The sequence below is a fragment of the Lacerta agilis genome, chromosome 9 (assembly GCF_009819535.1).
Source record: "Lacerta agilis isolate rLacAgi1 chromosome 9, rLacAgi1.pri, whole genome shotgun sequence".
NCBI classification, from domain to species: domain Eukaryota; kingdom Metazoa; phylum Chordata; class Lepidosauria; order Squamata; family Lacertidae; genus Lacerta; species Lacerta agilis.
Window position 1 is genome coordinate 34,805,890 of NC_046320.1, and position 72,089 is coordinate 34,877,978.

At 43.3% G+C, this 72,089-nt stretch overlaps 1 protein-coding gene across 5 annotated transcripts; it reads right to left on the reverse strand.

Moving 5' to 3' along the window:
- Positions 1 to 21,392: 21,392 nt before the first annotated feature.
- Positions 21,393 to 36,695, reverse strand: NPY2R (neuropeptide Y receptor Y2). Of its 5 annotated transcripts, none has more exons than XM_033160551.1 (2): positions 36,223 to 36,452; positions 21,393 to 22,769 (listed from the first exon to the last, which is right to left on the reverse strand). In XM_033160551.1, the coding sequence occupies exon 2, from the start codon at positions 22,719 to 22,721 to the stop codon at positions 21,558 to 21,560; it is 1,164 nt and encodes a 387-aa protein (XP_033016442.1). In that variant the 5' UTR covers positions 22,722 to 22,769; positions 36,223 to 36,452; the 3' UTR covers positions 21,393 to 21,557. The 5 variants fall into 5 exon arrangements, 2 of the variants coding, with proteins under 2 accessions (XP_033016442.1, XP_033016441.1); XM_033160550.1 differs by lacking the exon at positions 36,223 to 36,452 and adding an exon at positions 29,344 to 29,457; XR_004427350.1 differs by lacking the exons at positions 21,393 to 22,769; positions 36,223 to 36,452 and adding exons at positions 23,923 to 24,038; positions 29,344 to 29,457.
- Between the last annotated feature and the right edge of the window lie 35,394 nt (positions 36,696 to 72,089).

The window sequence follows — 72,089 nt, forward strand, 5'->3', positions numbered from 1 at the left end:
ACCCTGCTGTGAAGATTGTTGGGTGGCCTTGCACTAGCATCTCTCCACCTAACCTATCTAATAGGGTCAGGACAAGGCGAAAAGCTACTCTGAGCTTCTGAACATAAAGATTGGGTGCAGATATAATAAACATCACATTATTGTTGTGCCTTTCTTAAATCCTTGTTGGACGTGGATTGAGAAAATGCACAATCCTTTTCTTTTCTTTTTCTTTTTTTTCTTTTTTTAAATATAAAAACTTTATTTTATTATTGATCAATACAGCTAATAGTACATTCACATGTTACAAACAAAATAGACAAACATTCATTCTACACATCTTAAAGGAAAAAACAACAACTACTACTACTACTACTACAACAAAAAGAAAAAGAAAAACTCAACCATTCTCTTCCTTGCATCCATACATCTGCTTTCCCCACCACCTTTCAAAAACCAACCCCCCCCCACCCTGTGCTTGACTTCCAATCAACTCAGCTGCAATTCCTTTCCACTTATTCTTATTCTTATTCTTACTTTTAACACACTATTATTCCCATTTCTTATTTCTTTACAATTCTCCTTTGTTATCCAACTTGTTTAATGTCCAATATTTATAATGGAACCTGTTTATTATAATAGGAGATCTGACTTTTCAACATAATTTTGTAAGTACCCTTTGAATGCTTTCCAGTTTTTTTCTGTCCTTTCTCTTGTGGTCCTTCCAATTTCTTCCATTGTTTTGGACATATTGTAATATTCTAGAAGTTTGGCAAGCCATTCTATTTTTGTTGGAATTACCCCACCTTTCCAATTTTTCGCTATCAGTAACCTTGCGGCTACTGTTGCGTATAAATATAATGTTTTATTTTCTTCCTTTAAACTTCCTGGCACTATTCCCAGTAGAAAACCTTCTGCTGTTTTTTGAATGAATATCTAAACATTTTTTTCATCAAATTGTATACAGTTTCCCAAAATCGAGCTATATTTGAGCAATTCCACCATATGTGCATCATAGTGCCTTTCCCAGTGTTGCATCACCAGCAAACATCTCCACAGTTTTTATTCATTTTGGCTATTTTTTCCGGTGTTAAATACCATCTATGTTGCATTTTTAGATAGTTTTCTTTCAATATATTACATCTGGTGAAAGAAAACTATCTAAAAATGCAACATATCTGATATTTAACACCGGAAAAAATAGCCAAAATGAAAATGCACAATCCTTTTCATCAATTGACTTTTGGGTACAGAAGAGATGGTGTTCACATTTAGCTCCATCTACATTCCCAGAGAGAAGAAATGCCATGGTGTTTCTGCATCAGCATAACCAGACGCCTTCATCTGTCCCAGCTGCAGATGACACAACATGCATCTCCCGTATCTCCTGTCCTGTGTCTTTACAGCCACAGCAGGCACTGTAACTCTCAGGAGAGATTGTCTCCTGAGACAGACACATGTCAACAACATTCCCTTCAATTCCTAAACTGGAACAACCATCCTTCTGCCTTAAAGACAAATATGTACAATGGAAGACAGCAGAACCTATAGAATTAAGGATATTATACATAATAGTCATCCTTTACGGCTGTCTCTCAGATAATAGCTCAAACACTAACACCAGCCCAGTCTTGGTCTTGTTTTTGCTAGAAAGCAATGCAAATCCCAGAGTATCTCATAAGATCCTAGTCTTTCTATTACTAGCAGCGGCAAGAATGTCAATAGACAGTCAATGGAAATCTTGCTCGCCTCCCATGGTTGATTATTGGTTTGGTAGAGTCTGGGATATAGCTCTCTCTGAATGTCACACATATCAAAGAAAAGCAACTAGGGGAGAATCTAAATCAGATCACTTTTATGCGATTTGGTCTATTTTATATATATATGTCAATACAACAGAGATATAACTTAGACACCCAATGGTGCAATTAAGTTTGTGGAGTGGATGTATTTTAGAAGATTGGGATAAAGTGATTTGGACTGTGACTATAAAAGATGCATCACATTAATTAATGTTGGGTTTTATCTTTCATAGCCCCACACATTATACACAGAACACAAAGACTCTTGATAGAGCCACATCATCACCAGAATTAGGTTTGTTGGGGGGTTCCAACATTTAATCAATTTGAAAATATTCAGTGATGATGTTAGATGGGGATCAGGGAGATGCAAAGCAGATGAAAGTTAGCATTGAAAAATTTCAGATTCTTTTCTAATTTCATAATTCAGGAGCGTTGAATTTGGAGTGCAGTGAACCCATGTGCCAATAAAGAAATGGAAAATTGGAGACATCTGCTCATCCCTAACATCTTCTGATTGGTAATGGCTGACATTTGCTTCCTTCACACTGCATTATCAAAAGGTTTTTATATTTAGCTCAACAACACTGGAGATGTGCTTGCCAGCAGCTCTTTGGTACATTATACCTAAGTGAATTATGTTGCAGATGAGAAGTAATTGAGACCATCCATCATGGACTATGTTTGGTAACTCTACCCATTTATCATATTTTTATAACCACTCTGAAGTTACAACCACTCAGTTCTCTATCTTTTCCCCTTCATGCATGGTTTCAAACTCACCACACCAATGGCAGCTGTTATAAACTACAACGAAGTAAGGAGAAGAAGGTGACAGTTTAAGTCATTTTGAAGCTTTTGCGTTGATGCATTCATTCCACACTCAACAAAAAAATATGCAGCAAATCATACTTTCTCCAATTTACTTCATCAATAAATTGTTGCTTGGGGAGGGGATGCAATGACAACCAGTTGATCAATATTTTGCAGTTGTCTAAAGAACCAGATTGCCTTTCTGTGAGGTCCTTTGAAGGAATTGTGGGATATAAATATGGCAGTGACAAGAAGTATGGGCTTTTTATTATTTAGTAAATAATAAATAAAGAATATGTACATTGCGGAATATAGATTGCTTCCAGCTAGTGCTGTTGTCTTCTGTGAAGATCTGCAAGTCATTTAAAATGAAAAGAAAAAAAGCTCTTTGTCTTGAGTAGACAAAGATGGATCTCCATTCTGACTAGTGGGAGTTGTAGTTCAGCAACATTTGGGAGTTTTCTAGCCCTGTGCTATGGGCCTCTTCTGCTTTTTACTATAGCTCTGCCTCCTGAACCTATACAGATTTTCACATGGCAAATGGAACAAGGAGCAACACAAACGTTCTCTTGCACATAGTGACTTCTCAAACAATTGATCAGTGACCACTATGAACATCCATCTAAGTGCAAGTTAAATTGGATAGCCAAAAAAAGTAAGACTGGCAATTTCCAGGAATATTTGGCTGTGAGTTTTCCCCCTGCTGTTCTATTTGCATGCTGTTTACTGAAAGTAGCACCATGTTGAGCAAAAAGCAGCTAGGGCAGGGCAATTTTAGGCAAGAAAACATTGCAGTGAATTTCTTCCTCCTCACACAATGTGGTTGTAAGCCAAGTTGGGGGGTGGGGAGCTGCTTGACTGTTTTTCTCATTGAGAAATAAAGGGATCTGTGTTGAGCACACGCTTTTTCAAAGCATGCTTAATATAACATGGAGTTTAGCTCGCAAAATAAATCAGACTAGAAGCAGAGTGAGAAATGGAGGAGAGAGGGTGAAGCTGGTAAAGGGGCAAACCAGAAAGAAGTACAATGATATATGCGTTTATTCAAAAGTATGTCCCACTAGTCTCAGTGGAGCTTCCTCTCAAGTTAAGTACTGTGCATGTTCATGATTGCAGCCTTAAAGTAGTCAAGGCAGGAAAGAAGGAGAATAAACTGCTATCTTTGCAGTAGAAGAAGTAATGGCATTAGGGAAGGGAGTTTCTTAAATACGTATAAAACATTTCAAATACCATGGACAGCAACAGAAGCTTCACAACCCTACAATTTGCAGTTGGGCATCTTTGCCAATGCTGACAATGAAGGAATTTGCATGCCTGGTGATGAATCACTGCCAACCTGCCCCATAAAACACTTCATATTCAGTTAAGTGTTTTTCAGTTTTATGTCTCTGCATTCTGCTATCACCAAAGGATTTAGGTGTGGCAAATAATGAGACCTTTCTTGCAATATATATTTTAAAATGGTAGGGAAGACTGGAAGGAATGTAGAAATGTTTAATTAAAAATGTATTTCTCACCACTCCAAAAATGTAAATCCGTATGAATTCCCTCCCACCTTAAGTTCCCTCCTTATTACCTGGTGCCGTTTCCAACTGAACTGTGAAATTAGGTAGCCAGATTTGAACAAAAGAACAGATGCTACTTCTAATTTAAAAGTATAATTGTAAAGAAAGTTCATTAAAGTTGGGCTATGCAGTGGCTCCCTCTTTTCATCAATATTCTTGTTCTGTATTGCTAGGAATTGCTTTTAAGGGAGAAACCTGCTGTGATGGAGCCACAGCCCTGCATCAACTGACTGCTCGTTTCCGCTGTTCATTTGGAAAAAGATACACATTTATGATGATAAACTTGTGTTAGACCTCCAAGGACTTGCTTTTTGCCATTACTGGTCAAGGAAACAAAATTGATTTGTGAAATCTTTGTGATCTGTTCTAGGGCTATGACCAGTCACTGTCACTCTCTATCTCACACCCATAAACTATGCATTGAACCTGCTTAAGCCAATGAAAGACCAAGGTAAAACAGGTCATTTGCACTGAAAGAGCTCTGTTAAAATGATGCAATCCACATAGTACTACAACCCTTTTCCATCTGCTTGTGTATGGTTTATTTGGATCAGTTTTTACTAAAGCCAATAGCATTTCTTCCCTAGAGTAGATACAATATTGGTTACCAAATCTGGGGATTCTTTTTTATTTATTTTTTAAAGAGATTTGACATGAGGCAAGACATAAGGCACTGTTGGCATGGGTTGATCTGTCATTTTAGTTCCTGCCAGTACCTCTTTTTTCCATTCTTAAGTTTGGTTCTCCACATTTCCACCTAAGCTTACAAATTCATTTTCAAATGAAAACTCAGCATTTTACTGCAGATTTCTCTTAATTTTGGTATGCATTTTTTTGCCAAATATACACATTTTTGCATGTATTTTTCTGTAGTATGTTAATTTCACTAACAGATGCATTCTTATGTACAGTATACATTACTTTGTATACACATTTTTCTACACACCGCTTGATTGGAGAACTGCATTGCAGAAGTGTGAATTTCAAAAGATGACAAGGTTTCGGTTTGTATGTTGTTTCAGGAAGTGTCCATCATGGATGCATTGCAGGGGGTTGGACTAGATCACCCTTGTGTCCCTTCCAAATCTACAATTCTGATTCTATGATTTTATAAATTGGGTAGGTTCATCTTTTGATGAAAATTCAAGAGAATTTCTTCCCCATCTCTACAGATGGGCAGAGGGCCAGCACAGCCACATCTCAAGGTGAGTATAGTTTTTAAGGGATTAGATTAGATTCACTAATTAAATCTTTCTGAATCCAACAGGGAGCCAATGTGTGGCCTTCATTTCTAAGCAATCTGAACAAATTGAAAATGAATACCGCATGTGTCAAAACCAGCCCAATGATGAGACAAAACAGATGTGGGTTTGTGTGAATGCTATTAACATGCATGGTTTTTGTAATGCTAACAGCAGGAACAGGGCTTCATGGGATGGGGGGGATTAATCCTGGACTCCTCTCTTTCCCCATGCTATCAATTAATACCACTCACCTACCAAAGCTGCTGTTTTAATTGGGAGGGAAGCTGGCATCCATTCAGAACACCTTGTAGGCACAATTCCCAAGTGGTTCTCTTATAAACTCTGTGCTGTCATTTGCATTCATGACTCAGCGCCTTTAATTAATGAACTTTGTAGCCCATGGAATGTGAAACAAGCACTAAACCATTTTTTAAGCAGATCTATACCAAGAATGTTGGTTGTTGTTGAGGAGCTATATAAGTAGGGAAAGTTTTGCTGATTTTCATCCAAGTACCAGATGCACAGAGCACATCTCACCAGGAGCTATTCTGGAAACCACCAACACTCCTCCCCCAATGCAACCAAAACTGGCTGGGTATTTTGCTGGTAAAAACAAAATGGCATTGCTAGCTTTCATTTCACCCCAGTGCTATATGAAACCCTAACTCTCAGCAATCCACAAGAGTTTTAAACTTTTTTAGGGATCAGTGATCCCACACTGGATTGTATCCTGTGTGAAATGGTGTAATCTCAGTGTGCATGCAACAAAATGGAGAAACTATAGCATAAAATAATATCGTTCCAGTTTCAGTATGTGTGCTGCCGAAGCAAGCACCATGAAATAATATAAAAGGGGTGCACAATACAATATGAAGAACAGATACAACTATATATCTATTTTCTGCCTAAAAGAGAGATATCCAATAGCATTCCTGTTGTTATTATATCAGCAAACAATGTCATATTTTCTCATATCTTGTACTACTGTCTTTCCAGCCTTAATTATTTACCGTCTTTTAGCACGTTGAATGAACACCATTATTTCACAGGTAGAGAGCCATAAAATGAAAGGAAGGCACACAGAAATGCCTATCTATCTCTGTCAAACAAATTATATTTCTCCCCCCACACACCCCTTTGTCCCTAAGCACCATTATGAGACCAGCAAGCCTGGGCTTTCATTAGTGCAACATGGTTGATGGTATCGTGTCATTGGTACTCTTGCCTCAGGGACGGGACCCCTAGACAAGGTCTGTTTTCCTGCACCTTCATGCTGCTGCTGTAGGAAATCAGGTCAGAGTGGAAGAGGGAGTGATGTGGTGGTGGCCTTCCTGCTGCTCCTTCCCATCACTGATGTCATGTCACAGGATGAAACTGGCTATAAAACCTCCATCATTGAAAAGGGGGAAACAAAAAGTCCTGTCTAAGAGCAACCTTTTGCACATCAACAGAAGATAGAGAGCACAAGCAATAAACATGAAGCATCACACATTTTGATGGCTGGGTGCCCTTTTCTAACACTAGAACAAATTTGAAAGGCCACTTACAAGAGCTGTAAACAACCTGCCTCTACAGAGATTACATGGAGCTAATGCAATGTAAGCTGCCATAATGAATCAATATTCATTATGAAGTGACACTGGATGCTAGATGGCTATTCCATGGACTGGGTCACCTTCCTATATATTGGGCATTATATCTTTGCCAACAGACCTTACGCTTCTCCCGGCTGTGCTGAAGATGCCAGGCACAGTCAGCTTTTATGTGTCATGGGCAGACCGGAATGGAAGCCCCCGATTCACGGTCCGCTAGCAAGGCTCCACCCACTAGAGCAGTGTTTTTCAACCTTTTTTGGGCAAAGGCACACTTGTTTCATGAAAAAAATCACGAGGCACACCACCATTAGAAAATGTTAAAAAATTTAACTCTGTGCCTATATTGACTATATATAAAGTAATTCTCTTGAATTTTTCAATTTTTCCCACGGCACACCAGGCAACATCTCGCGGCACACTAGTGTGCCGTGGAACAGTGGTTGAAAAACACTGCACTAGAGCGCCCCTGATTGGCAAGTTCAAAGCTGGGGTTTTAATGTGTTTCCTCTCTTCCATCACAGCATTTGACTGAAACAAGCAGCTCTTAAGCAATTACAGCTGTGAAGGAAGCAGATTCCCCATGGATAACCAGCCCTTGGGTTGAAGCAGAAGCTATCATCGCAATTCTTATTTCAACTCGTCGCTCAGGATCTTATTAAGAGAAAAATTGTGATGGGGAAAACAACCCTATTCTGCTTGCTATCCTTGTCAAAGCTTGAGTTGCCACATGAGGATTTAGTAAGTTATGCTTAGATGCTGTGACCACTGATTATATTGCTACTACTGTATATCAGTCTTCTCCTTTTGTTGAATTCCCCACCTTATTTATGTAAGAACTAATTTTGCACTCAAGACTGTATGCTTCAATGAGATCTTTTTTTAAAAGTATTGTTACTTGAATGATCAATGAGAACATAAAAATTGTCACATTGCATTAGATCAGGGAGCCCATGATCCTCCAGATGTTGGGCAGCCAACATGCCCAATGGTGAGGAATGATGGGAGTTGTAGTCCAACATTTGGAGGACCACAAGTCAACCATTCTTGCATCGAATCCATGGCAAATGTAGCACCCTGTTGACTAATATTCAGCTTGCCACATACTGCCACACAGATCTATTCATTCATTTAAAACCATATCCACCATTCTACTCATGAAGAGCACACAGAATGGGAAATGCCTCAAGGAGGCATATTGATGTGGTCAATGTGTTCCTAAAGCCAGTAAGGAGGTTATTAAACAGGAGAATGAAATCCATACCTTCACCTTCATCATCCTTTCTCCTCTTGGTTCCCATGTTCTTCTGGCTTGACAGACAGACTAGTTGGTCTTTGTGCAGCATTGATTAAAGACAGCCTTCCCCAATCTGGTGCTCTCCAAATATTTTGGACTATAACTCAGTTTTACCTGACCACTGGACATGCAAGCTGGGGCTGATGAGAGCTGTTGTGCGGAGCCTCTGGGAGGCATGAGGTATTGCTTGGGCTGGATCACTTGGGCTGGACTAACCAGGAAGTGGGAGATGATGGGGCAGCAGCAAACAGGCCTCGTGTCAGCATCTGGGCACAGGGCCGAATCTGGTTGCCACCACATCCTTTCCTTGTATTTTTAAAAATGTTATATAGCCAGGGAGCAGGCAGCTGGGCACATAAAAGGGGACATATGTTCACTTTATCATTTCAATCAATCTTTATTATTACGATCACAATTCAGCCACTAAGTTACAATCGAGCAAATACAATTTTAACATTTGCAGGCCAGCAAAAGTCTATTTGGTATTAACAGTACAACAAAGGGCTAGGCTATGTGTGTGTTTTCCCCCACACTCATTCATTCACACTAGAATGGATTACTGAGGAATACAGTGGTACCTCGGGGTGCATACGCTTCAGGTTACATACTCCGCTAACCCAGAAATAACGCTTCAGGTTAAGAACTTTGCTTCAGGATAAGAACAGAAATCGTGCTCTGGTGGCGCGGCGGCAGCGGGAGGCCCCATTAGCTAAAGTGGTGCTTCAGGTTAAGAACAGTTTCAGGTTAAGAACAGACTTCCAGAACGAATTAAGTTCTTAACCCGAGGTAACATGCTGATTCGCAGACTCCACTAACGGAATCCCTATCAAATGGGAAAATTCTGGGCATCAGCATACTATTATTTTCATTTCAAAACGTATATTAGCCTTTTCGACATCAACTGTGCTTAGGATAGCAGAAGCAGACTCTCATTTTATTCTTCTAGTTATGACGGTGCTATGATCTGAGTGAGTTTAAGACATGGCACTGAGCATTCTAAGGATATTTCCTTTTTCTCAGGATTTGAACATGTTTTTTCATCTTGTTTGTTTGTTCTTCTGATGTATCAGGAATGCACAGCAGTCATAAAGCATGGTGTGCAGGGAGGATGGGAGAAAAGAAACATTAACTGAATACATATGGTCATTTAAAGCTACACACCCACACTGTATGTTCAGGGTCTAAAATTGCAGAACAGCACCACTAACAGAGATACAGTGTCAACACTCCATTGCTCCCATGCCAGATATTTCTGGAGAAACTGTCAACACCAGGGTTGCCATATCTTGAAGAGCAAAAATAAATGGCAGCCTGAGCTGCTGCCAGCCTAAGCCAGGGAAAGTGGCATGTGGGTGCACGGGGCCACCTCTTTGCCCATGCACCTCTTTCCCCAGCTCAGGCTGGCAGCAGCTGCAGCATGCAGAGCAGCCTGAGCCAATGCCCAAACCATAGCCACCCAAACCTGAGCTTATGGCAGAGGCAGGACCCCAGCTCCTACCTGATCTTCACTGCGACAGCCTTACTCTGCTGCGGTGCTTCTGCTTCTGGGGCACAGTGCCCTCCCGAGCATGTGCATGACCCTCCAACCCAGACATTTCTTTTAAAATGTGAAAATCCATCCAGATGGGCATGTTGACCCCTAAAAAGAGGACATGTCTGGGTTTTCCAGGACGTATGGCAACCCTAGCCAGCACCCCAAAATGCTGTTTGCTAACAGGGTTCAGAACTTAGCTCCCTGTGCATTTCTTCATCTCTAATTCAGGGCGCTTCCGTGTGACCTTCTAATTCAGCACTCACGCTGTTTTGTTTGCATAAAACTTGCATGGAGTTCTGTAACTTCTGTGGTTTACTGAGCCTCCATCCTGATTTGTTTGCACTGAGGCTATACGATTTCTCATTACTCAATTAGCATTCCACACTTTCTAATGCATGTTCCTTATATTAAAAAAAAGTCAATTTGTTGTTGTTTTTTAAAGTTTGGTTTGTTTCACAAGAGTGCCTGGGTGCTTTTAAAATCAATTTCTTTGTGCAAACCTAAAACCATCAGTATGCAATTGAATTCCTCCTGCAAATTAATGACAGTCTGGATTGGGAGAAGGCCTCAAACTGCAGTGTGCATTGTTCTTTTCACACAGAGACACCTAGATTATAACATTCTCAGCCAGGTGGTGGAAAGAGAGGTGGGGGAAGTATGTCCCTTTGCCAAAATTGCTCTCACCTCCCACAGGAATCCCCAGCTATTTCCTAGCCATTTACCTGTAATTTTCCCAGCAACAGATGTGCCTGGTAACTTGGACTGTTGAGTTAGTTACAGTCACCCTGGCTCCAAATGACCTTCCTTTGACTGAAGGGGGGGAAAAGAGAGCTGCTATTATGTTTGGCATGGTGAAAGGCATTTTGACACAGCATGGAACATTTTACATTTTGGGGATCATATGAGCTTATTACTTTCATTTTAAAGCAATCTGTAGTTATGAAAGTTCTAGCCAGTGCAATCTCTTGTCCAATCTTAAGACAATACCTCTGATAATGAGTTGACATGTTCCGGGACCTTGAGAGGATTCGTGGAATCACCTCTGGAAGGGAGATCAGAGAGAGGTTTTCATTTTCGCCATGCTTTTCTTATAGTTCTGAGCCAAAGTATTCAGCCCATATCCTTTCCTGACTCTGGGGGCAAAAATTGCCATCCAAAGTATTGGAGTAATCTTCAGGGAGCGTGAACTCTAAAAGTTTTAGGGTGGTTTGAAAATGAGGTGGTTAATGTTTGATTTTGCTTTTTGGCCAGTGGCGGGCAGCCATTTACGCACCCCACCGTCACCACAATAACACATACCCCCTCCCAAATGTCACGATGTCCCTGCAGTTGTTTATTGCTGGCTATTTTACACCTTCCTTTGGGAGGAAATTAGCTAATTTGATATGGAAAAAGGCAATCCGGACACAACATTTTACATTTCTTTAGATTATACTACATTAACATTTTCATTTTTAGAACCACCTATGAATAAGAGTGTTCCACCCAGTGTGTGTAGAGGTTAAGGCAGATCAAGACTCTGTAGTGTAGGGTCTAGTGTTGGATGTAACTCTGGAAAATTCTACAATAGTTAAAGGTTGTAAGTTAGCCATGTCCATTAACTTCAGTGGGTCTACTCTGACTTTAACTTTTTGGATAAGAAATATATATTAAAAACTCTCAACTAAAGCACCAGCTAGGAAGTCTAGCCTTATTGCATTGCTACAAAATATTGCTATCTGGGTGAAATAAGGCCTTTAGTTTAATTCAGGTGGGGGTCTTCTTGGTGGCTGCACCTAAGAACTGGATTTCTTTGCCAAGGGAGGCCAGTCTCCAATGACTTTACACCAGCAGGCAAAGACATTATCTAGACAGGCTGTAAAAATGGCTTGTAAATATGATATAATTGGTTTTAGGTGGGCTTTTTCTTTTGTTGATTTTATGCTTTACCTGTCCTTTTATTCTTTTCTTGTGTGTTTTATTTTACACACACACACACACCCATTTGATGGAAAGGTGAGATGCCAATTTAACCAATACATTTGAAAATGTGTGTGGCGGTGCTGATGTTTGCAATGCACCATGTCCTTTATGTTGTGAATGTTTGTTTGGTGTTACCCAACTGTGGATTTGAGAGGAAAGGGAGTTATTGTGCTGTAACAGAGCTTCCTTTGTTTTTCTGATCTTGTAAAGGCAACCTTGAACTTGCCACCACTCAGGAAAGCATACCGTATGAGCTATGACTCCAGGGGAGCCCCCTCGGACTCTGGAGCCAGCATTTTAATACAGGCAAGGCAGTGTCAGGGTGGTGCGGGAGATTCAAGGCAGTATGTAGAGTTTCTGTTCCGGCAGCATTTCTCTCCTTAATGGAATGTACCATGTGTGCTCAGCTTTGAATTCCCAGCGAGGATCCATTAGAACTTTGTTTATGTACCTGCTCAGTTCTGTGTGGATGACTAAGTGCCCCAATACCACCTCCCCATTTCCTTGAAATATGTACCCCATTATATTTCATTTCTACAAATTTGCTGAAACAGGAGGCAGAGCCAGGTGTTTAGGCTAAGCTATACAAGAGCTCAGAGTTCTACATCAGATCCCCACAGACTCACCATTTAGTATTTCATTCTACCCATTTGGCTACCTGTTTCTAGTCATTTATCCTCTTTACAACGATAATGCAATGATTAGTAAGTATTTGTTCAACACTTTGAAAGTGTGACTTGCTCCGATGTTTGACTTAGGGCCTCTCCAGATGACCTGCTTCTTCATCCTCTTTTACTTCCACAAAGCTTACGCACTGGTTAGACTATGGTTGTTACTGAGCATTTGTTATGATTTGTTTACAAGGTCGTTATATGACAATCGGCACTCATCCTGATTTGCTTGCAGGGTGTTCACACATCTTCTGGTTAATCATTCGTTCACCTCACACTTTTCACTATATCTCCCTGTTACTTTCCCAATGGGGCATGTTTTTAAAAAAACAGATTTGTTGTGCCAGAGTGACCATGCTTTAATCCACTTCAATTGTGCAAAGTTAAATTTCTAGTACAGTCGTACCTTGGATCTCAAACGCCTTGGCTCCCGAACAAGTGTTCCGGTTTTTTAACTACTTTAGGAAGCCAAATGTCTGATGTGGTTTCAGCTGCTTCTGATTGGCTCCAGGAGCTTCCTGCAGCCAATCAGAAGCTGCACTTTGGTTTTCGAAGTCAGACGGATTTCTGGAACGGATTCTGTTCAACTTCCAAGGGACGACTGCATGCGCTTGAATCAGAACTGGCTTACATGGTGAGTTGGGCCACTACACCAGCTTCCCAGCAGGTGGGTCACTGTTGCTTTCCCAGAAGGCAATAATGATGCGGTAGGGAGTTTGTTGTGGTGTAAAAATACTGCAAGGAGCACGGGACTTGTTCTGCTGGTGCAGCATGCTGACTTCCCTGCTGCCTCTTCCCTTCCGTCTACTTCCCGGCAACAGTGACTCATTTGCCAGGAAGCTAACAGCTCCACCCCATCTCACACAGTGAGCTGCTTCTGCATAGACCCAGTAGCAGATACAACATCAGTAGACAAAAGAGTTTAAACTTGCAACCCACTATACAGACATCCCTGGCAGTAGGCCTCACTGAAAACCATGGAACTTGCTTCTGAATAGAGACATATAGGGTTGCACTCTTCTAGACTTCCTGAGAAAGGGAACAGATGAACCTCGCTGGAAGCCAGGCACGTTTCAAGTGACCCTCTCTACATGACCGGAGAAGAGCAAAGTGTTTTGCAAGTTTTGAACAAGGCCAGTTTGCTCAGCTAACTTCCAAAAATGAAGAACAAGGCAGAGAGAAAGGATATTTAATCAAACAGTGTGGGTGATGTGATCTTCAGCCAGAGCTCAGTAGTGAACTAAATGCTTTGCCTACAAACGCTCCAAGTTTCAGCATCAAGGTCTGGGAAAGAAAATCTGGACAGCTGCTGCCAATCATTGTAGTTAATACTGAGCTAGCTGGGCCAATGGTCTTTTGCCAGCTTCCTATGTTCCTGTCCTTTTTTCATTTGCCAGGAAATATAATATGAAAAGGAGTTTTATCCCACAGCTTGACAAACAATATGCACTATCATTTGTACACTACATTTAACTTTCTCATTGTTATTCCTACATCTGAAGAAAATAAAGCCTTTGTGCCTCTTATGACTTGTGAAACTCTGCATTCTGTACCAAGCATTTCACATGACTTAGGGTCCTCACAATATTTATTCATCAACGTGCCCAAAAAACGCATAAGCAGGACTGCATGTGGCATTATCTATTCCTGCAATAGTTAAATAGCATTTTAATTTGCTTTGCACTATTTTCAAATGCTCATTTTTTAAATAGAATAATTGGCAAAATGGATAAGGCAAATCAGGTTCTACCTTCAGTAAGAGCACGTGTTGCAGTCGGGGCCTGGCAAGACACTAAATTGTCCTGTGGGAGTGGCTGGACGCTTAACCCTCCGATTTCAGATTACCATAACAAAGCATTTATATTTTATACTTAATATAGTTCACCCTATTCCCCCCTCTGTCCAATGTCCTTCTCCGTCTTTCACCGGAACCGCTCCTCAGATTGTCCTCTTTTCTTATACGTCCACAGGACCAGACCAGCCAGACACCGTCCCCAACCATCCTTGCATCGAGCATCAGGATACACTGTTCCTCTCTCGGCTTCTCCCATTCAATGCTGCATTCTTCTATTTGTAAATATCTTAATTTCTTGACCATCGCTCCCGAGCTCACACCTCGGGGGCTGGATATAACATTCCTAGCCGTTCTCGAGCTGCCACCACCGAGAAACGCTCCTTTTTCCGGGGATCGCCGTGCCAACTCACTCAATTTTTCAAACAACTCCTTCAGCTCTTTGCCCAGACATTCTTCCATAGTATCCAGTATCTGGAAGGTCTCCTCTGTGGGAAATAGATTTTCCTTCAAATCCCCACTCAAAACCTTCAATTTCCGATTAATCAGTTCCAGTTCCAGTATAATAATCCTTTCTTCATCAGTTAGTTCAGAGTCCAAAACAGTTTCAAAAACAAAGCCCAGCATGGTGAGGATGGGCATAGGTATCAAATTTCAGTTTCTATTTCAGTGTTGTTCATCATATAGTAGTACTTTTCCACTTCGGTTCAAAGTTTTCGCGGCCATTTTCTCTGAAACCGGGACGCAAAGACTAAAACTTTCCAAAGGAATATTTTCCATCCTCTTCCTCCCCCAAGGGAGATCTATAAAGTCTCACTCCTCAAAAAGTCTTAACAATATATCCATCCAATAGCAACAGCATCACAATCTGTTATTCTTCTCAGCTCCGAAGAGAGACAGGCAGTCTGCCTTTATCTAAAGCCTCCAGGGTCGTTAAGTCGTTAAGTCTTTAAACTCAGCAGTTAATCCAATTAAGTACTTACGACCTCCAGCTTCTTTTCCTTTCATCTCTTTCAGGTAGAACGTCTCGCTCACCACGGCCAGTTCTCGCCGCTTTTCCGCCCGGTTGGGGCATTTCCCCTAATGGCCCAGCTCCGCATTCCCTTCACCCCCACTCCCCCTTTACAGGGGGAGCGAGGGAAGGGCGCGTAGCTTAGCGGGCCCGCCGGGGAGCCCGAGGCACGGGACGCTCTTCCCGGCCTCACCGGAGCCCCGCGTAGCGGTGGCAGGGCTCCAACCCCCGGGCTGGACTGGGTGGCCTCGCAGCCGAGGCAACCCAGCGACCGCCCGCGATGGCGACCTCGCCGGAAGTCCCGGAAGGGATATTTTGAAATTTTTTGATATTAGCAGCAGTTTAAGGGAAGAAGAATAGTTTAGATTTAATATAAGAGTAATTTGTTAAGATCCAAAGAATTGCTATTAAGATTGTGGTTTAAGGTTCGAATTTTATTAAGTGAATAAAATTTTTAGAGAAAGGATGTTATTAAAGTAGAATATGGATATAAAACCGAAGGAGAGAGGGTGGGGGAAGTCAATTGTTAAGATTTGGAACTAGAAGATTTTCTTAAGTGAGTAAACAAGAAGAATTGTATTTGTGTTTGTATTTGATTTATATATGTGGGTGTGGGTGTGGGTTTATGTTTTGTTATGAAAATGCCAATAAATTCTTAATAAAAAAAAAAGGGAGTGGCTGGATGCTGGCCTTAGTTAGGATTGGGTCAGGCGGAGTTACTGGGCAAAGTTAGATGTAACAATTTGTGATGGACAGGCCAGCGTCCTTTATAATCCTCTGCACGCAGGGGGATCCCTCTCTTGGCTTCGAGCTTCGGATCACCCACCCGCCCCGCCCCCTGTTTTCATAGGCCTCTGCTTTGACCTTGCAACTGCCTGTCATGGGGTCATCTGCCTTGTGGCAGAGGCCCAGTAGGAATTTTTCCATCTGGCTGATTGGCTGTTGTCATTTGGTTTTCGCCTACTGCAGTAGCAACTTGTCACAACTTGTAAGGTTGGCGGTTAGGCATTGGTTATGTTTGGATTGCTCGGATGGTGTGGCCCCACCTCCGCAATCATGTTTATGTTGGTACGGGAATTCCATTAAAGGAATCCGGCGGCTTTTTTGCTTGTCCGAACCCCCGGTGGGGGCTAGGGCCATGGGCAGAGCCCCCGGGACCGCTGGGGAGGGGGAGGTTCCGTCCCCAGCCTCCTTAACTCTCCCCAGCGGCATTCTCCTGACGATGCTGACTGGAGGTCAGCAGCTGTCCGGTCAGACATATAGTCTGAACCAATGCCTACGCAACCACTCACCTAATTTGTATTTTAAATAAAGTTGTGGCCTAAATTATTGCCAAAAACCCAAACAAAATTAATGTCTCTGTGTCTAATCTTTTGGGGGGTGCCTTGAGGACCTTGACACGCAACAACATGATTGCTCAACAGTTCTTAAAAAGAAGCAAAGGCAGAGTGCTGTGCAGCTGCAGGTAGCTGAAGCTGTACCCTGTGGGGAAATGGGGAGAGACTGGGTAGTTTCGCTGAAACAATAGTAGTTAGCTGGCTTGGTTGGTTTCCATTTGGGAGAGGAAATCAACTTGCCCCATTGGCCATGCTGGCTGCGGCTGATGGGAATTGGAGTCAAACAACTTCTGGAAAGCCACATGATCCCCACCACTGAAAGAGAACAACTGACCTTTCTGCATCTATTTATGGTATTAAGGAAGCTGACATGCTTCTGACTGATGTCTGCATTCATTATACATGCCTTGCATTTGCCGGAGATAATAACATGTGAGTTGCTTCAGGTGCTCTGCATCAGAGAACTCTTGCATATGTACTCTCTGGGGAAAAGGCTTGGAAATATCCTGAAGGGTTGGAGCTGCATGCTATGAGTGTGGAAGAGGCCCGCTCAAGCTGCCACAGTATTCCCAGGGCACATCTTTAGTTACAGCACAAAACTCCTCTGAGCTAAATTTAACCTGGTTGGACCTGTCTCCATTTGCTTCTTATTGCAGAGAGGTGCCTTTCACAAAGAGCCTCTTTGGGCGTATTGGAAGGCCCAGGTGTTTTCAAGCTGCATCACTATTTCCTTCCTCTCCCCCCTCCCACCCCACCAATTGAACACCCCCTGCAGACACATTTATAAGAAACAGGACTGCCAAGCAGAGCTCTGTGTTATCTAGGAGCGAGTATGTGGTTGCTGTACATATTTTCAAATTGTTTTAAATGTTTTCCATGTGTTCTTATTTTTAATGGTGTTGCTGAACTTTTGTGTTTGCTGAACCTGTGCTTGAAGTGCATGCAGGCACAATTGTCCCACCTCATAGTTATTAAAGGGAACTGATTACTTGTCGTATAATCAAAAAGTAGATCAGCCTCTATTAACCGATCTCTGGGTGATTTGCGGTTGTTCGGCGATGTTCCTGCCTCCTGACTCTTTGTCATCAGCAAAATAACTTTCCATACCTATACTAGGCTGCTGAAATGTAGAGAGGAAACAAGGAGAGGACTCTTGGGGAAATCTTTGTGAGACCGGCTCAGTTATTGCACTGAAAACAAATTCCTAGGCTCAGAATGTCCTCAGAGGACCCTGCTCTTTCATTCTAACAACATGTCTTTTGCACCTGGCTCCCACTGGTAGATCTTGGAGTTCTAACAAAACTAAGAGACCCTAATCTGAGAAGCCTCAAGTTCCCCACACACACCCTACAGGGCGTGGTATCCATAGGCTCAGGCACCTCCCATGTTGAAGCACAGGAAGCAATTGATTAGCTGCTTCCATACTCAGCCCCCATGACTGATATTTCAGGGTGCCTCCAGGGCCAAACCCTAGCTGCAATCCGATGTTTCATGAAATGCAAGTCTGCCCGGGTCATATATTGGCCAGCCACATACTTACCTTCATTTCAGGCACATTTTTTCGGCATGTTTGGTCAATGTTAGGGCTGGTGGTGAGCATCTCAAGATCAAGGTTGTATTTACACATTTAAGATAAATTACTATTCACTCTTTAGAGGAGGAAAAATGAGGTTTTAACATTTCATGGCTAAAGTCTAAGTTTGGTACCTGGCAAACATCGCTTCTTCTTTTTCATTATTTTATTTTATTTTATTTTGAAGTCCGATATGGGTTTAAATGTTCAGGAGAGCTAGATTTTGTGTTATGCATTTAATAGGTTTTTGGACCATGTAAACATTCTATAACGTATGTTACTTACGTTCTGTTTTTACAAATCGTGTTACTAATGCTGTTCATTGTTTCTGTCCATAGCTCCTGAAGGAGTTAACTTCAAAACATGCAGAAGTACCTTTTTCTTTTTTTCTCTTCTTTTTTTGCTTCATTGAGCACCAGAGCTTGCCCCCTCTTTTCTGTCCTGATCCTTTTCCTGAGCCAAGCTGACTTGGGGTAATGGAAGCCAGATGAAGCAAAAGCTAGGTCAAGGAACTAACCCCATAGAAGCAAGCAGTGAGCAAGGGAGGAATATGCCATAGCTGAATGGTAGAGCATCTGCCTTGCATGCAGAAGGTCTCAGGTTCAATCCCCAGCATCTCCAGGCATGCCTTGGTTTATCCTGCACCAGTCAGTGCAGACAATACAGTGCAAGATTGACCTCTGGTCTAAGAGCCCAACTGGATCAGGCCAAAGGCCCATCTATAGCACTCTTTTATCACAGGGCCCATATAGGTGTCCATGGGAGGAAGCCCTTAAGCAGACCCTGAGTGCAACAGCTATTGTCCCACTTGTGACTCCCAGCAATGGATATTCAGAGAGATACTGTCACCAACAGCGGAGGTAGAGCAGAACAATCGTAGCTTAGCAGCCATTGACTCAGTAATAAGGCAGCTTCCTATGTAGCAAGCATTGTGACTCATATAGCATTTGTTCCTTGAATTCCATCCTCCTGCCCTCCATTTTTAATGGCTTACCTACATTTAAATGAATGGCTCCAATGATGCCGCATCTAGAGTGGCCCCAAGAGTGGGTGGGGAAAACACACCAGCAATGATCCTTTGTTTTGATAACTTTAATGATTCCAGGAGTTTTATTTAAAAAAAAAAAAGGCAAACCATATACGCTGAAGAAGTGTGCATTGCCATTCATAGCTGTGCATTTACAGGAGAGTCAAGTCTTATACCTGAGGAAACAGAATGGAACTCTTAACAAACACACATGCAAATTTCATTTGGTGGTATACACAGCAGCATACGGATGTCTAGCTTACATTCTATTTGAACGTATTTCATTGCACAGAGTGCAATGACGGGCACAGATCCCAGGCAAGATGCGTGACATAAAAGCACAAACTACAAGAACAGGGAAAAAAAACACAAAAAAACACATTACCATTGAGCAAGACGGGCAGTGTTTCTACTGTCGTTTTTTTATCATCTAGCAATAAAGCAGGAAGAGTTTCAAACGTGATGTGTTAACGGTGCCAGCAGCTCAATCTGCAATCCATTTAAAATGAATACTAGGATCTGAGTCAATTTAACACCACTGAGAACAAACAGGATTGCCTTCAATCACTCAGGTATGGACCAGGCTATAAGATACCCGAAAGATCAAGCATTTGCAGTTTCCTCACATAAAGGCATGCATGCACCCAGAATACCCAGACTTGCATTGAGAATAAACAGGAATCCACACCAGTACACTTGCTTTACTTCTTAGTTCCTCACCCATTACTAATCTTCCCATTAGCAGGCTCAGATTTTTAACTGAAATGTGTGAAAGACCATGAATTGGCACTGCAGCACCCCTGTGCATCCTGTTAAATTTTTGCAAACACTGATCTGAAAAGACAGAGGGAAGGGGGTACAAGACAGAACTGTGAACTAGCTGAGCGCTAGGATCATTGAGAGGGGCAGTTTTTGGTCTCTGCTAAAATAAATTAGCAGAAGAAATAAACATGGTGCTATTGGTGAGTTGATGAATAGCACAAAATCATTGTAAAGGAACAAAGAAAACTATGTCCACTTCTGTCAGAACCAATTGCAGAAAAGTTTGGACTACTTTAATGTAAAACTCTCTCCTCCCCCCCCCCACTTTCTCCTTCCCAAAAAGGACTGCAAAAACAGTTCACAGCATAGGTGCAAACTCCCTGAGGTCCTGGGTGCCCAAGCACCCACAAAATTCCCCATGAAGGGGCTGGGCACCCTCAAATTTCAGTGCCAGGGCCATGCACGCTGCATGTCACCCATGGCCCCGGGCATCCACGGTCGCAGGGCCAAGCTGGCACATATGGTTCACAGGATACCTTGCAGCTGCTCAATCCATCATTAACAGATTGCACAATACCAAGCTGGGTACCACTTTCATTATACAAACTTCAAATGTGGTGCTAATAGAAGCCTAAGCTTGAAATCTGTGGTTTGCCCTTCCAGAATTTCATTGCAAATGGCTAAAAAGTAGATGTTTTGCTGACTTTTGTTGTTTCTAACTTCAACAGGGAAACACAACTTTCATGTAAATCAAAGAAAATAAAAACCCATAGTACGCTGCGACTTTTAGGAAACCCACTTCTTTCAGAAAGGAAGATGCAGCAAGTTTCAACTTCAACAGCCATTTGCAGCTTTGCCACTAGAGGGTAGTTTGTTCCTGTGGCCTAAAGGGACTGTGTAATGTTCCAAGCAGTCAAATGTTTATTGTCATCTGCCTCCAACTACCAATGTCTTGTCTCCTCACTTTTTAAAATGTGCATTGACAATGGCAAACCCTTTTCTTCTGCGTTACTGCTGGCTGTGCTTCTGAATTCACTGTACGCAACCAAACACCGGCTTAGTCTTTTACAGTTCTTTGTAGTTGACGTTATACTTGATGACAAACGGCCTTGAAAATGTAGGGAACGTTCTCAAATTGCACCCAGTTCACGAGATTTATATGAATCAACAGTACATCTGAGCACACTCAGCAATGCATCAGCATCAAACTATTTCCCCTTGCGCTCACTCACATTCCTTGTTCAGCTTCACTGCTTTCTTAGGGTCAAACAAGAAATGCAATAGAGATGTGTGAATGCACTTCTCTCTCTTTAAAATCAGTGCAAATGCAAATTGGGTGAGGATTGGATCATAGCTTAACCCTTTCTGCCTACATTGTTTTCCTACTCATGACCCCCCCCCCGCCCCACCATCTGCTACTTACACTGGGAGGAGCAATTTCCATCAGGAAGATTGGACAGGGAAAAGATTAAATGGCTTTTCTCCCCCTCTGCCCCTGGTCCCAATCCATATCACCACCATACCTGTTAGCTGCAAAAAGAGAGAGAGAGAGAGACGGGTATGTGTATGCCCACTGCCACATCTAGTTTGATCCACTAGACACTTGTAGGCTGCGAAAACGGGGGTCCATCACAATGCTCCTCTTTGGCTTCCAGCTTTTTCTTGGCTTTCAGTGCAGGCGATACCTCTGGGTGGATGGAATCCAGCCGCTGTTCGCACCGGAAAGCAGTCAGGAAAGCTGTTCTGTAGTTGCTGTTCATCCAGCCATAGAGGAGTGGATTGGCAAAAGTGGAGCACATAGCAATGACATGAAAGAGTGTGTAGATCAGTTTGTATTCCTGCAAATCCAACACGTTGCTGTCAATATCACTGACGAGTTGAAAGATGTGGAAGGGCAGCCAGCAGACCCCAAACACCACCACAACACACACCAGCATCTTGGTAGTTTTCCGACGCCTCTGGTGGTAATGGTCCCCCGCCGCCCCGGGACTGATGTGGTTCTTTAGCTTACTCCAGATACGGATATAGGCATAGGAGATGATGGCCAGAGGCAAGACATATTGGATCAGGAACATCAAGACGCTGTAGATGGTGCCGTAATTGACCAGCCCTTCCCTGGGCCAGGCCTCAGCACAGACCACCATCTTGAAGTCCTGGTTGAGCTCAATGGAGAAATACTCCCGGAAGATAGCCAGAGGGCTGGCCAAGATGGCACTGACAGCCCAGGCCACCCCAATGATCAAGAAGCTGATCCTCTTGGAGATTTTGCTCTCCAGGTGATACACAATGCAGCGGTGCCGGTCCAAGGCTATCACAGTTAATGTCACTATGGATACCTGAACGGCAAGGCCTTGGGCGTACGGCACGAGGTGGCACAACACAGGTCCCAGCTTCCATTCTCCCAGCAATGTGTAAACTAACGTGAACGGCAGGCAGAGCGTGTTCACCAGCAGATCGGCCACGGCCAAGTTGGCAATGAAGAAGTTGGTCACCGTGCGCATGCTCTTGAACTTGATCACCACGTGGATCACCAAGGAGTTGCCCACTAGCCCAAGCAAAATGATGACGCAGTAGGCACAGATGAGGACGATCTGCACCTCCACCAAATTGGTGCTATCCTTCAGATCTCGCTTGGGGTCAGCAAGCAGGTCATCGTAGGGATGTTCGAAGCCTGGTGGCAAGTTCAGCCTGGAGTAGAGGTCCGTTTTAGTTAGTCTTGTCCGGTTTTCCATAGTTTTGGATCCTCCCATCAGCCCCATGTTCTCTGTAGGTGTGATAAGTTTCAAAACACAAGCCGTATTCTTCCCCTACAAAGAATACAAAGATGATGGACATGTTAAATAAGGGCAAAGTCAGGAGGTTTACTCCGAGGTAGGGTGTTGGTTAAATGAATTGGACTGGGAGGTACCTGGTTCAAATTGCATCTCAGCCCTGAATTCTTAGGGGCCCCAGGAAAGCAAATATATCTCAGACTCAGTTGCTTCATCTTTAATATAGACATAATACACACATTCTCACAACACACAGCTTTCAGATACTATGACCTGTTGATCTGCAGAGAAGCAGTGGAGTGTTCCCATCACAATGTTACGTTATAAGGAGATGTTCCTCTCTCACAAGCTCAGTGCTGTGATGGTGAGAGAAACTGTTCTCTGCTGCATTTTTCTTCCCATCACAGCACTGTACTGGGAGCTGAGATTCCTCTTCTCCTAGGCTGGTCTTTTAAGCAACAGTCAGGCACCACGAACAACAGAGAGCCAGCCAGCCCTTTCAATGGGCAATGATAAGCCACTGTTCTAGGATGCAAAGTAAGATGTAAACAAACCATTTGCTGCTCCCCAAAATTGCATGTCTGCTTTGGCAGAAGCTGTCATGATCATGTTAGTCCAGGCAGAAATATCCACTATAACTGGGAAGATGTTGTACAGTTCTAATTGGCAAACATTGGCTGGTACTGTATGTCAGCTCTCAGATCCTATCAAATGTTGAGTGCTACATGTCAGACATTAGGAATGTGCCCTGACCTTCTACTGAAAATTAAATATCAGATCCTATTTCAGAATGTAGAACATTTGCGTAGTCAAAGAAATTTCAGGGAATAATCACCAATGACATTAATAAAGAAGAACTTTGAGGATGCGGGTGGAATCATATCAGCTTCAGCAGAAAGCATGTGTGGCAATGCTTTTAAATACCTCTAGACTGATCTTCTGCCCTTCACAGCTAAGGATTTTGAACTGCATAAGGCAAAATTCATTGGAGGAGAACTCTAATGGATAGTTCATGAAAACATACAAATAAAATTATAGGTCTCAGCTACACAGCTCGCTGAAAATCAATTTCATGAACCAGATATATACAGAACAGGGCAATGGCACCCACCTGACCTTGCTGTCTGTATTGCTGCCATTTACCTGGAAGTAGAGGGAAGGTGGCAGCAGTGAGGTCAGCATGGTACGAACACATCAGTAGTGTCAATCCAGTGTTCTTGCCGATACATTTCCACTGTGCCAACCTCTTTCCTCCACCTTCTGGTAAGCAGCAGTGACAGGAGGTCAGCTGAGTGGCTCCATCAACTGATGCCGAAAGCTAAAGTCAGTCACCTCATGTGATTTTCCCACAAACAGAGCCAGTGTTTTGTGGTGGTTAAGGTGCCAGACTAGGACTAGCAAGACCAGGATTCTAGTCCCCAAGGAAGCTGACCGAGTGGCCTTGGGGCAGCCACAGTCTCTCAGCTTAGCCTACTTCACAGAGTTCTTGTGAGGATAAAATGAAGGAAGGTGTAGAGAGAACCACATTTGTCATCTTGTTGTTGTTTTTTAAAGAATTTATTGATTTTTACAACAAACAAATAGAACACCCACATTAACCCAACACCTAACTGAAAATAGACAAATACATATACACCAATAATTCTTCTTCTTATATCATCAAAAAAAGATCTTGATCGAATCTTGGCACAGACTTCCCCTGCCTTTCACCTTCGTTTCTAATACCAAATATTACTTTAATAACATCATATAAAGAATTAACACCTAATCTTGTTTTATAACATGCAAAAATTTAACAAAACTAACTTAACAAAAATTTAATCATATTATGACTTCATATTAATTCCACACAAAATTCTAGTTATTAACACATTATTCTCAATATAAATCACAGCAAATATCCTCTTTCTCTATAACTGCTGTTAATAACAAAAATTTAAATATCTCTTTTCTTAGTCCAAAAACTTAAAATCTTGACACGCCAGTTTCAGGTTACCATAGTTTATCATTTTTTCTTTTTACCGTTAATACAGTTCACCCTATCCCCCTTCTGTCCATTTTCTTTAGTCGTCTTACTCCAGAGCCGCTCCTCGAAGTGTCATTTTTCCTTACAAGTCCACAGATCCAGACAAAAACCAAAACAGTCCTTGCATAGAGCTTCAGGGTACGCAAATCCTCTTCTTCCAGCTTCTCCGGTTCACCATACCATTCCTCTTTTATTTGTAGACACAATTTTTTCACCGATGCTCCCGGGCTCTCACCTCGAGAGTTAGATATAACAATTCTCCTCGTCCTGGGTCTGCCACCCCGAAGGACGTTTCATTTTTCCAGAGTCGCCAGACCATTCCATCCTGTTCTTCAATCATCCCCTTCAGTTCCATGCCAAGGCTCCCTTCCAATGCAGCCATTTCTTGTAAAGTCTCCTCTGTGGGATATATCTTTTCTGACATGTCCCGGTTCAAAATCTCCAATTTTCGGTTGAGCAGTTCCAGTCTCAGTATAATAATCCTTTGTTCATCACTCATCTCACAGTTCATCACCAGATCGAAAACAAAACCCAGCATGGCAGAAGCGGGCATAGGTGTCAAATTACAGTTTCGATTTTCAGACTTCTCCATCTTAATGCCAGTAACTTTCCACTCAATCACAATCTTTCGCAGCCATTTTCCCTGTATCCAGGGTGCAAGAACCACAGATTTTAAAAAGAGATATTATCCACAGACTTGTTCCCCAGAGGGAAATCAAAGAAGTCTCACTTGTCAAAATTCAAATACTTTGTAGCCATCACTGTAACAGCAGTCTCTTAAACTGGTTACTTTCTATCCCCCGAAGGGAGGGAGGCAGGCTTCCTTTCCAAATGTCACCCGGGTCGTTAAAAAAGTACAAAAGCGAGTCCAATCCACTACTCACGGCCACCGGGTTTCTTTAATTCCAAACTTGACAGGTAGAACATTGACGCTCGTCGCGGGGGTTACCGCCGCTCCACGTCCCGGTTGGGGCATGTCCCCTATAGCCCGGCTCCGTTGCCCCTTCACCCCCACTCCCCCTTTACAGGGGGAGCGAGGGAAGGGTTCAGAGCCATAGTGGGCACAGCCGGGGAGCCCGGGGTGCGGGACGCTCTTCCCGCACCCCACCGGAGCCCCGCTTTGCGGTAGCGGGGCTCCAACCCCCGGGACGGACTGGGTCGCCTCGCAGCCGAGGCAACCCACGACCGCTCCGCGATGGCGTCGCCGCCGGAAGCACATTTGTCATCTTGAGCTCCTTGGAGGAAAGGTGGGCTATAATTGAAATAAAAAAGGCATATGTACACACATAGTACTCTTCATGCCCAGGGAATATACATAGGAAGCATTTCCCAGCTGCGACTGCTAGAAATTTAGTTCATTTTTGTGACTCTCACCATGCTGCTCATGATACTGATGATGTGAAAGTAATACCCTCAGTAAAGGAGAATGTTAGAAGCTACATGTCATGGACACCACACATTTTCTTTTAAACTCTAGAAAAGAGTGATAGAGTGACAGAAAAAAAGAGGCACATCTACGACCATCTAAACAGAACTAAAACATGAAGTTCCCCCCTGTCCCTTTAAAAGGTCAGTGGAGCAAAGCAGCTAGCTTTCAGGAGTACAAGCTGTACCCTGCAATAAACAAAAAGGGAACAGAAAGCATGCTTAATACTGAGGAGTTTTTCTATACAACGTTGACTTTGAAATTAAATTTTTAAAAACACATTAAAAATACCCTGAGGTAATGTTTCTTTGGCAGTGGAATGCACTTGGAGTGGTATTTCGAGAAGAAAACATCTCCCTTTTCTCTGCTGCAGAACCTTTCAAGGAACGATCAAAGAAAGGGGGGGGGACTTCTGCCTTTAGTTTATATATAAGCAGAGCAGTATAGAGTGAACGAGTATTGCTAACCAATGCTAAAGTTGTCAAAACTCTTCAGTTTATTATCAACTTGAGAGAATAAGCTCAAGAGAGACATGAAAATGAGCAAGTGTGTAAAGCTAGACTGTTTGAGCCTACAATCTTACTGACTTATCTGGGAGTAAATCCCACTGAATTCAATGGGACTTCCTTCCATGTAGGTATTATAGTGGCTCTGGAGCCAACTGACACTTCACAGGTAAGATTCACCTTCTCTTGTGTTGGCAGGGCGGTCCCTCCCCCTACCTGGCCGATTCCCTGGCAATGCCTCCCCAGGCGGGATTGGGTGATTGGCTGAGGTAGGCGGAGACCTCTGGGTATCCACCCTGGGGAGGGCGAAGCCAGCTCGTACTACAAGGAGCTGCACTGGGATCCGGGGGGGGGGGGGGCTGCGCGCAACCACGCAAAAAGCGCCCCCCATTTGATGTGGGGAGCGGTCATTGTAGGATTGCACTGACCATCTGTTTTAACACCCCCGTTTATATGAACAAGATGTTATAAGTCTTCCTCATTACGTGAGGACACATCCTGAACTGTGGGGATAGAATTCCTAAATCCAGGCTGTCACCGTGGCAACACAAACAAGGGCATTTTTAAATTATTCCAGAACAGAAAAGGTATTTTTTGGTTACCAATTTACCATATAGTTTTGTGCTGAGCAACTTAAGATACTTCCACAGAAGCTATTTTCGCTGAAATTATGCTCGCTCGCTTCCTGAGAGTATCCATATGATGCCCTTATTAGCCTGTTGCTTTCTAGTGTTTTCTGGAAAATCCTTTGTCTTTTCCACATTTTTTTCCCGCATGCCTAATCAATGGCAATTTTTGTGGGCAGCTTCAACCTGTCCAGAATAAACAAGTTAAACCCTATTAAGTTTTTCAGGGTACCTATGCATTTAAATTAAATGCTTCCTGTTAGAAAGCTCAGCCCATCATATTGCTCCTTCTTAATCTGTGGTGGTGGAGGCAGAATGAATAGGATCCGTTTTCCCCCTTGAATAACATCTCTACAATTACCCCAATGTCAGTTTCTCTTCTTGCTGGGTGTGAGAGAGATTTACTATTATTATACAGGGTGGAAACAGGGGAGCACTAAGCACAAGGAAGCCAGTTTGAAATGTGATTAATTACCTGGAGCAATTTATAAGGCTTCCACAACCATTCAGAAATATAGCCAAGTATGGAAAAGATACAGCCCTACCTACTATGAAGAAATTGTTGATAAAATTACCGGACATAGCAGAGATGGCACAATTAATGTGTTTAATTAGAGAAAAAACATTACTGACATTTATTAAGGATTGGAAGCTTCTTGCGGGCTTTTCTGCTTGAATGAGAAAATGAACTTGTAATATCTGGATTAGAAGATTGGCTCATAGAAAATAGAATAGTTGGATGTTAATGAGTGAATACTATATTTAACGGACAGACAGAGAACCTTTTTATCTTTCCATGTTCTTTTCTTTCTCTCTCTCTTTTTACTTCTTTCTTTCTTTCTTCCTCCACCCACCACGTTTTTTCTTCCATTTGTTCCTGTTCATTTTTAGATTAGATTTTCAAAGTATTTCTTTTACTCTGTTGTATAATAGAAAGATACTTTGTATTGGGCAAGACCTTTTGCATAGCTTTTGATAAGTACCAATTATATATATTCTACCAAGAAATGTAGTAAACAGAATTTACCTTAGTAGCTGCTGAACAGAACTATAGAGGACACTTCTTTGTAATCAAAGGTACCTAATAGAAAGTTGGAATCCTTTCCCACAGGCAATAGCATAACTAGCTGCCCGGGTGCCTGGTGCAACTCGCATGTCCTGCAGTCGGGGGCGGGGCACGCTGCATGAAGCCTCTCTGCCGCACAAGTCCCACTCTGCTATTTCAGGCAGCATAGAGCCTTCAGGTGCCTGCCCAAGCCACCACATCACACACACACCCTCAGTGTTGACAACCGGGGCAGTCCGCACCCCCCCCCACACACACACAACCCTTCCTCCACCAGTGTCCACAGGGGTGGGATAACCCTTTTTCTGCATTCCCTTGGGAGGTAATCTGTTGGATGCTGCGCACCAGCAGAGAGCAGAGCCAGGGCCGCCATGGCACAATGGGATCCCTCGGCGCCCCCGGCGTGCCGCCTCTCCGCCTGCCTCCCTCCCGCGCTGACCGCCCCTCGGGAGGGGGGGTGGGCAAGTGGGGGATGAGGGGCATGGTGCTGGAGTGGTGCGGGGCTTTGCATGCCCTTCCCAGCGCTCCAGCTGGAGCTCCGGAGGGCGGCCGGCTTGCAGCCCACCCGCCGGCGCGCGAGCGCCCGCCCGTGGGGATGGGGCGGGTTGGGGAGGGGGCGCCTGGTATGCCGGCGGGCTCATGGGGGCGCCCCTGGGGGGCCCGGCGCCCTGGCGCACCACGCCTCCCAGGCCCTATGACGAGATGGCCCTGAGCAGAGCCATAAACAAAAGCAGGGAGAATTTGAATCAAGAATGTATGACAGGACATTCCTTCCTCCCCTCTTGTATCCTAACAACACTTTCATTCTCTCTCTTCTCTCTCTCTCTCTCTCTCTCTCTCTCTCTGCCATCATCTTTCCCTCCATTTCCTCCCTCATTTCTACCCACATGAAATTAGGCCACAGGCTGTATGAAAGCGGGCTATGGGCCACATTAGGTTCCCAAACCACACATTGCCCACCTGCACTCTACTCTGCCGCAGGGTTGGCAATCCTCTGTTTCAAGGCACGGCTGGTGGCAGCTGCTATCAACACTTGCAAACTGCATGCGGACGAGAGAAAACCTGAAACAAAGCAACAGATAGATAGATAGATAGATAGATAATACTTTATTTGGCTATAAGCCCACAAGAAAGCAACAGAGCATGGTGATGCTAATAGTAAGTTGGCAAGCTAACAGTCTTGCTATCCTCATGTTTCCACAAGGCATAAAATATACAAGGCACACATTTGCCATGTTTCCTGTCCTTATAGCCAGCGGCTTTATCAGATGGACACAGCCCTGCAGAGTGAAAATATAGGCAACCACCATGGTGGTATTATTATTACCTGAACCCACTCTTTGTGTCAGATGAACATGCCTCGGGCATTATTTCCCCAGCTGCTCCTCTGTATGAAGGCAAGCCCTAGCCTGAGTCAATTAGAACTTAATGAACCATTCTAGACCTATTGAAATTCTATATTGCCTTTCCCAATAGCAATGCATTTGTAGGCTACATTCTGTTAACTTACGTGCCCTGCTCCTTATGTTTACAATATGTGGGAAGCAAATGTATTATGGCTTGCAAAAAAAAATGGTGGTGCAACTCAGGATTGCTGCGCTGCAAAGCACAACTGCAGGTTTTCTGGGGATGGGGGTGAACCCCCAGTTGCCAAAGGAATTTGTGACCATTCATTTCCTGCACATCCTTAATAATGCATTGATTATCCTGCTCTATGCCTTTAACCAGGGACACCCTACAATGCAATTTTATCTGCTGCCAAGGTCACACCAAATGTTAATGAAGTAAAAAAAAAAAGGTTGCCTTCAGCTTTTCTCATTCAAAGAGATAAGGTGTTTAAAAACTTGTGTGTCAGAGAAATTCATTTATTTTAAGGTTTGTTTTATATGTAAGGCACAGACAACACCCAAGTGGCCACATTTTATAATTGTGAAGCAGTAAATATTATAAGCAGCTATGTGCTTCTTTTCTCCGTTTTCTTTCTTTTTTAAAACCAAAAGCAAACTCGAGGAACAGGGAAACTGTGACCCTCCAGGCATTCCTGGACTACAAATCCCATCACCCTTGGGTTGGATTTGGGAGCCCACCAACATCTGGAGGGCACAGATTCCCCAACCTTGCTCAAGAGGCTGCAGGTTGCAGGAGAGGAATAGCCGCACAGTGGACTTCTTTTACTTATTCATTCATTCAAGGAACAAAACAACAAAAAAGCAATTTGCATTTCACCAGAAATGGCTCGTCAGTGGGGCAAAGCCGTTACACTAGCCTCCCAGCTGTTGGTTTGCTGGAGAGTTGATGCGGTGGAAGCTTGGCATGGTGCAAATGCATCAGCAGGAACACCAGATTGGCTGCATCCATGTGTTTGCACTGTGCTGGCCTTCCCACCACCTCACCCTCTCATTCTGAGAAAGTAACAGCAATGCACCTGCTGGGAAGCTAGCAGAATAGCTCTCCCCACCCCTAATCAGCAAGTCTGCCTCTGCATTTCATCTTAAAAAGATAAAAGCCCTATTTATTCCAGTTACTGAAAATCATATCTAGAGGACTTGCTGTTTTTCCACTACTCAGCTGTTTTCCAAGCTGCATGGGGAAATATATGGGTTGTCAAGAGTTTTCCCTTGCAAATGGAGAAAAAAAGGGGGAGCAGTTTGCAGGCTGGGTGAGCAGGCAAATGGCAAGGAAGGACATAGTTAAGCAGTTCCTCCCCTCTCCCCTGCTCCAAATTGCAGCCAAGACATGGGTTTTCATTTTTTTAAATGATCAGAGGAAGGCTTAATTTGCGTGCCTCCTGTGTGTTGTTCACTCTGACACTGTAAAGCTATTGTTGCTGGATGACACTGAACTTGTTGTGAAACCTGATCACCTGTAAAGGGGGCAGGTTATAGAAACAGCCCCTTTCTCCCTTTACTCAAAAACTATATGGAGAACAGTAGGGGTCCTGAGAATCCTGAAGCTGGCCACCTCTGCCTTGGAGTACATCTATGCAGCAACTTTAAAGAAGAGGTGGGTCAGCATCTACCATATGTCCAACCCTCACCGTCCATATCTGGCCACAACTTCAGCCCTCTCTGGTTCATCTCCTGTTGCTCATCCAACACCACCTGATACAGGCAGGGGTGTCTTGCCCATAGAGGCAAGTGGCGTGGGGTGCCGGGGTGCCAAGTTCTGGAGTGCGCCAGGGAAGAGGTGGAGGCTGGACGTGGCACCTCCTGGCATCAGCTTGCCACCCTCGCCCGCCTCGCTGAAGCAGCGCTGTGCCCGGAGCCTCCACCTCTTCCCCATCAGAGGAGTCGCCCTCCAGCTGCTGCCTGCCTCCTCCAGCCCCGCAAAGCTGTCGGCAGCACCGTAAAAATGTCAGCAACTCTGGGAAGGGGGGAACGCCGACGGGATCTTTGCACCATGGCGCTGGACATACTTAAGACGGCCTTGGTCAGAGGAATGCCCTGTAACAGGTAATAAACATGGAAAGAGTCACGCTTATCAGCTGTCAAAAGGGGGGCAGGGGAGAAGTTCCATGGGGAAGAGGTGGGAAAGGTATGCCATGGATGTCCCCTTAGAAACTTGGGGCTGGGAAATTTTTCACTCTCTTGTAAACATCACCACCTCCCCAGCCGATCTGCATTACCTTTGCTGAGGCTTCTCAAGCTGTAAAGGTTACATCTCTGTGGTACGGATGGTGGAGGTCACAGGGCTAGTAATAATATACTTTAAGTCAATCACACCTGTGGACAGGTGAAACAAAAGTATATCGTGGTTGAAATGTAGATGCAAAACTATCTTCCTGCACAAGTAAGGTAGGAAACTGGTGTCATGGGTGACCAGAAATCACATTTGCACACAAGGAATGAAGCCATTGCTAAAAGGTTGTTTTAGTGTGCCTCATGGAAAGAGTGGGGGAAACTACTGAAACCTGATCCTAGCCATGTTTACTCGGAAGTTGGCCCCACTGGGGACTATTAAAGTAGAAGCCAGTGTGCTGAACTACATAATGGAGCAGACTTCAGACTTGTTGTGTCTACTTCCCTCATCTACAACCCAAGATCCACCAACAAGCTCCAAGTGTCCTAGTTTGCAAATAACATGAAGCCAAACCATGGCTATCCATGAACGAGTGAGTATGCAGGTAGCCACAGCCAAAGCTCATCTGAATCTGAGTGTGTGGTTTGTCTGGGCCACTATGAGTTGCTGTGGGTCACACTTAGATATGGCTTGGCCCAACATTATGTGTGAAGTGGGCCAGTGAGAAGTCAATAACAGGGTGCTTCTGAACCTTGGTATTTGTTTTTCACTTCCAGAAATGAACTGAGGTTGCAGTCCTTTCACACAAAAGATTAACCCTGGTTAGCTTTCTTCATTTCAGCAGCCCCACTTAAGTGGAAAAAGTAATTTCGTTGTTACCATTGCTAAACAACTAGGAATCATGAATCCTTGCAGGTTTGTTGCAAATCACCCAACTTACCTAGGTAAGAATAAATCCCAGTAAACTCAATGAGGCTTACCCTACAACAGACATATACAGAGCTGCACTGTAAATAAACATACAATTACGAAGTCTGCTAATAATGCATGTAGCATGCAGTTAGGATGCATAACATACAATTCAAATAACCCTGCACTTACTCCGAATTAAGAAAAAAGCATGTTAAAATTTCTTTGACAAAAAATTATTTTTAAAAACTGTATTGAAAGGCTGCTTCATTTTTCTACAAAATTTCATCTTCCATATCTCTCTTTTCATCAAGCTTTTCATCCTCCTTTGGGCTAGAAAATGATCAGATAATGTTGTTTTCTTCTCTTGACACCACCTTTTCTTTATATCCTTGTTAAAGCACTCTGCTGAGTTTGCTTCATCCAAGGAAGCATTTTTTGGGTAGCAGCACCAGAGGGGAAAGAAAGAATGAAGATACTTCAAGAATCCAACTACACAAGCAGAGGAGAAATTGCATTTGGTTAACAAATGCTGAAAATTGGAAAGATCGAGGGTGTTTGATGGGGTTGTTACTAAGAATCCTACTGTATTGTATATAAAATCCTCATTATTTCTCTTTGTCTCTCTTTCTTTCACCTATTCTGAAGCATGCTGGTTTTCGCTAATGCTGTTTTTTTACTCGAATGGGTGCACAAAAACATCTTGCAATCATGCTTCTCATAATCCATATTCCAGCACTGCTCTGCGGATTTTAGAACTCCTGCTGGACTCATTCTGCAATGGCCTGGTTCACACATCAAGTTAAACAGGGAAGTGATGCCCTCCAGATGTTGCTTCATGTCTGCTCCCATGATCCCTGACCACTAACAAAGCTGGCTGGGGCCGATGGGAGTCGGAGTCCAACAACAACTTCAGGACACTACATTGGCCACCCCTGCATTAAACCACAGTTAGCATAACCTATGGTTTAATATTGTTACACGCCGTCCCAATCTCCAAGCAGGAATCCAAGTACTTTCTCGGGGTTTGTGTTTCCTTTTGTAAAGGAGGCAAAGCGGAGACTGTGGTGTGTTTATGATATATGGTTAAGACCACCTGAGCCTACTGGGAAGGGGTTCCCAGCATTACACTCCAAGGGGGTCTCTTGCTTCTCCCATAGGCACAGTGAACTTGGATCCAACAGAGAAATCAGCCATGCTCTCTGTCTGTTTCACAGCCTGCCACAGTTTCTGCCAGTACTTCACTGTCAAGTGCTATCGTAAAACCTCTGCCCTTTTGCCTCTTGCTAGCTACCTCTCTAGATGAAGGAGGGGCTCACACCCTTCTGCCTTTTGGCACAGAGTAACTACTTTGTTAATCACCCATCTATCTCCCTGCCTCTTTTTGACTTGGCCATCATTAGGCTTTATACCCCCTAACAACTCTCACTCAGCAAGCCATCATCAGGTTGGCCTGGCTTGTATTTATAACATAAGCTGTTTGGCACAGTTTAACTCTCCAAAGCTTGATTAGTTCTCAGTTTTATCCAACCCAGGAAATTAGGGTGTGTGAGGGAAAGAGGGGCCTCTTAATTTTATAGCCTTACAGAATCTATAGTCCAGGTTAATAACAGGGACTCAGTCCCATTTTCTTTATTTTGAGGGACCAAACAAGGGTGTCCATTATCTCTGGTACTTTTTGTTCTGCCTTTTTTTTTTTAATCCCCTCAACATTTTACTTCACAATAATGAATTGATTAACACAGAACTGGGAGAACTTGGGAGAACACCTGCAGCTTGTTTTAGAAGACAGAAAATATGGATGGTTGCTTTGATGGAAAACTGATTAAATGGGTAAAGGCTCTCAGGATGCTGATGACTATATTGAAATATGGCATCCATTTATAACTTTCTCAGATGAAAATAATACAATCTGGCATCCACCACGTGCACATGATTGGTTATGGAACAATGAACTCCACTCTTGAAACCGTTTTGTCCTACTTGAGCAAGGAGGGGTAATTTGTTGCCGTTGGGAAGAGATTTAATTTTGTATTGACTGAAATCCAATGAAACTTCCTATTTAAAAATCCGACAGTTTAATGGGACATGCAAACCAGGTCAATGTGTCCATTCTACATCTCAAATACACTCTAACAAACCATCTTTACAAACCATCTTTACAAGCAAACTCATCTATAAACATATCTACAAGCTCATCTATAAACATATTTGCTCAGAAGAGAATCCTGATGATTTCCATGGGATCTGATTTCACCCAAAAGAAACTTAAAGTGACCTCCTAACATAAAAGTTTGCAATGTGTTATTAACTTTTCTTCCAATGAAGAGAAGCTGCTGGTTTGAAAGAAATACAGAGCTGTTGAGAAAGGCAGGAGTTAAAGAAGGAAAGGCTACGATTTTAATGCTCCAAACAATCTGATCCATTATTTATGCCATATGGCCTGCTTTTTTAAAAAAGCATTACTGCTAGCTGACATTATCCTGGGTTGAAGTAAGTTTGATGCACAAAACACTTCCTTCCCCAGCCTTCAATAATAATGGTAATAGCTGTTTAAAAATCCCCCCAGCATTCTTGCAGAGCTGGCTGGTCCATTATTAACTGATAACCTATGGGATGTACACGGGGTGCAGCAGGGTAGAGACTGAACGCAACAAAGCACAACAAGAAAAGCAGAGAGATGTGTAGCAATATGCTTGCCAAACACTTAAATACAGGCGACTCCTGAATGCTTTGTTACTGCAGTTCATAATTCAATTATTCCGGCGGAGTTCAATAAATTCCCATAGGGTGACTGCGGAGTCTGTAGCTTGTAGCCGGCAACCTGAGGTTCTTAGTGTCTAATTACCATCATCCCCATCCCCATTATGACATTCAGAGGCTGCTACCACGGACCAAACACACACGCATCTCCCCGCGTCAGTTTATGTCCTGTCACTCTGAATCATAGCTGTCAACTTTTCCCTTTTTAAAAAAAGGGAAATTCCCTTATTCCGAATAGGATTCCTCGCAAGAAAAAAAGGGAAAAGTTGACAGCTATGCTCTGAATCCCCGTGCGCAGCAATGCTCAAGCGCTCGCGTATTAATTCGAACCAGAGAAGAGAATTGCCAGTTACCAGATGACCCTTTCCTCCCCGTGGAGATCGAGTCGCCAAAGCACGAGCGAGGCTCTCCTTTTGCCCCCCCCCCCCCGGGCAGCGGCACTGGAAGCACCAGGACTTTTGCTTAGAAAGCAGGAGCGGAGGAGATGGGGGCAGAAGTGTCCAAGTTTTGAAGGCACTCCCAGCCAGGGCGGGGACGGGTGCCTCGCCTGGGTGGAGGAGGGACGCGAAGAGTTGCCCTCCAAGTACCCAAGGGGGGCTGTTCTTCTTGTGTGGTGGTGTTGGGGGGGGGGTGCGGGTTTTGACTTACCGATCTCCCGTGCCTTTGCTTCCCTTCTCGCCCACCTCGCAGGGGCTTGACTCCTCTCCCCGCCTCAGCCCGACGCTCCGTCTCTGCCGCCCGAAGTTTGCAGCGGCTCTTCCATCTCCGGGACGAAGGAGGCGCCGGCGTGCTCACCTGCCGAAGCTCGCCCGGCCACTGAGCGGGAGCGGGCAGAGGACGCCGAGGGGAAGGAAGGAAGGCAGCGGGGGAGGGAGGGGGGGAGGGCACCAAGAGCCCCGCCCACTCGTGCCCGGCGGGGCGGGGCTTCGCTCCGAATCTCTTCGGAACGCCGGCGGGCAGCCGCGCGGGGGAGGCATCCCGACGAGGAAACGAGCGCCTCTGAACATATGCAGAGAGCCACGCAGCTATGGCATGAATGGCGTGGCCGTGGGGCAGGCGTCAGCCCCGGGCGGCGTCTCCCTCTTCATAATTGAACCGGTTTGTGAAAAAAAGGAAGAGAGGGGAGCACTTCGGCCCCTCAGCCCCCAAGTGTGTCTACTCAGAAGTAAGACCATTGAGTTCAGCGGAGTTTGCGCTCAGGTAAGTGCCGAAGTGATTGCAGTCCGACGACGAGCCACAGGTTTATCGTCTCGGCTGAAAACCCATGAAAAGGAAGATGATGGGGATTGGGGTGTGATTTGGGGGTGGGGCGTTTCAGATAGATTCAGATGGTTTATATCATGTCACAACAAAGTGGATTTTCTGTAAATCCGAGTGGGTCTCTCGCGGTTAGTGTCTAAAAAAACAAGCTCTCCAAGTGCTATGGCGACCTAAGCGACTTTCCATTTCCTTTTTCATTCAGGTTCATATTGGTTCTTGAATAAAGAAACAGAACTTTATTGGACAATTAGTTCCGATTTAGCACTAGTAGCGGCCTAATCCGGAGAGTGATGCGGACCTCAGCCACATGATGCTCCGTAGGCGAAAGCTGATCATTCTCATTTATGTTCGGTTGGGGAGGATGCAGAATCCAGGGCAAGCGTTTACATCAAACAGGATCAAGTGGGAAAGTTTGTTGTTGTTGCTTGTCCAGGATTGCACCACTTCTAAAAACCTGGAAAATGTGTGTGCGTCTTTTAGTGCCCAACAACAACAACATGTGCACCTGGAAAACTAGCATGACAGGAATATGGCTTAGTTGAACACTGATGCTTTTTTTCTACATGCAGGAAACCTCCTTTTTTTAAGGGGGGGTGTATTCAGATATGCAACTGCAACAGCAAAATCCACCCAACTTTATCACTTGAATCTGCTAAATGTGTGAACTGGTGCTTTGTAAGGAAACAGTAAGTGGGTTCTAATCTGGAGACCATGCAAGGATGGTCTGTGAAGGCTGCTATGAATCCATGATGCATCTGTCTTCCAGAGTAGCCCCATTAGGAGGAATGCAACTGATCCACAGTAAGTAGTTTGCACGTGGCAGCCGAAAGAGTTGTTGCAGCTGCTATTGAAGAAAATGAACCGGGAAGCAGCCTTATTTCTGCCTCCCAGACTCTTGTATATTCTTACATTTAAAGATGTTTGGGTTAATATCCTGTGAGACTCCAAAATTCTGCTGTAGTTATATTAGTCCACCACTTGCCAAATCAGTGTTGCTACTTGAACTTTATTCCTCTCCTTCAACTTGCCTGAGGAGTTGGTGGCGGGCGGGGGAGAACAGAGATGTTACAAAAAGATGTGATAATACAGAATTGCAAAATGGCATTTGAAGTTATTCTGGATCATGAGGACAGACCAATTGCACTCCTCCTTCCCCCCCCCCCATTTTTTTAAATATTTTTTTTTTTTTTGCAAGAGCAGGTAATTGTTCACACTTCAGGATGACATGGCTTAACTTTACAGCTGAGTGGGGATTTAAAACATGGCCTCTATGTTTTAAATAGACTGCAGGAGTGGCTCACCACGAACTGCTGCTTACCAGGAAGAGAAGTAAGGTGCTGTTGAGTCTGGGGCTGTATAGACACATTGGTGCTTGTGCCAGGATAGTTCTGCTGGTATGTCTGCCTGACCCCAACTTTGCTGTCATCTCATCCTGTTCCTCCCTCTCCTGGTGAGTGGCATTGACCCTGCTTCTGGGAAGCTATGGCTGCTCACTGCCCCACCAAACAAGCCACCCCTGTCCAGTTCAAGTCCACCACTCTACCCACTGCACCACACTGACTCATAATAATAATAATAAAAATATTGCAGTTCCCTAAATTCTAATGGCCTAAACTTGGCAGAGGGAAAACAAGCCTTTAAAATAGTGTTTGCCATCCTTTTTTCCAGCTTAACTTGCACTGGCTTCCCAGGTGACATGAAAGAACTGAATGGGCTTAGGATCCAGTCTTTGTCCCCCTTTTTCCCATCTTGCCCCCACCATGACCCCAGAACGGCTCTTTTCAAGTCTTACACCAGTTTAAGATCTTCCAGACTCAGCTCAGCTGGAGATATGCTGCTGAGCTGAGGATGGGGAGTTAGTAAAAAGCAAAATATTTATATGATCTTAAGAGAAACCAGAGTTACTTACACTGGGGTAGTCCAGCTGCACTGGAAACCTCCTAGCAGAGCCAAAGATCTAATGGCTTATCTTCCTGTAGGATTGCTCCCTAAATGATTTGGGGCCAAATCTCTAAAAAATAATCGATACCTCCATACAGCATGCATTCTTTTTGGCTCCAGGTTATAATCTTTGTACTAGCCCAGCATTCTAGATGTGTGTATGTGTTGCTGATGGAATCATTCTATTCCTCTTCCATTTATTGTACAACTCATTTGTTTGCTTCGTAATGTCTTTATAATTGTAAATGGCTTTGTTTGATGTCTTGAAATCCACTTTTGCACCAAGAGTATTTGATCATTTGAAAACTAAATAAACAAATTTAAATAAATACACATTCTGTGTGTAGTATTAATAATATCAATTATTTTTCTTTGAGCACAATTTGCTCATCTGATCCCCCCCCATATTGTTTTGAGCTGGCCCTGTTTAGAGAACAAATCACAATCCCTCGTTTCTTCAAATGACATTTGAAAACAAGCATTAGTGAAAGTAAATAATTAGATGTGCTATTATGAGGGTGCCTCCTGTCTAAGTGAAAATAACCTTAGATCATATTACAACAGCAGCTGCAGCCATGTGGCATAGAGTGAAAACGCAAACTGAATCTGCACTGATCACAGTTGCTACACTGATAGAAGGATACAAGAACGAAGTCAACACGACTACTAAGGAAGCTCACTTCACATGATGTACATACATACAGGAGTGAGAGGGAATGGCAGCTGGCAGTGGACAGCCACCATTTCCTCAGAATACAGTGGTAGCTCAGGTTAAGAACTTAATTCGTTCTGGAGGTCTGTTCTTAACCTGAAACTGTTCTTAACATGAGGTACCACTTTAGCACTGCTGCCGCGCGATTTCTGTTCTCATCCTGAAGCAAAGTTCTTAACCCGAGGTACTATTTCTGGGTTAGCGGAGTCTGTAACCTGAAGCGCCTGTAACCTGAAGCATCTGTAACCCGAGGTACCACTGTATGCCCTTAAGTATGATGCCACAAATCCAGGGGTTTGTCAGCAAAGTGCCCACGCATATGTTAGGATGTCCTACACACGAGTAGGACTCTGGCAGAGACACATGCCTGACTGGCATGTTCTCTCCCTCCTGGTCGATCGTTCGGGAGCTTCAAAAGCTTTCTTCAGCCCGAACATCACAGCGACTAATGCCAGAAAGCATTAGCACACTTACGGATCCACAGAGTTTGTGCAGTTGCGTAACAGAACTCAGCAGCTCAGCATTTTGGCTAATCTACTTAATTTACATATAAACACACATGGAGCACTGCAACATGGCTCCGTCTCTCTCTAGCATCAGACAGCAAAGAGAAAAGAACAAAGGACAATAGTGCTACTTCACGAAACACAATAACACAAACATCCTGTCTCTGTCACTTCCCAATCTGTGGAATGAAAATACCGTCATGTGATAGATAACAATCCCATGACTGCAGACACGGGCAATGAATCTCCAACAGCATATATACCCACCAAGGCTTTCTCTTCATCCCCCCCCCAATGATTAGTCTTGAAAGGCATGTTCTGTTGAAGCTAATACCCTTGGCTGTGATATATGGTTGGTTGTGATGAGTATTTGTGATGCCCACAACAGTTTCTCTGGTTTGCAAGTACGCCCAGAGGCAAGAAAAGGTTGGTGACCATTGTTCTGCATCAAGAAGTAGTCCTGTCCCATAGCAATTATGGTGGGGTGGAAAAGAGGGTGACAAGAGGTGTCCGTTGTGACGAATGCCCATCTGGCCTTTTGAGCCAAAAGTTTTCCTCAGATAAGGTTATGCTCCGCTCCTAATGATTGTTAATCAAGTCCCTATATAAGCTGAGGCCTGCAAGGACTCTTTCCCTCTCTCTCCTCTGTGGTGAGTTTTTTCCCTCCTTGCTCCCTTTCTTCTCTGATTCCCCCCTAGTTTCCTGTGAGATGAGTGATTATATGCTGTTGCCAAAGGCCACACAGAAGTAATAATCATTCTGCTAACTGCTGACGGCTTGTTATTGAGTGTGATTAAACTGTGGTGACTGGCTTCTATTGCTGCTAGGTTAAAATGCTTGGTAAAAAATGTGTCTGTAGAAACAGCACCAAGTTTTTGCCAAAAAACAAAATAAAAATGGGTCAGTTCCTTGGTGCGTCACACCATCACAACTGCCAAGTTGAGTTGGAGGAGGGGAGGAGCACTGGCCCTCATCCTCTTTTCATGTGCAGCCCCTGCTCATTCCATCAGTGTCGAATGGTAGGATCTGGAAAAGCACAATTGGGTGAATGTGCTTTGAAGCCTAGTTTGGATGTGGAACCCTGATAACAAAGGATTCATCAAGACAGGGAGGCTTCTAAGCATGCTTAGTCAAACACACAACTGGAGATGGGCAGGGACAGGGATGTCCGAGGCTGGGGCCGCACATGTGGCCCCTGAGTCCATACTGGCATTCCAGCTAGAGCCATATTCCAATCAGTTTCTTATGTTATTATAGAATTAAGTTATGGGATACTGTCACATTTAAGCTTTAAGTATCATCCAGAAGGGATAGTTTGGGACTGTAACTATCTTCTGGGTGGGATTCAACAGCACTGGGAAATTCAGGTTGTCTAGTTAAAGTGCATCTGAGCTCTTCTGCAAAGAAATTGGATGAGGACGGGCACTGCAAGCAGTGTCAGTTATAGGATGTAATGTGGAAATTGAGGAACTTCCTTGTATGGCTATCAGCAACAGGTGATGAGAACAGCTGTTGGTACAGATCCAGCCTTGCCCTAAAGTATCCTAGATGTTATAAAGACACCATTTCTGATTTCAGAGCAAAGCTATCAACATTTCCTGGTAGAGCCGGCCCTCCCATGTGGCAAGGTGAGGTGACCGCTTTGGGTAGCGGAATCTACAGGGGCAGAAGATCCGGGATCCAAGGAATGCATTCCATGTAGATCTTCACTCCCCAGCTTGTTCCTGGCAGGGGGGCATGCATGGGAAGCCATTTTGTGGCTTGCCTCAGGTGCCAAAATGTCTTAGGCCAGGCCAGGCCAGTTTCCTGATACATTATTAATTACTTGTCACTCTGTGCTCATTACTCAGCTCAAATAATGTGTAAAGTTAGCCTTAGATAGTGGGAAAATTCATGCTGAGATTGACATGCAGCACACACACTCATATGCATCCTCCAGGGAAGCAAAGAATAATCACCAAACATCCCTTTTTGAAGAACTTTTGATTCTGAACAAATTGATTTTATTGCCTTTGTTTGAATACTGAGATTAAATTTTGCATGAATTTCTCACACACTACAGCTGCAGGATAGTGGACTTTGTTTTTCATCACATTGCCCTCAGATTGTAGCTCTTTGTTTCTGTAAAAACTGTTTTAATCAAACATATCTTTCAGCTCTGAGCTGAGGTTCCTCTCGGGCTATATAGCATCATTTTCTGCATTGACACCGCTGGATTCTTCTCTGTATGCTCACTCAGATCTTCATCACTCCATTTTATTTCAGGTGCTTTTAGACACCGATGATTTAGCAGCTCCCAATCATTCCCGTTCTCTTTCAAGACATAAGTAGAATAGCAACTCTGCTTCTATAGACTTCAGGAATCCAAATAACCTTCTGTAGTCAGGTGGGCAGCCTCCTTTCCCTCACCGCAAATGATGGAGGAGGGGGGGACATTTTTATTGGGACTACTGTGTGTGGCGAAAGGATAAAAATTTTTCCCTCTTGTTGGACTCCTAATTATGATTCTTTCCCCGAGAAGGGGAGAAAATAAATGATACAAAGACAATGTTATTTGAAAAGTGGAAGGTTAAGTGATACCCAAATAGGCGAGATAAACCATAGAGAAAGAAATGGCTACAGTAATCTATATAGGCTGTACTGTACTAACAACTTACTAAACAGTTGTGCAATGGCAATGGGGTAGCTACACATGGGGAAATCGCACGGCTGTTGCATCGATTTTAGAAATGGTCAGATTTTCTGATTTCATGGTGCAGAGGAGGAACTTCAACAGATATTATTCTGGATTAATTAATTCATTTAATTTATTAATTAGATTTCTATACTGCCCTTCATCCAAAGAATGGTTTACAATATAGAAACACAAAATACATACCATAATAACAAACAAAAACAATACCCCCATACACAATTTGAAAGGTCACAGATTGTTTAATTAGCCAAAGGTCTGGGAGAAGAGGAATGTTTTTGCCTGGCACCTAAAGATATGTAACGAAGGCACCAGGAGAGCAAAGTATTTCAGCAGCCACTGCAGAAAAAGTCAGTTCTCATGTTGCCACCCTCCAGACCTCGCATGGAGGCACATGAAGAAGGGCCTCAGATGGTGATCACAGAGTCCAGGTCAGTTCCTATGAGAAGAGGTGATAGTTGCGGTAGAAGATGGCACAATAATATTTTATTCACATCATTGTGCGGATGCCTCCTAAAAAGTGAATGAACAAAGTGTGGCTTTTCCTTAGTAAATACTCAGTGTGGAAGCATCCTTCATCATATTTTCCACTGGATACACATTTGCAATACATTTTCTCTAAATTTGGGTTAATCTCCATCTTCAAAGCACAGTGGTGACTGGATAATACACTTCTCAGTTCTTTTAGAGTCAGTGTCCTTTTTGTAAACCACGAGAATTGTGCTGCTTTAATATTCCTTTTCCTATTCTTGTTTTTGCTCTGGGAATTCATTTTTTCCTACCTACATCCATTTTCACTCTGGTACTGGTTAGTGACACATGACAACACACTGTCTAAAAATGGGTCTGATTTCCCCCCCCCCCCCCACATCTGAACTCCACTGAGCATCAGGTGATTGAAAATATAATCTTGCCTGCATGCCTGTCAATACCTTTATGGTGCCTGCAAAAAGTTTCTGCAAATATTTCCTTAAAAATCCACAATAAACTGTTTTCTCCTCTCAGTTACAGTTTGCACTCAGTCTCTCATACATTGGGCATGCCTCCCTCACGGATGCTCATTTTTCATTGGATGCCAGGATTGGATGCCCCCACCTCACATTGCTTCTGATTGAAGAGGTGGGGCAGTGGCTGTTGTAGGTGGCTTTTGTCCCATTGATGGGTCTGTTGATGGGGGGGGGGCAAACACACACCATTTTGTTGTCCTGCTCTTATTTTGCTCTTTTAGATGTGACAACCTTTATGCCATGCTGACATGGCAGCCATTTTGTGTTACAGTGCACCCTTTACTGCAGCCATTTTGTGACTGGCACCTAGATCACTCTCAAAATTTCATGTGTCCATTGGCACCCAAAGTTTGGTGATCTTGTTTGTGCGAAGAAAGTTCAAGTCACATATGTAGTACCAGATTTGTTTTATACTGATTTAAAATTTCATGGCTTCTCCTAAAGAATTCTGTAGTTTGGCAAAGCTACTGACAACACAGCTTGCAATCTTTAGCCCTTACAGAATTTCATTTCCCAGCGTCCTCTGGGGGGAAAGGAATGGCCAGCCTAAATCTATGGTATGGATAGACCCAAGATTCCAATAGTGTCCCTTCAATTGTCTCTGCACGTGAATTCATTCACTAATGGTTAGAGAGTAGCAAAATGACTGCTGTAAGTAGAAATTGCACATAAGTGATTATGCCTTCCATCTTTGTTTATAGATCAGTATTGTTCCTGCTCAGTTGTGCCAATTTGGTTTTCAAATACTGTTTTTGTTGTGGAAGGAATAAATGTATGGCAACAGGCTTCTTTATAATTCTTGCTCATTTGCTAGCAAATCAGGCTTGCAAAATGAAATTGTTCTTTATGTGAAAATCAATTGCTTAATTGAATATACTTGCCAACAGAAATAAAAGGGAAAGTGCCCTGGTGTGCCACTTTGATACTTATGCCTACAAATCCTGCTCATGGTTGCATTCATTATAAAAAGAGCATTTATCTTCTATGTCTTGTCCATAATCTCATACAGTGGGATCTTAATAAGAATCTTTACTAAGAATTCAGAGGGGATTGGGCACCAGTTTAATGAAAGTTAAGCATCTTATTCAATTAGTCTCTTTGATAACCAAATACATTATTTTATAGGTATATGCAACTTTAGCATAATGGGTGATAAGATAAGCATTATTTTGGACTATTCAGGAAAAAGAAATGTCATTCAGTAAAAGGCCTACATACGTTTCTTCAGACATCTCTTTTCATCAGTTTTCTTACCCGCATAATAAGTTATGATGTATCTGGAACAGCTAGTACTAAAAAAAGAAAAGGGAGGAAAAAGCATAATTCCATCAGAGAAACGCAGTTGGTTCTTTAAATGATCTGGGCATATGCAATGTTGCAGCATTCTGGAAGATCAATGAACATGGACTAGCAGTGCCTAGATGGAAGATCATTGGGAGACACATAGAAGCTGCTCTGAACTTTCTAAAAAGAAGAGTTGGGTGTATAAGGATGGTGGGTATCATTTCCAAATGGCTTTGAATAATGAGCTCCATTTGAGTGTGTTAAGACTCAGCCAGTCTTCAGTTCATGAAAGAAAAGGGGGGGGCGGAGGGCCCTGAATGAAATCAGCAGGGGGGCCCAACCCCCCTCATTTTAGCCAAATGATGGGCCTCCACTATAGCAGTAGATAAGGGAGCTGTCACAAAAAGCAAGTGGGCTGGTCTACCTGCAATTTGAAAATATTGGCTCTACCAGCAGAATTATATGTTACACTCCACACAACACTGCTATGCGAAACATAGTCACATTGTGACATTATCTCATTATATGTTGACCCATCACACACACTGGCTGTTGCTAGCAAGAGTCAGAAACACACAGCATGCTCACACCGGTGTATGAGGTCAAGTGAAGCTACAATGTTATGGGGAAGCAGCCCCAGAGGGAATGTATTGTTGCACATTTGTGGGGTCAGTCTGCATGATGCCCTGAGCCCCTCCCAATTCTTGGGTTCCTGTATCTTTTGGGGAAGAAGGTATGAGAGCAAGCTTGGCAAACCAGTTTCTTTGTCTGGGCAGTGGTTGAGTCTGACTAGTTACACACCATGATTAGCATAACTGAAGGAGTTGCTCTGTGCCATGGGGGAAATGGCTGGGCCTTTCACCTTCCCATTGGGCTGGTAGATAGAAGAACAATAGGCAAGCAGTTTTGGGTGAACTGAGCAGAAAGCAGGCTGAGAAGCTGGAGATACAGAGCCATGCTTGACTTGTGCTGGAATCCAAGGCTATAACTAAGGGAGAAGAAAGATCTGTTGGGGGGGGGATTAATGCTGGGAGCCCCTCTATCTTATGCTCAGGTTGTATAGATGTGTAAATAAAACCATATATCCTAACGGCACCACAGTTTCCACTGACCTTCATTCCAAGAAAACCGAATCTCAAATCTCTCACTGCTCAGGGACTGAGGTGGTATGTAACTGTATCATGTTGCTCTGACCTTTGTGTTTCTTCTGTTGTCAACCAGTGGAGAATCTCTTTTGCAGCATTGCAAACGTTTCACATTCTCCTGCTTAAAGCTCATGCCAGGAGGCACTGCCTAATCACTTTAAAATATGAGGATGCTGTAAACTCTCAGAACTATTCATGGAGTACAGCTGGAAAACTGTCCAAGACACCGACCATTTAAGAAGCCATGACAAAGGATGCTACAGAGGCAAGTACACAGTCCGGGACTGTTGTGCCGTCAACAGCTGAAAGATGGGGCAAGCATGCTTTCTGCATTGCATTCAAACAGAAATACAATTCTGAGTCCAGCAGGGTGAAGAGAAAAGGCAGTCTCTAGAGATCATGATGCAATTACTGTACCAGAAGGGATCAGCTGTGGCTTTTTCCTCAATGCACACAATGCACTAAATTGCCTCCTTGAGAGCAAAGTACACGGTAAAATAAATAACTAAAACCTAATAGATGCTCTGGAGCTCTGCACTGACACAGGTGCCCAAATAGAATGTGCATGTTTCTTCTTTGCCTGCCCACACAGGCAATGCTGGAATATCTCATAGCCACCCACTGTTGATCATGGAGGGGAGAGAGCAAAAGAGACAGGCTGGCTCATTAGCTCAACAGCTGAATGGTTGTCAGTGATGTGGATTTTCCAGGAAAGGTTCAGAATCAAAACATTTAGCACCAGCTGCCCATGAAATTCATGTCACAAATGGCTTCAGCCGGGACGCGGGTGGCGCTGTGGTCTAAACCACAGAGTCTAGGGCTTGCCGACTAGAAGGTTGGCGGTTCAAATTCCCGTGATGGGGTGAGCTCCTGTTGTTCGGTCCCAGCTCCTGCCAACCTAGCAGTTCGAAAGCACATCAAAGTGCAAGCTGATAAATAGGTACCGCTCCAGTGGGAAGGTAAACGGTGTTTCTGTGCGCTGCTCTGGTTCGCCAGAAGCGGCTTAGTCATGCTGACCACATGACCCAGAAGCTGTACGCCAGCTCCCTCAGCCAGTAAAGCGAGATGAGCGCCGCAACCCCAGAGTCGTCCATGACTGGACCTAATGCTCAGGGGTCCATTTACCTTTACCTATGGCTTCAGCCAAGTCTTGACTTTGGTAAAGAGGTGGGCTGGTGTCTTGCCCAGCATCTGTAGCATATGTCTGTGGAAGTGCCCATGGAGCTTCTCACACCTCAGCAGATACCACAAAGAATGAAGTAGAGCTAGCTGGCATGACTGAAAGAAAAACGAAGATTTGACTTTTAACATTTCCTTTCTTTCAGAGGAAATTCATGCTTGGAGGGAAACATGTAGTGAAATTAATTGAAGGGGGGAGGATCTATGGAAAAATGAATGTGTAACATAAGAAAATGTGTATAGCACGTGTTCATTAGGAGAAATTTGCACTACAATGCTGCTGAATTTTCATGAGAAATTTTTTCTTTTAAAAAATGCTAACTGAAGTAGAAATGTGGAAAGCTGAAGTTAAGATCGGAAGAACGGAGAGAAACCAAAGCTGACAGATTTGTGCATCCCTTTGTGTAACCTCCTCACAAACGAATCACAACAAATGCTCAATAAAGTATAGTCTAACTTCCGCATAAATGTTGTGCAAGCAAATCAGGGCGAGTGCTCGATAAACAGGTCATCTGGAGGAGCTCTATCTCTAAACAGCAGCTTCCTACCCCGCTAACTATGCTTTTGGGAACTGAGCCAGACATATAGAACGTAGTTGCCTTGGAAGGAAAAGAACAAAGAAGCTGTGCAGGATTTTTGCGCAACCTTCCCTAGACAGCCGTTGGTCTTTGCCATTGGTGCTGACTCTGCAAATAAACTTCTGGTCTGTCATTTGAATTTACAATACAATCCTTATAGTGTAGTAACTCAGCAGTATCAAGGACCCCAAGAAATCCTTTTGCCTGTAATTGATTTTATGATGTAGCTCCTGCACTTGGAGGATCACAGAGCTTTCTGATCCCCAAATATGCAGATTCCGTGGTTTCCCGCATCAAGCATTTTTTCCCCTCCGCCCTCTTCCCTGCTGGCTGCTTTGTTTACCATGTAGCCTAGTGAAGAGTTATGGAGAACTTGAAAGTTTGCAGAGTATTTTGTGACATTTTGGGTTGCCTAGTGAAGATTCCCACCCCCCCGGTTGTGGATTTTGGAACAAATTTGTTTTACCAGCTGTATTTCCTAGACAAAAGATATAGAATACAATGCAAAAGTCAGAGCTGTAAGTGATAAGTGAGTTGTTTGACACAGAAGCAAGGAAAATGCACTAAGTAGAGCAGGGAACAGCAGCTTTATAGGAACTTTCTGAAGCATTTCCTGGTCACTTCCCTAAACCACAAGAAGCTCCTTTCTTTTTTAAAAATGGATTTGTTGCACAAATGCTATAAAACACTTCACTTTTATTCCACTAGCCTACATTTGCTGCCATGTGCTTGAATTCCTCGTGCAAAAGACTGACAGTCTGGAGTTGCCTTCAGAAGCTCTCCTGGTAGACAACAATGATTGATCCAGTTCAGGAGCCTTGGTCTTTGCACTGGACCAGCTGGACCATGATGTACAACATATTGTTTTACAAAACCTACCGGTATTTGAACCTGGCAAACAGTCCTTCTGATGGAGCTTAAACCAGACACTTCAAAGTAATTTCACCTCATTTAATTTTGATTGCCTCTCTGCAAGCAATAAATGACTAAAAGGTATACCTTCGCTAAGAGATTTTAGCTGCAATTACCAATGACGGCTTTCATGTTTGCTTGTTTTGCTTGTGGAATTTCTAGCAGTTGGAAGAAAATTAAGGGGTTCTGTCAGGGTGTGTCTTGGATACATCAGTGTAAATGTAGATCAATTTTCTTTTGATTAGGTCAATCCAAAAAGAAGAAGAAAAATACCTGTGTACATTTGAAGTGCTAGGCTAGGAGGTGCAACAGATGAGAAGCAAAGGCATAGACAGTTTTATGCTTTACAGGTCATTCTCACATTGAATTTGGTACCCATGTTTGGTTATCAAAATGCAAAAGCTCCAAGCCTCTCATTTAATGTGAAAGGGCAACTCTGCTAGCATGAAAATGTACCACATGGTCTACCTCAGGGGCGTCGTAGGGTGGGGGCGGTGGGGGCGCGTCGCCCCTCATGCCGCCCCTAGGCGGGTGTGTGCGGTGCTGCTGCTCCCGGGGTGACGGAGGGAGTGGCGGCGCGTGGGAGTGGTGGGAGGGGCCGCCGCTTGTCACCCCACGCGCCGCCGCTCCCTCCGTCACCCCGGGAGCAGCAGCGCTGCACGGACGAGGCTCCCGAAGCGGCGGCCCGGTATCCCCGGGGGCGGGGTGTCGCCGCGTGTGCGTGCGTCATGACGCACACGCAGCGATGCCCCACCCCCGGGGATGGCGGGGCCGCCGCTTCGGGAGCCTCGGTGGGCTGCAAAGAGCCCCGAAGCCGAAGCCTGGCACCCCTTTGCGCTACGGCAGCGGCTTCGGGGCTCTTTGCAGCCTGCCGAGGCCCCCAAGCCCCCGCCCGGCATACCCCGGGGGCGGGGTGTCGCCGCGCGTGCGTGCGCCGTGATGCACACGCAGCGATGCCCCGCCCCCGGGGATGCTGGGCCGGTGCCGCACGTGCGTGCGTCATGACGTCATGACGCACACACGCGCCGCGATGCCCCGCCCCCAGAGGTGCCTCTTGGCTTCCCGCCCCGGGCAGCCAAGGGGCTAGGAACGCCACTGGTCTACCTGACCCATTGGTTGTAGCTGTTGCCACCTTACAGTGGAAGCAGCAACCATGCCATGAGATACTTATGAATTTGGGAGAATGGGGTGGGACAGAACAACACTTCCTCTGAGTGCATACATTTTTGTACACACTACTTGTCTGGAGAACAGCATTGCAAAATTCAGAGGAGTGTGAATTTTGAAGGAGAGCTGTGTTTCGGTTCGCATATAGCTATGCAAGTGTGAATTAGGTCGGTTCGTCTTTAAATGAGAACAGAACTGAATATCTCACCCATCCCTAGGTGCACACAATTCATCCCAACAGTTGGGCTCTCTTTCATTTGTGTCACAGCCAGCAAGTACATTACAGTTTCCTTCTCAATTGTCTTTGTTACTATCTGTGTACAGACTACAATTTCCTTCCACAATTCCTGATGTGCCCCCTTCAGGAACATGATATTCTCCATTCAGCCACACCTAATTACCCCCCCCACACACACACACACAAACACACAAACACACACACCATATGCGAGGGGGGAGTTCCATATGCCAAGGCTTGTTCTCACACAGTCACTACTGCCAACAGCATTGTTGTAGCCCACATAAAGGGCTGCTGAGATTAAACCAATTTACTCCTCTGCAGGACAACCATTTCACTGAACCAAAACGATCTGCCTCGTCCTAAAGTGAGGGGGAAATGCAAAATAAAAAGCCCACGCTGATTAAGAAGTGAGAAAGGCACCACACTGTCCTGTTATGTAGAATAATTATATCAGTAGCCTCCAAGTGGCTTTGTTAAAAGCCACAGGAAAACCCTAGAGAATGGGCCATCAATGTGGAAGGTCAGTTCATAGCTTCATATCCAGCTACAGAGTGAGAGGACATGAAGAAAGTGGCTCTCACAAACTTGTGGCGCTGTTTACAGGTAGGTAGCCTTGTTGGTCTGCCATAGTCGAACAAAATAACAGCAACAACAACAACAACAACAACAACAACAACAACAACAACAATTCCTTCCAGTAGCACCTTAGAGACCAACTAAGTTTGTTATTGGTATGAGCTTTCGTGTGCACGCACACTTCTTCAGATGTGGCACTGTGTTTATCATACCTTAACACAGGGGCAGCCAACATGACACACTTCCGAAGGTTTGGACTGCAACTCCCATCATGCCTGATCACTGGCCAAGCTGACTGGGGCTGATGGGAATTTTAGTCCACAACATCTGGTAGGTACCATGTTGGATACCCAGGCCTTATATGTAAAAATGGCAACATACAAGATGATCTAATGGATTAGTCAGATGAAAAATAGTTGAAATAGTGGGTGGAAATGCCAGTTTTTGACAGTAAGTGATGCTATCACATAGGAATTAATGTAGTAATTACTCTTTTAAAAATAGGTTTGTATTGATTTTCCTCCACTGTGTTCCTTTTACAGGTAATTGGTTTACCTATCTATAGAATTAAGATTTTATTTGGAAACCAAGGTACTGTTGTAATTATCTTAAAATGAGAAGAGGCTTAAATTTAAACACTTCCAATGCCATTTTATGATTTGACCATTTTTAATTGAATTAAACTTTAATGAATTAAACAACTAACCCTAATAATTGCAAAAGGGGTGCCAATTTTTCAGTTGTGTATGTGTAATTGTACAGCAGCCTTCATCCTCTTCCCTCGGCCAGTCCTAAAATCCTCAGATATTTTGGGATCCTGCAGGCTGTGTGCCCTTATCTATTCTTATTACAGGCAGAATAGAAAAAAGAGAAAAAGCAAGTAAACATACACCAGAGACCACATCTAAATAGCATTTTACTTTTTTTGAATTAAGTGGCGAGCTGTCCTTAAATTGCATAGGAACAACATACAGTACGTGCATCAAAGCTTAGCCAGCTTATGCATAGATCATTGACTTGTAGGCTATAGGTCAGGGGTCAGCAACCTTTTTCAGCCATGGGCCGGTCTGCTGTCCCTCAGACCATGTGGTGGACCAGACTATATTGGGGGGGGGGAATGAACCCCACAAATAACCCAGAGATGCATTTTACATAAAAGCACACGTTCTACTCATGTCCATGGGCCGGATTGAGAAGGCGATTGGGCCGCATCTGGCCCGCGGGCCTTAGGTTGCCTACCCCTGCTATAGGTGCTATTTTGTTCCTCACAACTGGGACTGCTTCTGTAAAGGAGAAATAAATCACTCCATGTAAGGCTTCCGACCCTTAAAATCTGCAATAATGTGAAATTTGGTACACTTGCAGAATATCAAATTCAAAGGTTTTGAAGTTTGAAAGATAGTTCTAATGATCTTCACAGAGTGATCCAAGCAGGTAAAAGAGGGGTAATCAAAGGAGAATAAACCATCTATTCAGTACCCTGCTGTGTACACAGCAGCAGAGCAGATGAGAAGATGGAGTGGCAGTTTTCCTCTCCCTCCTGGGTCTTTCACCCTTTCTCTCTCTCTCTCTCTCTCTCTCTCTCTCTCTCTCTGTGTGTGTGTGTGTGTGTGAGAGAGAGAGAGAGAGAGAGAGAGAGAGAGAGAACACAAGTTCTCCTGAGTTGAGATTTCTTGTACCTGGCTAATGATTGTGGTAAACTGAAGGAGCTTATTGTTGCCATTCATCTGTCTTGAGAGACAATGCAAGAGTGTGTATTCCATAGTAAAGTCAAACCACTAGATGGTTACAGCACCTGCTGTGACTGTAGAGAAATATGAGACAGACATGTTTTATTGAAGCTGCGGCAGATAAAGGCATCTAGTTTCATTGTTACAGATGCATCATGGCGTTTCTTCTCTCTCTGCTCCTCCCAGCAGTCATTCTTCCTCTGGTCACTGCTGTAGATACACAACATATCTGTCTGTCTCCAGGCTCTGTGCTTGTCTGCAAGGAATTCCCACATGGCAGAGTTAATGTTGCCAGCCTTCATGTCATGTTTGTATATACAGAGTTGGTCTGCCAACAGGCCTGGTGTCTGAAGCCAGCTCCCCGTAAAGCACATCACTAGGAATCCTGCTATCTTTCACTCTGTGTACATGACCAAGACAGCATAGATGTCACTGAGACAGAAGTGCAAACGTACTTGTGGGCTTCGAAAAACCCATTTTTGTTTGAGACTCTGTCCTGTCATGTGATGCCCAAAATCTTCCAGACACAGTGCATATGGAAGGCATTGAGGCATCACTCCTGGCAGGTATAAGTTGTCCACAACTCACTTCAATAAAGCAGTGTACGCAACATACAAGCCTGGTAGACCTTTATCTTAGTACAGTGGTACCTCAGGTTACATACGCTTCAGGTTACAAACTCCGCTAACCCAGAAATAACGTTTCAGGTTAATAACTTTGCTTCAGGATAAGAACAGAAATTGTGCTCTGGTGGCACAGTGGCAGCGGGAGGCCCCATTAGCTAAAGTGGTGCTTCAGGTTAAGAACAGTTTCAGGTTAAGAATGGACCTCCAGAACGAATTAAGTACTTAACCCAAGGTACCACTGTATTGGTCATTAGCATCACATTCTCTTGTTCCCTTTTGGAGAAACAAGCCATTGCCATAGCTGCCTTACCAATATGTTTGTCTAGTTCAGTGTCAATGGAGAGGATGCTGGTGGAGCCCAAATAGACAAAATAACCTACCACCTCAAGTTTATGGTCACCAATGCTGATGCGAGAAGTGCTGGTGAGGTCCTGACCCAAGATTTTTGTCTTCATCAGGCTGATGGTAAGGTCAAACTCCATGTAGGCTTGGGCAAAATGGCTGATGAGTCTCTGTAGAGCTTCCTTGGAGTACACTGTCAAGGTTGTACCATCTGCAAACAACATCTCACAGATAAGAACCTGCCACACTTTTGTCTTGGCATGGAGATGTTCAGGTTGAACAGACACCCATCACTCCCTGAATGGAAGGACACACTGTATTTGGTCAAACTGAAGGCATATGACAGCAACAGGGAAAAGAATATGCCAAACAGAGTTGTGGTGAGAACACAGCCCTGAATCACACCGCTCTTTATAGGAAGGCATAATACTGGACAGTGCAGCACATGTTCCCATGTAAGGACACAATTATCTTGTGGAGTTTAGGTGGGCATCTTGTCTTGCTGAGCAGTGTGAAGAGTCCTTTTCAACTGAAGAGGTCAAAGGCCCTTGTCAGGTCTATGAAGGTGATGTAAAGGTACATCTCTACTTTTGGCATTTCTCCTGCAGCTGCCAGAGAAAATCTTGTCAATTGTTGACTCTGAGCTCTAAAGTCACAATGTGACTCGGTATAGGCCGTGTGAGTGACTGTAATCTGTTGAGAACTACAAAGAACTTGTGCAATATACACTTATATATCAAAGTAATTAAGCTTAGTAGCATTCAGGTGATCAGCTTCCCAATGTTTGTCTCATTTTCATTACCAACATGGTAACAACACTCTGAACACTAATGAAAGTGTTTTATAGTGACATTTTTTATCCCGTTGGGTTTAAATTAATGGAGCACAACAGTACTCTATCGCAAATGAATCTTTATTACATGCAGCGAGTCGTATTTCTTCCTACCAAACTCTTACAATATGTAAAATTCTCCTCTCAGTTCCTTTATTTACCCTCTTCCTGTAATTAGATTTCACTACTGCTTCAAAAATAGATTTGTATGAATAAATACTTTAAGACCACCCCTCTCTGTCCTTTCCCCATTCTGTAACATACAATGAAACATTTGGACAGGCATTTGCTTGGCCATCAAAAAGATGAGTTTGTGTTGTGTTCACAATCAGTCATTCCCTGGTACCCTTACTTCCCTCACAGTGCTGCTGTGATGATAAAAAGACATGCCATCATGGCGGAAGGGAGGGGAAAAGCAAGCACGCTGCCACACTTTTGCAAACACCTTAGAGAAGACTGAAATCTTGAGGGTCTGGCAATGTCCGCCTGGCGATGACAATACAGGAAACAATAAGAGTACCTATAAGGTCCCCTCCAATTGTATGATTCCACTCCATTTCCTGTACAAACTTCCAGTTTGGAATAGCATGACACCAGTCACTGGCACCATCTCCAGGGACCGCTGGGTGCCTGGGCACCCAGAAAAAATTCACGGTGAGTGCCCAGCCTACACCTCCCACCATGTTCTACTGACTGAGGATTTGAGGATTCAAGTCCTCAAAAGTCAATTAATCATATAGCCTATTGACAGTCCATGTCAGTTTCACAAGTGAATATTCAGAGGTCCATTGTGTTCCGGCACATTGTCTATCAATTCTATATCGATATCTATATCTATATCTATATCTATGTCTGTCTATCATCTATATAATTCATATGTGTGTGTGTGTGTGTGTGTGTACAGAAATGAATTATTTTTAAACCTGTTTTCCCCAAATACACATTTTATATGCATTTTCTCCCAAAATATGAATATTGTGTGCATTTTATCCCACAATGCACTTCTGTATGCATTTATCCCCAAACAGACCTTTCTGTACACACTTTAACCTAATGTGTGTATTTTATATGAATTTTTATAGTTTCTGAGCCAAAAACTGAACTGTGAAAAGCACAAAAACCAACAGATAACTGAATTTTTCACACCCTTCATTGTAGCTGCACACCAAATGTATTTAGTCACAAAAATCACCAGCTCTGCTTTTTTATTTACAGTCCCACCAAATGAAATGTTGACTTCGTCTATTAATTAACTAAAGCCTCACTTAATTCATCCATCCATTGAATCGATCAAGGCTCATTAATCAGCTAAAGCCTCAGTTAATTAATCTACCCATTGAATCAATTAAGCCTTGCAGCATTTTCAGCTTCCATGTCCTCTCTCACACTCACTCCTCCTCAATGCATTTGCATTCAAGTCCCTTAGTTTGGTAACTTGAAACAAATGCAAAATCTATTATCCCTTATTTTTTTCCAAGGACCTCAAGGTGGCATGTATGGTTCTCCCAGCATTTATTCCTCACAAAATCCCGTGACTCTAAAAGATGAAAACTTGGTCCATGGAACCTAGTGAGTGAGTCTTTGATTCTCTTATGGTGGAAAGCACTGGGTTGGATTCAACTAACTGGTCTTGCGAACAGAAGGCTGCACAAAAATGTCCACTACCACAATGCCCCCCCTTATGTGTCCCAGCACCCCCAGAAATGGCTTTGGGGTTATCAGGAGAACCCCCAAAACAGCAGTTGGAGAGGGCAGATAGTTTCATCAGGGAAGCAGAAATGCTTGCACTGATAGAGAGATCTGCTTAGCACTACTTTGAATTCCTCTCAGAATATCAGACATCATCAACAAAAATTGCAAATCAGTAAGCTAACTTCTTCAAAAGCATGTAAACCATTTGATGCAATCATTCTTTCATTCAACCTATCATTCTGATTAACACGAGTCCATTTCTAGAAAGCGAACTCAATTTTTCATTTGACTGTTTTGCTCTAGTACTAATTGCTTTCTTCTCTCCAACTTTTCAAATGACTTCCCCCCCCCTTCTCATCCAAGTATGGAAATGTCTCCTCACTACTCTCTGTCTCTGTGTGTCTCTTTGCAATTCTTTTGATGTAAAAAGCTTCACTCAGCATTTCTAATTCAGGATTCTCATCAACAACAAAAAGGCAGAGCTGTGCAAACACTGAAAATAAACCTATGCGTGTTTAGCAGAAACTGGTGCTAAAGGTGCAAAAGGACAGGAAAAAAATTAAGACTTTGGGAAATATATACTACTGTGTGTGTGTTTTAAGCTCTCTGAGAAAAAGAGTGGTTGGTTGGTTCATTAAATGTACTACACACACACACACATATACACACAAAAAACACTAGTGCATCAGCTCTTTGTTGAAGTGCAAGAAATTGAGGCCTCATTAAGAACTGACTTTTCTGCCAACACTGCTACCAGGCATCCAAGTTACAATGATATGAGAGGTGCCTGAAAGCTTTGAAGATCAAGTGCTTATTGCCGAGCCTGAAATAATTGGCTGTTCCAATCAGCTATGTTCTTAAACTCTTTTCTGCATCTTTTCTGTATCTGGACGTGTCACTTCTAGCCCTTATGTACTTAAAAACAATTGGTTGATGGTCATCTCCATTATTTTTCATGGGACATATCCAGGATACTTTGTGATTATGTGAGGGGGAAAAAATATGCAGTGAAATCTTCCTAAAAGATCAGGATCAGTCCTTAATTTCCAAAATGAGAGGTGCTGTGTTACAAATTTGCAACACAGTTTTCCAGTGCTATAATAATGAGCCACGATGCAGTGCATGAAAAGAACCACTAGGGGGTTTCTGGAATTGTCAGTCTCTGTTTGTCCCTCTGAGGTTTCTGTAGAGGCTTGCTGCTTGATGAGCCCACAACAGCTGCAAAAGAGATCCATTCTGAAACTAAATATTAAAGACTGGTCCTATTACCAACTGTTTGAAGCTTGTGTTTTCATGCTGCTAGGTAAAGGTAAAGGTACCCCGGACCGCTAGGTCCAGCCACGGACGACTCTGAGGTTGCAGCGCTCATCTTGCTTTACTGGCCGAGGGTGCCGACGTACAGCTTCTGGGTCATGTGGCCAGCATGACTAAGCCACTTCTGGCGAACCAGAGCACCACACAGAAACACCATTTACCTTCCCACCGGAGCAGTACCTATTTATCTACTTGCACTTGACGTGCTTTCGAACTGCTAGGTTGGCAGGAGCAGGGACCAAGCAACGGGAGCATACCAGTTAGGTTTTCCATATTTCAAAAGGTTAAAATCTGGAACCCAAAGTAGTAGAGCATTGGGGGGGGGGTTGGGGGGGATTTGCCCAAAATGCTAAACTTGTCAGTAGGGATTCCTGGCTTTTGACTTGCATCCTGCACTGTGGTTCCTGACATAAACTGGATACTTTGGTTCTGAAGAAAAGCCACCCACTGGCCCCTCCTGGAATGGATGAGGCACCAGATTTCCGGTGAAAATGGTCCCCGCTCCCATTTTCCCAATTTGCACCTTCAGCAGCAAATAGGAAACAAGGAGGGAAGAAGTTTTTTTCTAGCATAAAACTGACAAGGTTCTCCATCTAGTTTGGGAGCACTTTCCATATTGAGACTATACAAACTGCTTTCCCTTCCAAATTAAAGTGGGAAATATATGCTTTTTGTAAACAACAACAACAACAACAACAACAACGGTGGTAGATTACATCATGCATAGTTTGGCCCTCAGTATAGTTCTGTGCTGGCTGTGTGGGAAGGTGGGCTGCAACGTCGTGGAGAACTTGAGAATAAGCCTAACGGAACACAGTGGGACTTATGTCTGAGGAAAATATAGACAGGATTGTGGTGTCACCTACAAGAGTTGCCCAGTCACCATTCCCAAAACAGCCACAATATATTCATGATCACAGCAGGGAAGGGGGCTGGAATGAGAAACAAAAAAACAGAAGTGAGGGGCGTAGGTGGAAGAGGAGAGAAGAAGGACAATTATTGATAGCAAGCCATTAAAAACAACATAATCTCTAGCTTCAAAGGCATGTCAACAGAAAAGAATATAAATAAATGCCAGCTTGGAAATTGGAGAGTGGCAGACTTAGATGAAGCCAGTAAAAAAATTCAGAGGATGAAAGGTGTCGTCTAGTGAAATAATCATTATCGGTGTCAATGAAAATGATACAGACACTTAGAAAATATCAAGATGGTTTAACTATAGAAGGGGGGAGAGCATACAGTAGTGGCTTATTAAATCAATACTGTTTTTTATTTTAGAAAAAGATAAAAGGGTGACTTTTGAAAAAGTTATGAATCGATATGTGAAATTCAAACCGTCGCATTCACAAATCTATAGCCCTTCCCTCCAGCAGGAAGTAGCCCCTCATGTCCCAAAGGATGGAAGAGATCTGGCCCACGTCTTGTGAAAGAACAGAGAAGGCCTCTTTATAGAAGATGGAAAGGGAGGGGAGAGAAAGCTCTGTCTGCTGTTGTTAGCAACATATACATTATACATGAGATAAAACGAGCACAGTTGTTGTTGTTTTTTATCCCTTGCTTGGAAATGTCTGCCAGGTGGAGAATCAGCGGGGCTCTATTTTCAGTTATTCCCAAGAAGAGAGCCATATACTGAGGATCCCACGGCTGCTGTTAAGCTTACTATCTCCCATCAAGTTCATTGCAGATGTGGCTGAATCAGGAGGGAGGTGAGGTTCCAAACTGTGTTTCCGTTCAGTTAGATGCCTACCGTTTTAGGAGACTAACAGTGCCATAACTCCCTATGCTACCTGAAGTCTGCAGGGGTTTAAATAATCCACCAATAGTATGGCAATAATTAATTAGTCTCCCTTTCTCTTTCATTCTGCATCAAAAAAAATGTTAAAAGAGCTTATGGCAAATGCTGCTTTTCCTTTTCTCAAATGGAAACTGGTGTCATCAAGCACAGCCTGTGAGGGTGTTGACTGTGTCGCTGCAGCTGCTGTTGCCTGGGTTGTGGTGACACTGCAATGTGTAAGCCCACACTGTGCAGGTGCCACCCATCTGTTCAGCGAAGAAAGGAGACCTGGCATTCTCTGTGCAAGCACAAAGATTTTCTCCCACCTGAGTGCCCATGCAAGGGGAAAAGACAACAAATGGAAATCAAACCTCATTCCAAAGTTAGGAAATGTGCTGTATTGATTAGTAGTATTGACGGATGCCGTCAATTGTGCATTTCGCTAGTTTTTATTGCTCGCATTGGCAATGAACCAAATTGTTGTCGGATGCTGTTAGAGAAGTGTTATTAATTGTTAATGTATTTATTCTCTGGCGAACCACTTTGAGCGCTGTATACATGGGAAAGAGGTGTGTGGAAGCAACGTGACCTAATTACTTTGGGCTGTTGCTGTGCAGAAAACACTTTACTGTGTGTAGAACGTTACAGGTGATGTCCCAATCATTCACATGCCAATCACACAGTGCTGGATTTACGTATAAGCTAAACAAGCTATAGCTTAGGACCCCACTCTCTTGGGGGCCCCCAAAAAAATTAAAGAAAAAAACTGGATGTACATTTCCAAAATATAAGATAAAAAGCAAATAAAATAAAACCTACATACAGCAACAGTGTTTTGTGTTGTGTAGGCTCCTATTTGTTATGTGCAAATGGTTTTAGATACCTATTAGGTCCATAAATTACCATATAGCAGGCTTCCTCAACCTCGGCCCTCCAGATGTTTTTGGCCCACAACTCCCATGATCCCTAGCTAGCAGGACCACTTGTCAGGGATGATGGGAACTGTAGTCTCAAAACATCTGGAGGGCCGAGTTTGAGGAAGCCTGCCATATAGCATATATTCAACACAAAAAACAGCTACAATTTGTTGTTGACAAAGGACAGCTGGACATATAAAGGGCCCCATTACCTTCAGTAGCTTAGGGCCTCATCAAACATAAATCCAGCCCTGCAATCACATTATATGAACCAGGTCCTCCACGGCCCATCAGTCTGTCTGTCTTTCATTCTTTCCCCTCCCCACACATGGCAGCAGAGGCCTGAAGAGGCTCTGTGACATTCTGAAAGACTATCCATGACAGTTATTCCCCACTTCTTTGTCAGAGTAGAACAGATCATGAGAATCAGGACCTAAATCAAGGAACGTTCATCAGACAACTGAGTGCAGCTTAGATGCAAAGCTTTAAAATAGTGCAATCAGGGGTTGTTTTTTCTAGACTTTAGTTAAAAAAAAAACTGGGGTGGGGGGGTGATTTTATGCTATAGCACACCATACCCTCCAAGTGTCCCGATTTTCCAGGGACAGTCCCGGAATTACAGATGGCATCCCAGTTTCTCATTGGATCCTGGAATGTCCCAGATTTCCTTTTTCCTCCCCTCTATGTCTCAGAGAACAAATAAAAGGTGTGTGCGCAGAAACGAAGTGCTGCTTACACAGAAAATACAATCCCTGCACCAAATGAAGGAAATGGTGAAGCTGTCATATGAAGCCCTTCCTATAATTTTGAAGGAAAAGGTCACCAATCCACTTCAAATTCTTTCATTGCAATGCTTCAGCAGCTAGCCATTTGTTAGGAAATGTGCAGAGTGTTTATTCCTTTATTGTAAATGGAGCTTTACACTGTCTACTCAGAAATAAGTCCCACTGTATTCAATAGAGCTTACACCCAGGTAACCTGGCGAAGACTGGGCAGCTTTATGCTGTAATCCAAAGCATTTTTACTCAGAACTTAGTTCCACTGAGTTCAATAGGATTTACTGTCTGGTATGTTCCTGGTCATTTTCACAGTTTCTATTATTATTATTATTATTATTATTATTATTATTATTATTATTACCATTACCCACCTTTTCCCCCGACAGGGACACTCAGGGCAGTTTACCGCTACAATTTAATTTCATTCCATTTATCTGTGAAACGTGTAGACAGTCCCTTCCCTCAAACATTTTTTCTTTACAGTAACCTTGCGAGGTAGGTGAGGCAGAGAGGTTATACCTGGCTCGAGGTGACTGGTGTAGATGCGTATATGGTGTTTATGTGCGCAGGAGATCAAATACAAGAGAACCTTCCTGATGTAGAATGGGATGTCCCTATTTTCGTCAGAGAAATGTTGGAGGCTATGGGATGGAGGTCCAGCATCTTGTGTGCCAGAAATGGCCTCTGCAGTGATGTAAAGTGGCACACCAGCCTCTGCTCCCCCCAAATATATTGGTGGTGGCAGCATTGCCACTTAAAAACAACAACTCAGCCATGGATCTTCTGCTGTTTCATCACGTCCACAAGGGAAAATGCACACATTGCTCATAAGAAGCAATAGCTCAATACCGCCAATAGCTTAGGCAACTTTCTATAATAATAGTTATCACAGGGAAAATACGTAGCTTTGCTCCAGAAGGAGGTGAAAGAAAAAGAAAGAAAAACCCCACATCACAGTCTTCCGATTTCAATGTCTTTGCATGCTGAGAAGCATGAACCTACCATTTGCAGTTTCTGAGAATGAGTCGGTAGAAAACGTGTATAACAAACCTTCCACCAACATGAAATAAAATATACAAAAGCAGGATTTTCGCTCCTACGTAAGGGTGCCAAAAATATTTATGGGACATGAAACCTCAGCAATGTGTTTCAAGACACATACCATGTTCCAAGTGCTAATGTTCGCACTGGGAACTTTACATTAATAGATACATGGGGGGACATAAATATAACTATCCATCTGTTTAGGAAAGCTGTGTGGCCTGTCAGTTGCTATTCCACAGAAGGGACAGAACAACGTGTGCTTTGAGCTCTGTCTTTTCTTTGGCAGGCAACATATAAAACAGCATAAGAATGGCCCACAAACTCAATATGTGTATAGAGAAACAAGGTATGTGACTTTTGAAAGTCCTTTTTGGTTCTGCATGGACTATCCATAGCACAACACTTGGGCTGAATCGTGAAAGAGAGAGCCAAAATAAGTAAGGACATTTGAACATTTAATCTCAAACCTGATGAAATAAGTTGAGTTGAATGACCATACTTAGCATTTATGTATAATCAGTATTTGTTTCTCTTTTTTTAAGTTCCTGTGTGACTTTAGCTCAGGGATTCAGGACAGGTAGAATTGGGGCTTTTTTCCCCAGCTGGAACTCGCCAGAAGAACTCAGTCTCGGCACCTCTCAGGAGGGCGCCATTGCCATTATAAGAGAACAAGTTATAAGAGAACAAGCTCATGGTGAGTTCCAACACCTTTTTTATAGAAAAATAGCACTGGGTAGAATATAAGAATAGTCCAACTGCCAGCCCAATGGGAAAGATCCTACAGGACTTCAGAAAAAGACTTCAGTTCAGAGGAAGGTAATTCATCATAAAGATTGTGAGAGAACACTAGGGAAGAGAAGATTCCTGGTGGGCTTTCTTGATGAAAAAACCACATGCCCTGAATACTGTCTGGTAGTTTGTAAGAAGCTAATGGAGATGGTAGAGTGCTGTAGCCATGGCGCCTAATCGTTTCTTAGTAAGGAAGTCTTTTCTTCTGCTTTACAGAGAATAGTCTTCCGTTTGAAGGAGTCTGCTATTTAAAGCGATGTCCAGTCCAAGTCTGAGATAAAGGACAGTAAGAAAGGAATTACAGGGACTTGAAAACTGTCCATCAAAATTTAGGAGCTGGACAGCGGGCTGAGCAAGCACACAATTGACCTGCTCTGTCACCCCCAGTATGGTGTGATGTAGTTCTATTTCATTTCTGTTTCTGTTTCCACTTAAACTATAATAATTTTTTCTGTAGTTGCATCTTTACATACAAATTAACCTATGCAAATCTGTATCACCTTTACCCCTCTTGTTTGAGTGATTGTTGTTGTTTAGTCGTATCCAACTCTTCATGACCCCATGGACCAGAGCATGCCAGTCACTCCTGTCTTCCACTGCCTCCCGCAGTTTGGTCAGACTCATGTTGGTAGCTTTGAGAACACTGCCCAACCATCTCATCCTCTGCCATCCCTTTCTCCTTGTGCCCTCCATCTTTCCCAACATCAGGGTCTTTTCTTCTCATAAGGTGGCCAAAGTATTGGAGTCTCAGCTTCAGGATCTGTCCTTCCAGTGAGCACTCAGGGCTGATACATTTCCTCTTTTTCTTCTTTTTGGCAGTACTGTTGGGTTTTTTTTAGAAAGGAAACCCAGCTCTCACCACCTTTTCTAGGGCATCGTGCTTCATTCAAACTCCTGACAATATTGCAATATTGTCACCTTCGATTCAGGCAAGGTTCATTTCTCCAGTGCTCATGAGGATGTGTGAACAACAGCCACACTGACACAAATGCGGTGCAACTCAGAAATGGGTCATTTGAGCATCGTGGAATCGCACATTTACCAGAAAATGGGAGCATGAATCCATGCAGCCTCAAGTCAAAGTAAGGAAAAGAAATCACAGACACACACAGAGGACTGTAAACACCAAGGTTAATCAAGCAAGTGGCACATAACACAGGAGAGAAATTGACTTTACCTGACAGAGTTTTACCCACAGGAACTCGCCAACAATGTACATTGGGAAATTATTGATTTTTAAAGAGAGCAAAGAAAGGTCGAACTTTCTGCCCATCGCATAACGTTGCTTAGATTAGAGTCTTGGACTCTGTTAATGTAGCAGAAAAAAGCAAGCAAGGATGTCACAACAATAGCAACAGAAGGCATCTTCACAGAAAATCCAAATTCGTTTTTTGACATTTTACAGGGCTGGAACATTTTATGGAGTATAAATTGTAAAAAGTCATTAAATAATAATACCCACTAAATAATAAATAAAGCCTCGCTAATTAAATGAAATAAATAATAAATTAAAAACCATGCTAACTGGGGCTAACAAGCATTATTTTCTTTCTACTGGGACTGTAAGCAGGAAATAAAGTTTAAAAGCTAAAATATGAATAAATAGCAGATTAGGAAACACACCTCAGCAAGCTCAGCAAGCAGGAGCATTAATAAGGCAATTGTGTGTCATCTGTTTTTTGTTTTTGTTTTTTCCGAGAAACTCAGATAATAGGATGTTTTAAGGATATTGGATAGTTTAATTATCTGCAATCTGTACCATTTTTTTCTGCACCAGAATACATGTTTGTATTTCTCTGGATTCTATGTAATTCCCCTATTGATTGCTACATTTTGCTCTATTGTGGCCTACACTGAAGGCAATAAATGAAATGGAATCATTTTTCTATTTCAGCTATTTCACTTTTCACCCAGGAGCTTGAGTGGAATTGGAAGCACGTCATAAAGTCATAGAACCTGACTGGTAACATGCAGAATCGAAAACATAATGTGAAATGTCCTGACTACCTAGTCAGCTTGGCAGTTTTTCCCCACAGGGGAGATTCGCTATGGCAAACATCTCCAACCTGGTGTGTCCTCCAGATGTTATGGACTATCATGCCAGGCAGCTCCAGACAGCAAGGCCATTTTGTTCATGACAAAACTGAAATACCTGGGCATTACAAGCCTCCGCAAAAGCTAGCACAAGTTATTTCTCATGATTCTGAAAAGTTTGGATTAGGCATTATGGCAGACTTCCCTAGCCTTGCTTTTTAATATATGCAATCTGTTCTTTTTATGCATATCAGGGATCACAGATTCCGCTATGGGATTTATAAACCAATTGCCATTCCAATTGATGCGCAAATACATTTTCACCATATGGAGTACATCTGGTTTGACAAAAGGATCCCCAATAAATTTGATTCTCGAAAACATTTGTGCACGGGCTGAGCAATCCAGTAAACTCTGTGCTAGGAGCTCCAGGACATGTGATCTCTGGAGAATTTAGAGTGTGGGGTTCTGCACAAGATTTTTACACTCTGCAGCAGAAGCAAAGCCATGGCTTCAAAAGACGGCAATCAATCATCTTCCTCAGAGTATTGAATCCATATAGTAGCTGTGCCATCAGAAGTAATTGCCATCATTTAACTTTGATTGCAAACAGGATTTTAACATTAACTTTGCAAACCGGTAAATCACTTAGCTTTAGATCAGGTTTATAGGGCATCTCTTCCCATGGAGGCTTGAATCATGGCAGTTTTACTGTTTTTAATTAACAGATTCCAAGAACTTGATGCTTTTGTGAGTCAATGAGAGGCGGTAACTCACTGTGGTTCATCAGGCAAGAGTCCGTTTTCCATAATGTGCCCAGAAATATTTAAACACAGTGTGATATCCAATATAATTCCAACTCAGAACAAACCCACTAAAATTAATTAACTTAAACCCATTGATTTCAATGGGTCTACTCTGAGTCTGACTTAGTTGAATATCAGTCACTGTACATATAGAGAAGGCTGCTGTTTCTGCTGGCTTTTCCCGGCACTTTCCCAACATACTGTGCTTGCAATGTGTCAAGGATGTATTTAAAGACCCAAGGTGTCTATCAGTACAAAATATGGCTGGCAGCTCCACTTAGAATGAGTTTCTCAATGTTTCTACATAGCCTGTTAGCCAAGGTGTGGCTTGAAAGAAGAAATGGAAGAAGTGAGTACAGACAGGAAAGGCATTTCACTCATCTTCCCCAAGAGACAGTTGAATACAGAGTCGAAACAAAATAGAAAATTCTTTCCAGTAGCACCTTAGAGACCAACTGAGTTTGTTCTTGGTATGAGCTTTCGTGTGCATGCACACTTCTTCAGATACCTTCTTCAGAAGTGTGCATGCACACGAAAGCTCATACCAAGAACAAACTCAGTTGGTCTCTAAGGTGCTACTGGAAAGAATTTTCTATTTTGTTTCGACTATGGCAGACCAGCACGGCTACCCACCTGTAACTTGAATACAGAGGTTAGAGTTTTGCAGGAGGTCCAGTTCCCCATGCAGTCATGAAGCTCATTGGATGACTTTGGGTCAGGCATTTTCTCTCTGCCCACCAAACGTCATAGGGTTGTTGTAAGGAGAAGGGGCAGGAAGAACCATGTACATCACCCCAAGCTCTTTGGAAGGAAGGTGGGGTGTACATGTAATAAATACAAATATTTATCTATAGAGAATGATAGGATCAAGTCTATTGCCACCCACTATTTTCCTGCACTGAACTTCTTGCCTGAGGGACAAAACTGCAGTACAGTATACCTTCAAGAAGATGAACTAAAAATATACGACAAACAAAAAAGTCAAATTCCTCTCCCACCTCGAGTAACATTATTGCTCATATATGAGAAATCTCACTCATGGATACCAAACCCATATTGAACAAAAGGCCTTTTCCATCAGTCAAAGTTGCCACAGCAGTTTTGGCTCTGTGTCATAGATCATCAGGCACTTTTTGTCCATGATCAAAGTGCACTGTTTGAAGTATAAGACGTAAAGAATTAATATTCAGTGGCAAGAGCTTGTTATATTGGTCAAGGTTGTTTGCAGAGTAAACAAGCAAAAGGACTGAAAATTGTGTTAAGCTCAAGCCAGTAAATTATAAGAGTCCTGCTCTGTAATTGTAGGTTGCAGTTCGCTCTTGAGTGTAACAGTTGCTAGATTATGTTTATAGCTTTGCCCTTCTGCTATGGAGCTATGAACCGTAGGCATACAATTTTTCACTCGCCTCATATGCTTGTCAAGTGTGTGACGTAGAAGATGCATTAATCGGCAAAGGTCAGATCCTTATCAGCCACCACTCATTTTAATGCCTTGAAGAGAGTCAAGAGGCATGGGATCTTATGCAACTAGGCAAGGATGCCTGTGTTTCCAGCAGCAATGGAATCGTGGAGGCATTAAAAACAAGTACAGAAAACAGACACTTCATTTTTGAGGATTTCCTGAGAGCCAACATGGTGCCATTTGGATACTGTTTGGACTACAACTGCTACCAGTCCCAGCCAGCATGGGTAATAGCCAGGAATTATGGGAATTATAGTCCAAAACCTCTGGAAGGCACCATACCATGTTGGCTACCTCTGGTGCAATGCTTAGAGCAGTAGTGGCAACCTGTGGCTCGAAGGCCAGATGCAGCCCTTAACCTGCTTTCAAAAGCCCTCAACAGATGCTCATTTTAGACCCTGAGTAAGAGTGAAATAAGGGATGCGGGTGGCGCTGTGGTCTAAACCACAGAGCCTTGGGCTTGCTGATCAGAATGTTGGTGGTTGAAATCCCCGCGATGGGGTGAGCTCCTATTGTGCTCAGTCCCAGCTCCTGCCAACCTAGCAGTTCGAAAGCAAGTCAAAGTGCAAGTAGATAAATAGGTACCGCTCCAGTGGAAAGGTAAAGGGCATTTCCATGCGCTGCTCTGGTTTCGCCAGAAGCGGCTTAGTCATGCTGGCCACATGACCCAGAAAAAACTGTCAGACAAACGTCGGCTCCCTCAGCCAGTAAAGCGAGATGAGCCCCGCAACCCCAGAGTCATTTGTGACTGGACTTAACTGGGGTCCTTTACCTTTACCTTTTAAGAGTGAAATGTCCTTCTGGCAGCCCACTGAGTGGTAAAAGAGGCAGAGAAAGGGCTGGCCCACATCTCCTTTTGGCTCTGAATTCACCCACAACTAGCTTGGTCCCAACCAAGGCTGACATGCAGCCTGCAACAGAGGAGTCTGAAGATCGCACGCCTGTGTTAATCACCTTGCAATGACCAGGATATCTGTGATCTCCAGTGCTGCTCCTCACTAATGGTTCCCTGCCCTGCTACAGATTAATTCATTAATTCAATCATCTTAGCAATTATCACCAATTGCTTAAAAGGTTAAACGTGTGCCCATTTGACATATATTTAAGCTCTAATTATCACTGGCTATAATTGTTGTATCTCATTGCCATTCAGCTCCCTCTGTGCAGTTGTGTCTTTTACATACCTGCCAACTCAGAATTCACTTCATATGTCTGAGAAAGTCAGGGGCCCATTCCTCCCTCAGTAAAGGCTGTTGCTATTCCCCTGCTGAAAATCAGCTTCATGTAACTAAAATGAGCATAATGAAGGCACCTGCATTCACTGAAGTGAAATGAAGCAGCCTGCCATACTCCGGAACATGGGATTTTTTATCATCATCATCATCATCATCATCATCATCATTTTATAATAACGGTAATGGAGTTCCATGCTCATAGATAAGCGTTTCTGAAACAATTTGCAATTGGATCTACAAGAAGAGTTGGAAAGCCCAGATACTACATTATAGCTTCCCTTTGAGGTAGGGCTGTAGAGCATGTACATCTTCCCTCCATGTACTATTTGAGAGAGAGATTCTACAGGTTAATGGGGAAACCAGTGTATCTACAATTCATTATTACACACACACACACACACACACACCACACCATTGGCTATGATGTTCCCTTTTTATATAGATTTAGAACTAAAACTGGATCAAGCTGAGGTTTCCTTGTACAGAACATCATGCATATGTATTAATTGGCTTTGATCCAGTTGGAATTTGCATTTCTCTTCTTTCTCTTGAACTGCCCTTTATATTTTTAGTTAAAAATATAACAATTTACCACTTGTATCACAGTGACATAATAATAATAATTGACAACTTCAGTTAATTTCACATCAAAGACATGGAATGAAGTAGTGGGAAGCACTTTTTACATACTTTGGAAAACTTTAAATATGTAATATGTAATATATATATATATATATATATATATATATATATATATATATATATATATATGAATGAATTGGTAGTTGACCTACATATTTCAGTCCTAGCACTCAGTGGCATCATTCACTGGCAGAGGCAAGGATAATAATCATCACATTTTTATCCACCGTTGGGGCTTTTCCTTTAGCTAAATTTTGTGCCCTTTCAAAGGATGAGTTTTTTATGCTGCACCTATATTTTCAAAGTGGAAATCTCCCACAGTACTGATTACAAATGTCAGCTCTAAATTCATTTAAGGATGGGCAAATCTGTAATATTTGGCTTCTCTCTGTTTTCTCATTCTTCCTGTCTTAAATTCAGTTTGTCGCATTTCCACACGTTTGCCATTTAAAAAAAGAAAGCCTTGTGAAAATTCAGCAGCATTTTAGTGCAAATTCTCCTAATAAACCTATTTATATGCCATTTTGCCTATGATACACATTTTTTCAAAGCAACTTCTAATATGATGCATTCATACTTTGCACTGATATATGCATTTCTCTACACACTTTTGGGTTGGAGAACTGCATTGCAAAATTTGGGAAAGTGCAAACTTGGGACAATAGCTGTATTCTAATTCCCACAGTGTTTCAGAAAGTGCATATTAGGTAGGTTCATCTGTGCATGTCTACTCTGAAGTAAGACCCAGTGAGTTCAGGTAAGTGGATGAAGGATTGCAGCCTTAGGTTCCATTGCTAGAAGAAAGGTCCATTCCTGTACTGGTGCCTACCTGCTATAGCAGAACAAAACTAGTCGCCTTCTTCCTGCAGAGCATAGATGGGTACATTATAACAAGGCGAATGAATAGTGGTGAATGAAACATTCGTGCAAGTTGTTGAAATAAATATGGAAAGTTTCAAGACATTGATGGAGAAGGGAAATCAAGTATAGCACTAAAATCCAAAATACTTAACATAGTTCTTTGTTTTCATTTTTTACTTTCTTGGCTTAGAGTTCAAGATTCAAGTTATATATAGAGAGAGAGAGATTCTCTCGCAGGATAACTTATTTGTTTACTGGCAGACAATGTGAGCTGCACACCTGGCACCATGAATTTCTGTCAGTTCATGGCTGGGTCATGAAATCAGCAGACAAGCGGGGGGGGACTGAGCTTCCTGCGCTGATAAGCCTGAGGATATATTTAAGAGTCAGGATATTTACAAACTGCTATTGCCATTCTCTCCCAGTGCCTCAAGGGCAGGAGTATTCATCCAGACCCTGTGATTTCAAATTAGGGACATATATTACCAAAGTTTGCAAACAAACAAACCTGCAACTCTTAAAGCCCCATTCAGTGTGTGCTAGGGATGCTTCAGGAATTAGAAGTTTGTGGATTCTGGTGCAAATGGACCTGATCCACACCTTCCCTGACTAATGTACAGATAATTATCCTTCAGATTTCACACTTCGTGATACAGCCCTGGCTCAAAGATTGTACTCCATTATGTGCTTTGGTCCTCGCTAAAAGGGCTATGGAAGGGCTCACATCATTAACACTCCAATAGATCTTGCTCCCCAATTAGGTTTCCTGGGTTCCCTGCCCAAAATAAAGCCACAGCTTTGGTTGCAGCTCTGGTAGCAAATCAGACTTCTGTATCTTTCCAGCTCTAGGAGGGACTAGCCCAGACGAGCCTCTGTTCTTTTCTTCTCCTGTTCTTAGCATGGGGAGGGGAGGAAGGTCTGCCCCCTCCTTCTGGTGGAATCACTAGCTAGTAGTTTCCATGGCAACACATCTGTACTAGATCAACTATTTAGACATGCAAAAAAGGGTGCTTAATGTCCTGACCCCTGTATGCAGCAGGAGCCTGAAGAACCAGATGGCTCCCACCAAACATCACCAGTCCAGCAGTGCCAGGAGAGAGACCATGACATGAAAGAGAAGTTTTCTCAGGGTGTGGAGCCTGGAAAAAATACTCTGGAGACAGGCATAAAAGCCTCAGTTCACTTCCAATATTTGTTTGAGCAAGTGACTCACTTGGAGCTGTCCATGGTCTCGCAAACTGCAAGCAGTATTGCCTTAAACCTAGAGGATTTCTCTATGGCAGGGGTAGGCAACCTAAGGCCCATGGGCCGGATGCGGCCCAGTTGCCTTCTCAATCCTGCCTGCAGACGGTCCGGGAATCAGCATGTTTTTACATGAGTAGAATGTGTCCTTTTATTTAAAATGCATCTCTGGGTTATTTGTGGGGCCTGCCTGGTGTTTTTACATGAGTAGAATATGTGTGTTTATTAAAAATGCATCTCTGGGTTATTTGTGGAGCATAGGAATCCGTCCTTTTTTTCTTTCTTTTTTCCAAAATATAGTATGGCCCACCACATGGTCTGAGGGACGGTGGACCGGCCCATGGCTGAAAAAGGTTGCTGACCCCTGCTCTATGGCATGGGTAGGCAAACTAAGGCCTGGGGGCCAGATCCGGCCAATCACCTTCTAAATTCGGCCTGTGGATGGTCCAGCAATCAGTGTGTTTTTACATGAGTAGAATGTGTCTTTTTATTGAAAATGCATCTCTGGGTTATTTGTGAGGCCTGCCTGGTGTTTTTACATGAGTGGAATGTGTCCTTTTATTTAAACTGCATCTCTGGGTTATTTGTGGGGCACAGGAATTCATTCATTCCCCCCCCCCCAAAAAAATATAGTCCGGCCCCCCAGATGGGCTGAGGTTTGCTGATCCCTGCCTATGGGTTCCCGCTTTGGTCCAGAACACAACACTTTATCAGACTTTAAAAAGAGGCTGGTTTGACTACTTCAGGAGTTTCTTCTATCACAGGCTCCCATTTTACAGATATGAAACCATGGGCTTCGGGTGCAGCCAAATATATCAAAAACAACCTCCCCATCCTGTTGTAATACAATATTCCCCCAAACAGGATAAACACTTGTAATGTCACCCCAAATAAATCACCAAGAAATAAGGCACAAAAGCAGGCAATGCCCCCTCCAAAAGACACCCCCAAACCAAGCCCCCAGTATTGAGAGGGGCAGGGGGCCTTGGCAGGCAGCAAGGGAGGTACCTGAGTTGTCTATATTATGGAGACCCCAACACTAGGGATCTTCTGTCTCCCTCTCATACCACAACCTTGACCCAAATTTCCCACCACCACCACCACCTGCTTTAGCCACTATAGATGCTTTTAAAAGAATAAAATTATGGTGCAAGATCCAAGCATGTAATATGGACTTTTGTGGGAATTATAGTT

Coding starts and splice junctions, on each gene's coding strand:
- NPY2R (XM_033160551.1), bottom strand. CDS start 22,721: ATGGGGCTGATGGGAGGATCCAAAACTATGGAAAACCGGACAAGACTA.